The sequence below is a fragment of the Mytilus trossulus genome, chromosome 9, assembly GCF_036588685.1.
Source record: "Mytilus trossulus isolate FHL-02 chromosome 9, PNRI_Mtr1.1.1.hap1, whole genome shotgun sequence".
In the NCBI taxonomy this organism is placed as follows: domain Eukaryota; kingdom Metazoa; phylum Mollusca; class Bivalvia; order Mytilida; family Mytilidae; genus Mytilus; species Mytilus trossulus.
The window spans coordinates 49,744,425-49,816,513 of record NC_086381.1 but is presented as its reverse complement, the minus strand read 5'-3'; the positions used below and the strand labels follow the sequence as shown (position 1 = coordinate 49,816,513).

The 72,089-nt window shown below is 31.5% G+C and overlaps 3 protein-coding genes and 2 long non-coding RNA genes across 5 annotated transcripts; 4 read left to right on the top strand and 1 right to left on the bottom strand.

Annotated features, from left to right (window-relative positions):
- The first annotated feature begins 7,434 nt into the window (after positions 1 to 7,434).
- On the top strand, positions 7,435 to 11,361 carry LOC134683057 (collagen alpha-1(XII) chain-like). The gene is made up of 3 exons (XM_063542098.1): positions 7,435 to 7,900; positions 8,925 to 9,362; positions 10,769 to 11,361. Exons 1-3 carry the CDS (start codon positions 7,675 to 7,677, stop codon positions 11,065 to 11,067), a joined length of 963 nt encoding a protein of 320 aa, XP_063398168.1. The 5' UTR covers positions 7,435 to 7,674; the 3' UTR covers positions 11,068 to 11,361.
- A 23,227-nt stretch (positions 11,362 to 34,588) lies between these two features.
- Positions 34,589 to 36,881, top strand: LOC134683056 (uncharacterized). The gene is made up of 2 exons (XM_063542097.1): positions 34,589 to 34,920; positions 36,559 to 36,881. The coding sequence occupies exons 1-2, from the start codon at positions 34,902 to 34,904 to the stop codon at positions 36,864 to 36,866; spliced, it is 327 nt and encodes a 108-aa protein (XP_063398167.1). The 5' UTR covers positions 34,589 to 34,901; the 3' UTR covers positions 36,867 to 36,881.
- A 7,784-nt stretch (positions 36,882 to 44,665) lies between these two features.
- On the bottom strand, positions 44,666 to 47,686 carry LOC134683055 (uncharacterized). Its single transcript, XR_010100946.1, has 3 exons — positions 47,601 to 47,686; positions 45,971 to 46,098; positions 44,666 to 45,229 (listed from the first exon to the last, which is right to left on the bottom strand). It is a non-coding gene; the product is annotated as an uncharacterized LOC134683055 (long non-coding RNA).
- Positions 47,687 to 47,816: 130 nt separating this feature from the next.
- LOC134683054 (uncharacterized) lies at positions 47,817 to 53,857 on the top strand. The gene is made up of 3 exons (XR_010100945.1): positions 47,817 to 48,043; positions 51,429 to 51,564; positions 53,783 to 53,857. It is a non-coding gene; the product is annotated as an uncharacterized LOC134683054 (long non-coding RNA).
- Positions 53,858 to 68,737: 14,880 nt separating this feature from the next.
- Positions 68,738 to 70,611, top strand: LOC134683974 (uncharacterized). The gene is made up of 2 exons (XM_063543280.1): positions 68,738 to 68,986; positions 70,171 to 70,611. The coding sequence occupies exons 1-2, from the start codon at positions 68,812 to 68,814 to the stop codon at positions 70,590 to 70,592; spliced, it is 597 nt and encodes a 198-aa protein (XP_063399350.1). The 5' UTR covers positions 68,738 to 68,811; the 3' UTR covers positions 70,593 to 70,611.
- Positions 70,612 to 72,089: the final 1,478 nt, after the last annotated feature.

Here is a 72,089-nt window from a genome sequence, read left to right as displayed (position 1 = left end):
TTGCTTCTACGTGATATTTGCTAGAGGTTTGCCTGATTAAACCCCACATAAAATTATTACAGTCTATCTTAAATCTCTTAATTCATGTTGACCATTCCTTAATGCAGTATCGTGTAGCTTCAAACCTTCAAAAACACGTGGTTTTGTTGTACAGCTGTTTGTATATTGCAAAGAGACTTTAATTGCAATTTATGTTTAGGATATTAGCTATTAGGAAATGTATACTTTTGATATAGGAGGACATATCTTCTATTTATGTTTTCGTTTGTAAAGGAATTTTAGAACTAGGAATAAACAGTTGGCGAACTATTGACAGCAACTTTGCATAGAATTTATATCAGGTCCAATGACTTGTGTTTAACCATTCAAACGGGACAACCAATGGTTTAATCAATATAAAAAACGAGAAACATGAAACACTTATGCACCACAACAATTAACCACAACTACTGAACATTTGATTCCTGACTTAGGACATGTGCAAATAAATGCAGCGGGTTTTTAACGCTTTAATAGGTACCAACCTCCACCAATATTGGAAAAATGGTGTAACATCACCACATATATTATCGATTAACTAGTGAACATATGTCTGTGTTTCGTTTACACATTCTTGTCATTTTTGTTCGTCTGCATTGCATGTTTATTTCATACTTAAGGGTAATTGGTGGTTATCAGTTTCTTTTTGGAAGCCCCATTTCTTACTCTATTCATCTTGTGTAAAATTGAATATATTACATTAAAAAACTTACCAGAATAAAATAATATTCTAACGGTTACAAGAAGTAAACAAAATAATTCACAAAGAGCAATATCACATTACCCGCGCCCAAATATGCGATACGAGTTATGATTAAAATCTACTACTTTTAGACTAATATCATATGGACATTGGAAGAATCTTATACAGTAATATTATAATACTTTTTATTTTGGATCCAAGATATCAAATATTGCTTTCTACCTCTCAGAAGATCTGATAGCAAATCTGATCCTGGTGACAAGAAATTGATATGAAATAATTTTTTAAATCCCCTCCCACAAAAAATTCTAATGCAATTTGGATGTAACAATTTTTTTCATTGGCTAAAAGTTGCCGTCAAATCCACAGTTGACCATGCGTAACTAAGGAGAGACCCGCCATTTTGAATTGATGAATCAACAAATGTTCGATTACTACTATATAATCAAAAATAAAACAACACCTACCTCGAATTTGCCGTTGTAATGTAATTTTATTCGAATTTGAAGCGTAGAGGTAACGTAATAACCTCCAGTTTGTAAGTTTTCATTTGTATGACGTCACGTTTAGCCACGAAGTCTTTGTGCCAAAATCATTCATGAAGTTTCGCGGATTTTTTTTTTATTTGACAAATTTAGACATTTTTTTCAAGTTTTATCGTATTTTTTCTTTTTATAATGCATTAGAATCGGAATAACAGTACTGTAGTTGAAGAGTTGCCACCGTCAATTTTGATTTGACGGTCGCAAATCTCCGTTTTACTGTCTCCGCTACGCGTCGCCAGTAAAACTGCATTTGCGACCGTCAAATCTACAATTGACGGTGGCAACTCTTCAACTACAGTACTGTTATTCCTTAAGTGTTCCCCATGTAAAATTACTTTTCCATTACACTTAGGTCATGGTAAGAGGAAACCTTCTTTCAAATTAAAATATGATACAATTAAAATGAAACCGTTATAGTTGCAAGAATTAAGGTGGCACCTAACACTACAGGGAGATAACTCTGTAAAGTCAGCTGAACGTTTTAATTACGTTGTGTTGTAAGAGGAATATTAAGCTTCTCAATGATCAAAATTGATGATTGTCAAACTGCTATATAACCAGTGTAATTTTTCTGACAAAACGGTTGGTTCAAAATTTTTCATTTTTTTATATTTTTGTTAAAGGGTCAAAGTAAGTACTTTGATAAAATTTTATGAAAATTAAACGAGCCAAATTAATTTTAGTCCAAGTGTTGGGTACCACCTTAATATGGTGTTATGTTACCAGTCCTCTTTCAATCTATATGCTGATTATATTGTTATCGAATTTGTACTGTGGATTCATGATTTTTCGTTGGATACCAATTCTCGTGTGTTTCGTGGGTACAAGTGAACCACAATTTCAAATGTTCCACAAATATCATATTTTCAATATGTTTTGTATACAGAGATTGACAAAACCTCGAAAACAAATATCCACGAAAATGCAAGCTTTCTGCAATCAACGAACATTGATATCAGCTAAAATAAAAATAAGTCAATCAACAGTAATTGTTTTTGTGACTTGACACGTTCTTTCTAATGTGAAGATGATCCTCTTAGAACAAAGGTGATAGTATTGTAACAACAAATCGATTATAGACAGAAAACACATATCGTGTAACTGACTAAATCGGCAAATAGTATAACATCTGGTACTTCACTTGGAATGTTAACAAAATCATAATGATATTAAGGAAAAGGATCAAAAGACAAACAATAGTATGCGAAAACAACACGGAAAACTGAAGACTGACCAACTCGAGCACAGGTGATCGCTGGTGCTTCGGTAGGGTAAGCAGGTAATGCTCCACTAGTGGTACCCGTCATATTGCTCGTGAATGTACAAAATCGGTGAACAAATTCAGTAGGCGAGAAAAAAGGGACATCATTGTGGTTATGACGATTGGAACCTATCTATCGTCATGTGAAACAGTTATACCATAGCGTTCAACTAACTCGTGATTGCGTCCATAAAAGTGTCCGTAAGTATGAAATAAAGCAAGAATATCAAAGCAATAAAGCACTGTTCCTTACAATTTAATTTAACTATACATGTTTATGGGTTTTCTGTCATATATCGATACACCTTATGGCTATCAATTTTCTCCGTTTCTAAGGAGTAAATATTTATATCGCTTGAATACTTTTAAAAAGCAGTTTTGTTTTAAAAAGAGTACATATATATACACTCCTTAATGCTCTTTAACTTTGCACTTGTTTGACTTTTATAACTGTTTTGATCGTAACTGATGAGTCTTATGTAGGCGTATTAAATTATCATCCTGGTACATGTACCTTTGAAAACTACTTAGTACATTTATCATGCATTGGCAATTTAACCACAAACATTTTGTAGCAAACAGTCTTTTTCGAAACGAAACCATATGATGATTATGAAAAGATATCAAAATGAGTCTAATTCGGTTGTTTTCATCTAGTGTGCACTAAAATTTAAAGATTACATGCACCTATTTAGGACAAAATTCAAAATTATAAATACTAATATATATCTCAGACTACGATCATATGCACATATTACGGATCTTTTCTATAGAATTATAATACCTTTTTGATTTTCGAATACTAGTAAAAAGTAAAATCACAAAAATACTGAACTCAGAGGAAAATCAATTCGGAAAGTCCATAATCACATGGCAAAATCAAATAAGAAAACGCAAAGTAAAAGATACCAAACCTTTTTACTCCGAAAAACATATGATATCAAATACAATCCAAGCGACCAGAATTGACATTGATTTTTTTTTAATCCCTTCTGGCAAACGTGGACCTTCTATCATATTATTTTGATATTCAACTTCCCATTATATAGTTATGGTAAACAGAAGCATAATTTCGAATTAGAGAAAAACATACGATTAAAAACGGAGACGCTATCGCGGTATTGTATTTTAGTATTCAGGTATAGCTATGATATATTATTACCAAAATTGGTTTTATATTTCAGATTATGCGATTATTGATTTTATCCGTAGTGTAGGTGAGATGTAACATTAGATCAAATCTGAAGATAATCCGCTTAAAAGGAAAGCATTAAGCTGTGGACAGCAGGAATGGGGTAATCGTAATCTGTAATCGTAATCGATTGTTATTGATTACATTTTTTCAAGTAATCGACAGTAATCTGTAATCGAAGACATTTTCGATTACATGTAATCGTAATTTAATCGATTACAGCAAACATTTGGATGTAATCATCGGTTACTTTTCGATTACATTTCGATTACTTTAGTAAAATAGTTTGATGAAAAATAACCTATTTCATAGGAAATATATGTATGCTATCACTTTGTAGTACAGATAAAATATTATGCATCAACAATACTTGAGAGTTAAGCAACTGCCTTAGTTCTGCCTATTGTCTCAAGCTGCATTATGAGTAACCAGATCCCCTACCTAAATTTACTTTATATCTAGCTTTTGAAACAAATGAATGTAAGTGCTTGTCAATAATTCAAGAGCTTTAATATTAATATTAAAATAAGAAAATAGATTTGAAATAATAAAATAGATCTTAAATAATAAAATAGTTCTTAAATAAGAAATGTGTCTGTCTTTCATTAAGTTCTGTACTACATTTTTTTTTAAAGTAGTAAGCTTATTTGTATTACATTTCCTGTATACACCATCATTTTCAATCAGAGTTGAAATTAAAGCTTGGAATAGATAAACAGTTGATTTCTTAAATGTTATGATATACATTGTACATGTATATAAATTAAATTAAAAAAAGAACACAAAGTCCTTTTAACAATGAACCAATGGCAATTCATAGCACTTCTTTTTAGAAATAGATACATGTATCCCTTTGACACTATAAATATATTTTGTATATGATTTGATTGAAGAAGTAAACAAATCTTAACAACATTCTTGCCTTTACTAATGAGATGATCAAAGCCTTCTAATCAATAACAAACATACTTTGTTTTTATTTCAATTAACTTATGTCTAATTAAGAAGGAGATTGACATTATTTAGCCTCAGGTTATAAATTGTACTTCAGTGGCAGTTAAATAATCTGTAATTAGGGTGGTTATCCAAACAAAAGGTTTAAGTCATGCATGTCATTATAAAAAATAAATTTTGATCTTAAAAATTAGCTGAACTAATTAATGATACTACTTTTTTTTTATATTTCTGTAAACATTATAATAACTATGCTAAAAAAAAATTTTTTAAAGAGTAAAAACAAAATAACTAACGCAAGTCAGTAAGAGAGCTAAATTTTTGAAAAACAATTAGTTATAAATAATGCAATGCGATGACATCTTTCATTTGTGTTGAAAGTCAAAATTTCAAGATTTTTTGAATATTTCTAATCTTCATCAAGAGATTTGATCTAAAAAACAGATATTAACTTATAATTTAGAAACAATGCTTTAAACGATGCATTTGGTAAAATTCTTAATTTCCACTATACAAATGTTAAGCAATATAATTGTGTGTTACTCATTTAATTTTTGGTTGAAATGTTGAAGCATGGAATTGACAGTCATCGAAAAGTAGTGTAATTACTTTTGATAAAATAATCGATTGTAATCGATTACATACTAAAATTTGAGTAATCGATTATTAATCGATTGCACAAAAATCCTTCATGTAATCGATTATTAATCGATTATATTTGTGAGTAATCGTGCCCATCCCTGGTGGACAGACGGATTGTCAAATATTATACCATCTGCGACTTTCCTCAGTTGAATATACATGTTTTATTGAATTATAATAGTTATATTGAATGCATCATCAATAATACATACGATGGAATGATATGCTTTGTGCCGAACATTTTGTCACATTTCATTGTCTTGCCCTGTCATTATGACTTGGATATTATATTATGTTATTGATGAACATTCGCGAACATATCACCTCCCACCTCACCTGCATTATACAAAATTATGATAATACGTTCCACGAATAACCACAAACATTACGTCGTGTGAATAACAGATCACCAAACATTGTAAATAGCATGTTTAAATAAAACTGTAATATAATTTCTCATTACTGAACCTTGTGTTATATGATAGATCAATGTCATTCATATTGCACTTACTATACGATACGTAATGACTTTTGTACTTTTATAAACATGATCGTATAAAAATTTTCCACTGGTATTCTTAAACGTGCAGTGATATAATAATGTTTGTTCCATGTTCACGTATGGTGATAAAATCTGTTTAAGACAATTCTTTCGTGTTGCTGAGTCTTTTTTTATATATTGTGTTCCGTGTACTTATGTTGTCTTTTGGTCAGTTCCCCTTTTTAGCCATGTTTTAGCCAGTTTATTTTTCGACTGGTGAGTTTGAATGTCCCTCTTGTATCTTCAACCTCTATTTTAGTATACCTTATCAATATTGTAAAATAAAATGATTCTTTGATGACCTCGTTTTCTTTGTAAGATTTCAACTATACTGCAATGTTTCGAACACACAATTATTTAAATTCAGTTACTTTCAATCTTAATGGGATTTCTATACGGCGATAGTGTCGACCACTTACATATTGGAATTAGCGTGTAATAGCCTTATTGTATGAAATAAAGACGGTTTGATGCAATGAAACAGCATCTTAAAGAAGGACGAAAGATACCAAAGGGACAGTTAAACTCATAAATCGAAAATAAACCTACAGCGCCATGGCTAACAATGAAAAGGACAAACAGACAAACAATAGTACTCATTACACAACATAGAAAACTAAAGAATAAACAACACGAAACCCACACAAAACGAGGGGTGATCTCAGGTGCTCCGGAAGGGGTAAGCAGATCCTGCTCCACATGTGGCACCCGTCGTGTTGCGTATGTGATAACAAAATGACGAGAAACTATAAAAAAAAACTTCAGAGCAAACGTTGTGTTAAGGGAATATTGAGCTTCTCAATGATCAAAATTAGTGTCTGTCAAACTACAATATAACCAGTGTATTTTTTCTGATAAAATGGTTGGTTCAAACTTTTGAAACTTTTATATTTTCGTCAAAGGGTGAAAATAAATACTTTGTCAATATTTTATGTTCAGTGGCAAATACTTAATTTTAATCTGGACATTAAATTAAATTAACAAGACGGAAACAGTAATCACTCACGCAAAATATTAATCTATAAAAAATATATCAAGCATAAGACATCATTCAAAGTTTTGACTAGAACATTGAAGAATGCCCCGAACTCGATGTAATTAAGGCTCAAACATGACTTACTCTTCAAAGTATAAAATGTAAGTTGTAATTTTTATAAACTGTTGAAATCAAAGAAGTACGGGGGACTCTATTAAATATCCTATTATCTAGTATTCTTTGAGTACAATTATCTATTCAATATTTTGGCATCTTCTTATCTCTTCTAAATCGTTCCCTTATAAATTTTTTTTTTTACTCTCTTTGATTTCAGTCTCGCACTGTCCAAACAATTTAAATGCAAATGTTAATGCAAATGTTTATATAAATAAAATGCCTCATTTTGCAACGTGTCAATTGATAGGTGTCATGTGACATATGTATATTATGTCATGTGGTTTTTGTGTGTAGATTTCGTTACGTCATTTAATTTAGTTCCTGTTTGTGGATTTTCATTACATCAGTCTACCATTTGTCTACGTGTTGTTCCTATTTGTGGTATTTGTTTGCTTTGTAGCTTTCGATCCCTCTCAATTCTTACTACTCACGCAGTAGAAAAAAAATCCTATTTGTCAAATGGTTTCTTTTACCACAAAATAGTCTTTATTAGGCTATATAAGGTTCTTGGAAATCGGATTGGTGTAGAAAGATATTGTTTCTAATAAATATTGTACGCATTAATCGTTTCAGGAAATTTTAGTTAACATAAAATATAGCTTTGATTTTGGTGTAACATTCGTAAAGTATCATACAGAGACATCATGGTGGGTCGTATTGATCTGTTAGTTATAGTTTTGGTGTTTATGATTGGTTCAAATCACTGTTTTCTATTTACAAAAGAAAAAGTTGACTGTCAAATGTCGCAATGGAGCGAGTGGAGCGAGGTATATGGATTTGGAGCACGATCTAAAGAAAGGGTCATTCTTAGGCATCCAGACAATGGTGGCAAACCCTGTCCAACTGATACGGACATAACTGAGTACACATGTAAGTTACTTTTATTTGTAAGGACAATAACTGTCATATTCCTGACTTGGTACAGGCATTTTCAAATATAGAAAATGGTGGATTGAACCTGGTTTTTTAGCGCTAAACCTCTCACTTGTATGACAGTCGCATTAAATTCCATTATATTACAACGATGCGAGAACAAAACAGACATAATAGGTAAAAGTGTTAAAATAGGGGTACAGCAGTCATCACTGTGTCACAATCTCAATTAGAACAAAACAAACAAATATTTAACATAGAAGCACAAAAAGCATCTATCAAATTAAACAAACACATTCATTGCTTACTTATATATGTATTTTATATCAACCCATAAATATTTGAAGTATTTGAAGTCCAGTGACTGAATGGCAAGGTTCACATCAACTCTAATGAGTCGCGTGTTTGACGTCATAATGTAAACAACACACAGGAAGAAATATAAAATAATTTTGTTGGTCAAAGCATTTTCAAAATTATAATTTCACATGGTGAATGGTGGTATACAGGGTTGAAAAAACAAAAGTTTTGATAAATTTCAGAAAAAGACCGAGATTTAAATTAAAATTATCCAGAAATTAAGTTCATTTCATTATTATGAAATGACATGTATTGTTCATTAATATTTTCTATGCTTTTGATATTCTGAAACAACCGCTTGGTGCTCCAATATTGAATTGATTTCTACATTTATTCTTAATTCATAAAAAAAACACCAAACGTATGTCAATGTTTTACACGCTTTACACGCCTATAAACTTAAAGCAGTTTTTTTTATTGATTTTTGACTTGTTTCAATATTCAGGCTACATTATGTCCTTTTAAATTACAAATGTATGCCTTTCTTAGTATAACTTAATTTGTTTTAAAAAGACAGATTTCTTCTTTGAGGAAATACTATTTTATTAAGATTATATGATAAACACAAATACATGAAATGTATCGAGCTTATGAACAGTATCATATAAGTTCAAGCTATAAATTAATGTGACTTTTTCATTATACTAACTATTTATTGCAGCAAGGAAACCAACGATTCAATCAACAGCAAATACAGTAATCACCAGTTTTCTGCAGAAAAAAATTAAGACAAATTCAACGACTTCTCAGGGAACCGTTAAAGCAAAGGTACCGGGTGTTTTCAGAGATTTATTGATCATTCTTGATTCGTCTACCAGCATAGGATCTGGTAACTTTGAAATAGTTAAAGAGCAATTAGGTGAACTTTTAGGCCTGCTCTGTCCATCTACAGATCCCTTTATTTCAAATAAACGTACTGTTTATAACCGAGCGGCGCTGATTCAGTATTCTAATAATGTGGTTGAAGAATTTGATTTCAATGACAATCATAATTTGGCAGAGCTGAAGGCAGCAATACAGTCAGTACCATATAAAGGAGGAGTTACTTGTACCGGTGATGCCTTTTATAAGGCCATACAAATGTTTACATCATCAAAAGGTATGATTATTTTATGTTAATAATTACATTAGATATATGTTTAATAATTATACGTTATTTTGATTAACTATCATCAATCTCGCATCATTCTTCATTTCAGAATTAACTTTACATAATGGCATAATATTTAAAAAAAAAGGTGCACAGGCAAATATAGAAAATCTTGATGTTTATCGTGTTTTCTTGATCATGAAGAAAAACATGTAATTATAATTATTCAATATTGATATAATGTAAGTATTTTTTTTTCTCTTAGGAATAAGATTTTGAATATATACATGATATAAGCATAATTATCTGCGGAAATAGAATATTAACCGCTCAAAACGTCGCGTGCTTTTATTCCCCGAGGATATCACAAGCCCAGTAGTCAGCACTATTTGTGCTGACATGAAATGTCATGGATATGGTTATATTTATAAATTTACTGTTTACAAATTTTAGAATTTTTTGAAATACTAAGGCTTTTCTACCTCAGGCGTAGATCACCTTAGCTGTATTTGGCAAAACTTTTAGGAATTTTGGTTCTCAATGCTCTTCAACTTCGTTCTTTATTTGGCCATTTTAACTTTTTTGGATTCGCGCGTCTGGCGTATATACAAAATTTAGTCCTAGTATCTATGATGAGTTTATCTACATGCATACATTTTGGTAAAAAACGTTTGATGTACAATTGGTTTTGGTAAATAATTGCCAATACATACATTTTCTCGGAATATGGAATAAAACCAATACTGTCTTTTGTTTCGATAAATGTGTGGTTAAATTGGCTTTTAAAAACTGATATTCACTTCGGCCGTTGGCCGCAGTGCATAGAATGTTTTTTTCTAAAATCAATAAAACTACATATTTACCTCATCAAAAGACAGTAATTTTATAGTATTGACTGCTTCTGAAAGTAATTTCATAGGGTTGTAAAAGCGTTGACCGTGCGTACATTTGTAGAATCAAGCAAGAACAAAATGTAGTTCGGGCAACGCTTTTACACACACATGAATTTACAAAAAGAAGCATTAATTTCTTACATAATTATAGAGAAATATAGTATTGAGTCGATAATACCATAAGTCATGTAAGTAGGAGAAAACGGATAACTCCAAGACTAAATAAAAATGACAAAAAAATATCCGTTATCATTGTAAAATATCCATTATTATTATAATATAATATAATTGCTGTTAAAATTTCCTTATATATTTGGCAAATATGTTTTTTTTATGGTATAACTTGTTCTCTAGAGTTTAACATGTTAAGTATGCTTGGCTTTAAATGTAAATTAAACATGTTTTTGATGCATGTTTTACCTTAAGCACAGTCTCTTGAAAGGTTTTTCTGTTAATATTTTATTCATCATTTTTATGTTTAATGTAATGTAAGTAATATATTTTGGTGTTTTTTCATTTCAGGCATGCGTCAGGGTACCAAACATGAAGTTTTAATTCTTTCTGATGGAGTATCAAACTGCGGAAGAACTCTTTCTTCAGTATTACCTATGTTGCACGCAAAAGCAACTGTGTTTGGACTAATGATTGGTGGACATTCGGAGAAGGGCAAGGACGAACTCACATCGTATGTCAGTCAACCTAAACCTGATCACTTATTTGCCGTTAAAGACTTTCAAGTTCTGAAAGAACTGCTGAAAGCAATAAAAGACCAGATAGATAAAACAAATCCATGTGCACCATTTGAATTATCGAAAAAATAATACTATATAAAAGTTTGTTACGAAATTCGTTTTATGTTTGAATCTATTTAGGTCGATTGTATTAATAAACAAGATTTACGTTTGGGAAAACATGACCATACATTTCTACTATATCAAAATATATATAAAGGACCAAACTTTCGTAAATTGATCTATTTCAAAAACCTGAATTTGGCATAATAAATCTCTCAAGGTGTAATACCCCCATCGATATCCCCTATCAGCCATTGTTTTTACACTTTTCAATAAAATATGCAGAATTTATCTTTGTTTCAAATAAAAAATTACTTGGTTTGTGTAAAATTTATCATGTCCAGTACTATAGATAAAATTTCACATACGTTTAATGGCATTTTAGAAAATAACCATCAGTGTAAGTTAACCAGTCAACTGTTTGTGTCTTTGTTTTTTAGCTGTGTACAAGCTTTAGTAATCATGTCACTTCCAGTTTCCAAATATTCTAAAGAAACGCCAAATAAAAAAAATTAGTGGTGCTAATAAACACCTAGATGGTTTTACTGCATAGAAATGTAGGAGATATTTGCTACAACTGTCAAATTAAAGGGAAGATTTTTTTTTATCCTTTTTATACACAAATTGATGTGCATTGATTTGATGATATAACACCTTTATAATAGTGCATTATAGCACCCAAACTAAGAAGATTTTAATATTCGGACGTAAAAGCCCTTACAAGTCTTTTCTCACAATCTACAATTCAAAATAAAATGTAATCTGTTACAAGACAATAACAATCAAAATCAAGGAGTAAACAAAGACTCATCAAACCAAAAGACACTTACATCAACAGTTACACATAATAAATAAGAAACAACACGAACTCCACTAAAAACTGCAAGAGAAATCTGGTGCTCCGGAAGAGTTAGCATTTCCTGCACCGTATACGGCACCCGTCGAGTTATTTCTTTGTTCAGTTCGGTAAAGATTGAAGGTTATTATGACTGAGGAAGAATATCAGATATGATTTCTGACACACGTTTGTCATAATGGCCAATCAGCTCATGATGGCAACCGTAAAATTTCTTGAGTGATGACCTTAATTTGATTGATTCATAGCCCTGTATTAGCAACTTTTGTAAAAGCAGTATTCCTCGTTCAACAAAATCAACGTACTTTGAGCTAGCTCTATAGTTACGTATCAATTGAGACACATATATTCCATATGCTGGTGCCGCTGGGATATTTCTACACAGAAATGGAAAGTTGACTATAGGATAGGAAATCTAAAATCATCGCGTTTGTCATAAATTTTGGTATTTAACCTAACGTCAGTAGTCATTTCGAAAAAAAGGTCTAAATATGAAGCAGATTTATCCGTGTCGATAGTATCTTTAATTTTAGATTCACTTGGATATATTAAATGTAAGTGATCACTGAATCTATTACTATTCAGAGACCAAAGGGTGACACGGTGAAAACTTAATCTATTGACAATACTTGAATTAGGAATGGTAGTCATAGGCATGAATAAAAGGTCATCAATTTGTATGTTATAAAGTGAGGTGCCAAAAATAATATATTTTGTTTCAAAAGTCCCATCAAACTTGCTCCTATGTGATATTTGCAAGAGATTTGCCTGATGTAAAACGACTTGAAGCTATTACTTTTCTAATAGTTGTTTGATAGAGCAATACTCTTCATTTAAATGCATGGTCTCCATTCCTTTGTGCAGTTTCGTGTAGCTTCAAACCTTCAAAATAACTATTTTTGTTGTACAGCTATTTGTTTATTGCAAAGAAACTTCAAATGCAATGAATGTTTAGGATATTACCCACTAGGAAATGTATGCTTTTGATAAAGAAAAGACATATCTACTATTTCAGGTTTCGTTTGTAAAGGAGTTTTAGAACTGAGAATAAAAAGTTTGCGAACTATTGAGAGAAACTTTGCATATTATTTATCTAAGGTCCAATCACTTTTGTTTAACCATTCAAACGGGAAAACCACTGGTTTACTCAATATAAAAAACGAGAAACGTGAAACACTTATTCTCCACATCGACAAACGACAATTACTGAACATTTGATTCCTGACTTAAGACAGGTGCAAACAAAAGCAGCATGTTTTAAACGCTTTAATAGGTACCAACCTTCACCCTTATCTGAAAAATAGTGTAACATCAAAACATAAATTTTCGATTAAAATGGCTTGCCTCAATCAAAAGACAGATTAACACTAATGAACATATGTCTGTTTGTTTCGTTTACACATTGTTGTCAATTTTATTCGTCTGCATTGAATGATTTTCCCGAATTGCAGATATTTTTTATATTTAGGGTTAATTGGTGGTTATCAGTTTCTTTTTGAACGCCCCATTTTTTTACCTCATTCATCTAGTGTTAAATTGAATCTTTTACATTAAAAAACTTACCAGAATGAAAAACCAGCAATACTCTAACGATTACTAGAAGTGAACAAAATAATTCAAAAAGAGCAAACTCACATCATCCGCGCCCAAATATGCGATATAGGACATGCTTACAAGTCATACATGTATTTAAAATAAACCGTCTGTAATTTTATTGATATTTTTGGTTATCGAAATCAGCTGAGTGTATTAATGTGATAAACAAACAAAAAAAAGCTGCAGATAAGAGTAATGATAAATATCTACTACTTTTAGACTAATATCATATGGACATTTGAAGAATCTTATTTGGTAAAATTATAATGCTTTTCATTTTGGATTCAAGGGATCAAATATTGCCTACTACCTACCTCTCAGAGGATCAGCTATCAAATCTGATCCTTGTAAAAAGAATTGATATGAAATAATTTCTAAAAATCCCTTTCTGCAAAAAAGTGTTCCCCATGTAAAACTACATGTCGATTACACTTAGATCATGTTAAGAGGAAATTTTCTTTCAAATAAAAATATGGTACGATTCAATTGCACGAATTAGTATGGCATTATGTTACCAGTCCTCTGGCAATCTATATACTGATTATGTTGTTATTGAATTTGTACTATCGATTCATGATTTTTCGTTGGATACCAATTTTCGTGGGTTTCGAAAAAAGGACAAAAGGACGGTATTGTGGTTACGACAATTGGAACCTATGTATCGTCATGTGAAACAGTTATACCATAGCGTTCAACCAGCTCGTAATTGCGTCCATAAAAGTGTCCGTAAGTACGAAATAAAGCAAGAATTTCAAAGCAATAAAAGCACTGTTCCTTACCATTTAATTTAACTGAACATGTTTATGGGTTTTATGTCATAAATCGATACACCCTATGGCTATCAATTTTTTCCCTTTCTAAGGAATAAATATTTATATCGCTTGAATACTTTTAAAAAGCATCTTTTTTTTATAAAAAGAGTACATATATATACACTCCTTAATGCTCTTTAACTTTGTACTTGTTTGACCTTTTTAACTGTTTTGATTTGATCGTAACTGATGAGTCTTATGTAGACGAAACACGCTTCCAGCGTATTAAATTATAATCCTGGTACATGTACCTTTGAGAGCTACTTAGGGCGTGTTCACACCAAACGACGTGTAGAGTAAACATGTTTACAATTAGTTTAGTGTAGTGTACACTGGTTTCACATTACATTTGTTCACATCTATACACCTTGTTTAGCTACCTGTACATTTGTTCCCACTTGTAAACTATATGTCATTTAAATGTTCATTACGTAGAACTGAATTCAAATTTTTTGGACAATTTTTCTAGCGGTAAAAAAAATTATTCTGAATCAAGAATTTTCCCATACTTTATAGTGTTAAATATTGGAAAAAAAAGTATTTGATCACCAGCATCGAAAAAAAAGGAATAAAAACGTACGCACGAAAAAAAATCTGACTCAGATAAAAAAATAACCCTCCTCCTTTTTTTTAAAAGTTAAGTGGTTGCTACTTTATGAAAGCCATTTTTATTATTTGTAGTTGTTTGAATATACTAGAGATGTCCCGATTACGCATTAGAAAAACGTAAGCTGCAGCAGCGTGCTTACAGCCGAAAAAAAAAAGGATTGAGATATTAGGAATCACTACATTTTTGTCTTTTCTGTTTGTTTCAAATGGTATTTCTTCTCCAAGGAGTATTTGGAAAAGAAATAGGGTAACGTTTTTTTAATTTATTTTAAGTGTTATTAAACGGATCTGAGCTACGAGACAAACATATCATTTACCTCATACTTTTTTTAGTCATGCATTTATGCGTGAATCGTTGTTTGTGTAAAGACCAGTGGCGAATATTTCTGTGTACGTCAAATCGATTCGGGAAAACCTTTTCAAATGAATTAGGCAGCAACTATTTACTTCATTTTTTGAAGAGGGGAGGGGGAGCAGGGGGGGTGGGGGGTAGGGGGGCTCGGGTTATTGATTTTTTTCAGGACAAATTTTGGTGACAAGTCGAAATCAATTTTAGCATTATATATAGTTGCAGCTGAGGGTGAAATAAACAAAAAAATTTCAGGGCCAAAAACTGGAAACATGTTTGGTTTCCAAAACAAAATCAGTAGCTCACCACCCCACCCCCTTGCCTTTATTATTTATACTCAACTATAATAGCCCCCCCCCCCCCCAAACAAAAATCATTTTGTTGCTGCCTTATGGGTTCGGCAATGTTGCTGCTTTGAGTCTTGATCAGGGGTTAATAAAGTACGTTAATTTTTTTTAACAATAATTTCTGTAAAGAACTATACTAATAATTATCAAAAATATCAATTTTACTCAAAAATAGTTTCCTCCTTAAATATATACACGGTAAAACTAAAGTCCTAAATTCCTAGTTTTGTGTACACTCAACCTACACAAGGCCTACATTGACTATCGACTGTGTGTAGATAAAACATGATTTAAACTACATGTAAACATTGAGTTTTATCAATGGGAACGCAATTGTGTTTAGTTTATCTGTAAGTTACACTAACACAACACCGAATTTAGGTCAATGTGAACACGGCCTAAGTCCATTTATCATGCATTGGCAATTTCACCACAAACATTTTGTAGCAAACAGTCTTTTTCGGTTAAAATCGTGACGAAAAAATATTATGATTATGAAAAGATATAAAAATGAGTCTAATTCTGTTGTTTTCATCTAGTTTGCACTTAAATTTAAAGATTGCATGCACATATCTAGGACAAAATTCAAAATTATAAATACTAATATATATCTGAGACTAATATCATATGCACATTTTGCGGATCTGTAAGATAGAATTATAATACCTTTTTGATTTTCGAATACTAGTAAAAGATACCAAACCTTTTTACTCCGAAAAACATATGATATCAAATACAATCCAAGCGACCAGAATTGATATTGATTTTTTTTTTAATCCCTTCTGGCAAAAGTGGACCTTCTATCATATTATTTTGATATTCAACTTCCCATTATATAGTTACGGTAATCAGAAGCATAATTTCAAATTAGAGAAAAACATACGATTACGGAGACGCTATCGTGGTATTGTATTTTAGTATTCAGTAATAAGTATGATATATTATTACCAGTCCCCTTGCAAAATTGGTTTAATGTTTCAGATTATGCGATTATTGAACTTATCCGTAGTGTAGGTGAGATGTAACATTAAATCAAATCTGAGGATAATCCGCTTAAAATGAAAGCATAAAGCTATGGACGGACGGATTGTCAAATATTATACCATCTGCGACTTTGTTCTGTTGAATATACATGGTTTGTTGAATTATAAGAGTTAAATTGAAAGTCTCATCAATGATACATACGATGGAATAATATGCTTTGTGCCGAACATTTTGTCACATTTCATTGTCTTGCCCTGTCATTATGACTTGGATATTATATATGTTATTGATGAACATTCGCGAACATATCACCTCCCACCTCACCTGCATTATACAAAATTATGATAATACGTTCCACGAATAACCACAAACATTACGTCGTGTGAATAACAGATCACCAAACATTGTAAATAGCATGTTTAAATAAAACTGTAATATAATTTCTCATTACTGAACCTTGTGTTATATGATAGATCAATGTCATTCTTATTGCACTTAATATAAGAAACGCAATGACTTTTGTACTTTTATAAACATGATCGTATAACACTTTTCCAGTGGTATTCTTAAACGTGCAGTGATATAATAATGTTTGTTCCATGTTGAAGGCCTGACTTTACCTTCGAGATTAATGTATGTTGATAAAATCTGTTAAAGAAAATTCTTTCGTGTTGCTGAGTTTTTAGTTTTTTTTTATATTGTGTTCCGTGTACAAAATATAGATTCTTACACTGCAACAATTGTATTACGATATTTCTCCACTCGAGACAGTTAAATTTTCTTTAAATGATAAAATTTAACTGTCGAGAGTGAAGAAATATCATAATACACGAGTTATAGTGGCGGAATCGGTTTCTTTAATGCTTTTTATCGTTCTTTTTCAAAGATTTTCAGAAACTTGTGTTCTTTATATGCGACGTCATCAGGCATTGTCGCCTTTTTTCATGACGTCATAATAGGAAAATTCAGAAAAAAACAAAACATTTAGACGTCATAATCAAATTTCGACTAATCATTTGCCGAGAACAGATTTTTCACTAGTGAGGAAAAATATTTTTCTCACACCAGTCAGGAAATTAAATGAGAAAATAGCACAAAAATTAGAGAATGTTGTCTTTTGGTCAGTTCCGTTTTTTAGCCATGTTTTAGCCAGTTAATTTTTTCGACTGGTGAGTTTGAATGTCCCTCTTGTATCTTCAACCTCTATTTTAGTATACCTTATCAATATAGTAAAATAAAATGATTCTTTGATGACCTCGTTTTCTTTGTAAGAGTTCAACTATTCTGCAATGTTCCAGACACATAATTATTTAAATTCAGTTATATTTAATCTTAAGGGGATTTCTATACGGCGATAGTGTCGACCATTTACACATTGGAATTAGCGTGTGATAGCCTTATTGTGTGAAATAAAGGCGGTTTGATGCAATGAAACAGCATCTAAAAGAAGGACGAACTATACCAAAGGGACAGTCAAACTCATAAATCGAAAATGAACTGACAACGCCATGGCTAAAAATGAAAAGGACAAACAGACAAACAATAGTACACATTACACAACATAGAAAACTAAAGAATAAACAACACGAACCCCACACAAAACTAGGGGTGATCTCAGGTGCTCCGGAAGGGGTAAGCAGATCCTGCTCCACATGTGGCACCCGTCGTGCTGCTTTTGTGATAACAAAATGACGAGAAACTATAAAAAAAAAACTACAGAGCAAACGTTGTGTTGTTAAGGGAATATTAAGCTTCTCAATGATCAAAATTAGTGTTTGTCAAACTACAATATAACCAGTGTAATTATTCGGATAAAATGGTTGGTTCAAATTTTTTGAAATTTTTATATTTTTGTCAAAGGGTGAAAGAAAATACTTTGTCAATATTTTATGAAAATTAAACGAGCCAAAATAATTTAAGTGGGTACCACCTTAAATATTAGAATTGTTGGCTATTTATTTTATGTTCAGTGGCAAATACTTAATTTTATTCTGGACATTAAATTAAATTAACAAGACGGAAAAAGTAATCACTTACGCAAAACATTAACCTATAAAGTATATATCAAGCATAAGATATCCTTCAAAGGTTTGACTAGAACATTGTAGAATGCTCCGAACTCGATGTAATTAAGGCTCAAACATGATTTACTCTTCAAAGTAAAAATGTAAGTTGACTTTTTATAAACTGTTGAAATCAAAGGAGTACGGGGACGTAGATAAAATAAAACAATATCTGAAAGGTATCTGTTCATCAGATAGTGAATGAGTCTGAATTGGAGTGTTTTCAATTCTTAAATTTAAGGTCATCCCGACTTTTATAAGGATCATGAAACGCATTAAAATGTGAATTTTAATGTATTTTCATACTCTATCAAATATCCTATTATCTAGTATTCTTTGAGTACAATTATCTATTCAATATTTTGGCATCTTCTTATCTCTGCTAAATCGTTCCGTTATAAAAAAAAGTTTTACTCTCTTTGATTTCAGTCTCGCACTGCACAAACAATTTAAATACAAATGTTAATGCAAACGTTATATTAAATAAAATGCCTAATTTTTCAACGTTTCAATTGATGGGTGTCATGTGACATATGTATATTATGACATGTGGTTTTTGTTTGTAGATTTCGTTACGTCATTTAATTTAGTTCCTGTTTGTGGGTTTTCATTACACCACGTGTTGTGTCTATTTGTGGTATTTGTTTGTTTTGTAGCTTTCAATCCCTCTAAACTTTCACTACCCACGTAGTAGGGAAAAAATCCTATTTGTCAAATTGTTTATTTATAAGATAAAAGTCTTTATGAGGCTATACAAGGTTCTTGGAAACGGGGATTGGTATAAAAAGATATGTATAAATATCGTATGCATTAAAAGTTTCAGGAAATTTTAGTTAACATAAAAGTCTAAGCCTTGTTTTTAGGGTAACATTCGTAAAGTATCTTACAGACACATCATGATGGGTCGTATTGATCTGTTAGTTATAGTTTTGGTGTGTATGATTGGTTCTACTCACTGTTGGTTTGAACTATTTACAAACGAAAAAGTTGATTGTCAAATGTCGCAATGGAGCGAGTGGAGCGAGGTCTATGGATTTGGAGCACGGTCTAAAAGAAGGGTAATTCTTAGGTCTCCCGACAATGGGGGCAAGCCCTGTCCAACTGATACGGACATAACTGAGTACACATGTAAGTAACTTGTATTTGTAAGGACAACGGGATAATTAACGAACCAATCAAGTACATTCATATAATATAATTCTTTTTTTCATAAGCAACTATACAGCTCATAGGATTAATTACATACACAAATTATACAGTTTACATAAACATATAAAGCATTACTATATAGCGGAGTTTGGCATACAATTACATTGGTAATAAAGCATAACAAAAATCAAGTTTTACGAATTTTCTCTGCCTCATACAGGTATTTACCCAGATTATTTAATTCTTTTTATATTTCTTCCATAGTAATTGAACTTATTTGAAGGTAGATGGGTTTCTATATTAATATATCTTAATATATTTACTTCTGAAATTTACATATTTATTACACTCTAGTATAAAATGATATTCGTCTTCGATTACTTTCATATTACACATATTACAAACACGCTCATTTCTGGAAATATTTAAGTATCTTCCAGTTTCTACATTAAGTGAATGTGAATTGATTCTATATTTAGTTACGTATGTCTGGTATAAACTGTTCAATGGTCGATTCAAATAAAATTGCAAAGTATGTTCATCATGTATACATTGATATAAATTACATTTTGAAGTATTTTCAAAAAATGACAAGGCTTCAGCAATATAATTATCAACAATTCTTTTTTTTAAATTCATGCAAAAATAGTTGACTATTTCCAACACTTGGTGCTAACCATATATCATTAAATCCATTCCTGGTAGGTATGTCTCTTATTTTACAACTCCAAGTGAGTTTATCATTCGATTTGACAAAACTAGATTCGTACATATCTTCATACTATTCAATATACAATTATTAAATTCTAATAACTTCAACCAGTAACGTACCATTCTTACATATCTATTTACATACCATGGTAAACGAACAAGATCAAAATACACCATATGTTTTACAGTCGTTTTTCTCACTTTCAAAATTCTTTTTAACTAAAACAAATGAAGCGTTTCTATATCAGATTTCTTATGGAAACCCCATATTTCACAACCCTAATTCACAATACTTGTTACATATGTATCAACTAAGGATATCAAAGTCTCAGTGTTACAACAATCATCATAAATCTAACTCAATAAACAAAATGTAGCCTTTCTACCCTGTTGAGATAGCGTTTTCTGTGTTACAGAAAAGGTACCGTTTAAAGTTTAATAACAAACCAAGATATACAAACTGATCACACATTTCTATCCTTTTACCATTCAAATACCATTTTCCGTTCTCTTTTAGTACACCTTTGTTACAAAAATTCATTCATAAATGACTTCATTGTTGACTTCTTCTTCCGGTCCGTCGTCTATTTCTTCTTTAGAAACTAAGTTTTTAAAATGCGTCACAAAATCGTTTAATTTTATGTTGCTTTGTATGGCCCTTTTTCGTTTCTTGAACTTTCGATAAATTTAAAGTACTTTGGATTCGACAAATTTTCCCTCTGTTTTTTATATCGTCTTTTTAAACTATTCTTACTTCGTTTAAATATATGTTTAGCAAGATTTAAAATAAGTCTGTCTTCTTCACACTTATTTTGGTTAAATGGTTTCAATTAGCGTCTATATTCTATATACAATTGTTTGCAGTCATCGTTTATCCATGGTTTATCTTGCCTTATATGTATACGTTATAAGATCGCTTTGAGCTGTTACAATAATCACATTTTAAAACTTTAGTCACTTCTGTGTTTGTATATTTGTTGACAATATCGAGGAGACACGAATTAATATTGTTCACAATTTCGTCGATATTCCTTGGCTCGTCGGATAAACCATTCATCAGTTCATTAACTTTTTCGGTAAATTCCGCAAGGTCTCTTTTAACGTCATCTTTAAGGTGGCTCGGCCCTTTAACAATGCGCATATTTTAACGCATGTTTCTTACGACGAGTGCCTTGGAAACGGTCGCTTTCAGGGGTCTTCTCAAAAATAGCGTTGACGACCTTGGAACGCGGGCGTGTATGAAAGCACCCTTGACGATGTAAACAAGTGATGCAAAACGTTCTTCAAAACAGGAAATACGAACGGTCAGACATTCAGAGTGCTTTCTTCATTTTTCGCATAATAGACTAAAAGGAGAGAAATATACGTGATTTAAGCATATTAACATTAAAAAAAATATATATAAATACTGACAAAGTCAAATGTATGACTGCGTCGAAGGTGCCGCTTCGCTCCAAAAACGCATTCTCACCTTACACGGTCCATTTCGTACCATATTTTGAATTAAATATCGGTTGAATATTAAATGATGTCTTGGAGATTTATTTTTGAAAATGTTTTGCCCATGACGCAATGATTAACTTTGAACAAATTATAGCGATGTAAACAATTGCATGTCATCGTACAGCTTTCAAAAACAGGTAAAACCCGTATAGTATGCTTTAAAAGTATCGGGGCGGGTACTTATCAAGCTATCCGTTTGGCGTTTTATAACAGTTTGTTTCTGTCATAAATCTATTTAATATCTTTATTTCCAGTTATTTGTATGGGTTTAATTATTCCCCATTATGCGATATATTTTTACACTGCAAAATTTTGTTAATTATAGTTTTATATTTTTTATTTTCCCCAAAACAAATTTTCATTTAAAGATTTGTTTACCTTATCAATAAATGAGCACGAACATCATCTGATTAACTTTCTCGTATCACAATTCAATAATTTCCTGAACACTAGACTAAGTCCTATAATGTAAGACCTCGGGGCCAATGTTTTCTATTTTATGATTTTTGTCTATAATATTACTTAATTTGCTTATTGTTATTTTGATGATTTGTTGTATCTATCAATATGTCAATCGAGTTCAAATTAAATAAAAAGAAACATCATTTAGTGAATCAGAGCAAGTGTTATTATTATAATAGACTAAGGCCAGACTTTTTTTATTATCTGTTTAACGAGAAAATTTGTAAAAAAATAGGGTCGAGGGGACGAAATAAAAAAAAAAAAAAAAGTGCAAAATTGGTCCAGTCTACACTAAAAATAAAAATAAAACCAATCTAAGTGACCTTTTTTTTTTTTTTTTTTTTTAAGAATTTATCAAAATACAAGAACAATGGAAGAAACAGACCTCTAGATTGTGAGCTGGGCTACTAAAATTTTGATAAAATTTAGTTAAAAATACAAACATCATTTAGGAATAATTTGGTCTGGGCTACTAGCTTGAGTTTCCTAAGTTTTATTCCGGTGTAGGGTGCAAATGTGTACTGTAGGGTGCGAAAGTGAAAGGGGGTGAACGTGAATAAAAAAAGTGGTTTTTCAAATGATTTGGTCCCATCCATACACAAAATTCAAAAAGCATTATTGATTTTAATTGATATCTTTGATACTATTTTAATATGCATACTACGATACTACTTCAAAGGAAAAATATAAACCCAAACTCTTCCAAAACGTTGACCGGCATGTCAGGTTCAACATCTGCCTCGTTGGTTATAATGCAGCTGATGCCAACATCTTCCGGTAACTCATTGGACAACATGACCCCGATTGCCTCATCTCTATTACACTTAACAAATTTGAGTGAACACGAACTTCTCTCTAGTGATCGGACTTAAAGTTTAATGTAAAAAAACGGTCCTTCCCGGAAGTCGCCGTTTTGTTTGACCATGCGACAAGAGATAAATTAATAATCGCAGACCCGAACTCGTACTTTTTTTTTTTTTTTTAAGAATTTCGTAACAGTCAGCGGAAAAAATAAAAATAAAAGTAGGAAGCACTACTTTTATTTTTATTCTGAAATCGGACAATGTGGAGTCGGCGGATCTCGTTAAACAGATAATAAAAAAAGTCTGGCCTAATGGATCCAGCAACTTATTTCACAAAAATGATTATTGGTTTTCCTGCAGAAATAAAAGGACACTTCAATAATTGGCTGTTTTCCGCCTTTTCATGAAGATGAAAATTGATTAATCGGGGCGGATCCAGCCATTTTAAAAGGGGGTTCCCAATCCAGGACAAAAAGGGGGTGTTCCAACTATATTTTCCCATTCAAAAGCATTGATCGTCCAAAAATGAGGGGTCCACCCCCGAAACCCTCCCCTGAATCCACCACGGTAAAAAGAAACCGGGACTGGCCTAGTATTCCGACCTATGATATAATTCCTCAATACTGCATGATTTGCGGCCCAGGACCGCAAAATTTTTGGTTACTATGTCGGGATTTTTCTAGGAACATCCACAGCGTGTCGGGCAGTCACAAACACTACTAAAGACTTTATATATATAAATCTATACTACTACTAGGTTCAGGAAAAGTTTGGATGGTAATTTTTAAACTCCGCCCAGTACACAGGAACGCTATATTAGCCGGGCAAATTTTAACTTCTATCTTAATTTTTGACATGCTTTTTTAAAAGGTAAGATAATAAGGAAAGTTCTTGATGATGAAAATAATTATAGTGGGGTAATGGCATTGCGGCAAAAAAATGTGAATGACAATTTTGTTTGTGAACACGGATTTAATGGTCTTTGATCTTACCGTGGCAAAGAAATGTATAACTAATCTATGCGTGATGATAAAAGGAGATGATGTGTTTTTATTTATTATATTGAATTTCAAATTTGAACTTTGGTGGATAGTTGTTTCATTGGCAATAATATTACATCTGCTTATTTTCAAATGTTATGCTTAACATAGAAATATGACTAATCTGACAGATGATCCCTTGATTATACAGGGTGCTCAAACAGCTGGATGTATACATACGAAGCCTCGTAAGGTCAAAAGGGGGAATTTTGCCTATACATGCACCAAGCATAATTGTTCACTCATTCTTTCCAGCACAACAACAACAATATGGCAGTCCATATATCTAGCTCATCTTACTTTGCATAACTTACATAATTGATACTTTTTTATATGTTCTCATCCGTTTTATGTTTGAAATATTTGCCTGTGACTATTCAGTATGAACAAATTAAATATTCATTATGTGCAATAAATACAAAAAAGTAATTTCTTGGACTTTTATTTGTTTGACTATGTGGTATATGGTTTTATTGGTAATCGTAAGAGGACATAATTGTTATCTTCTATGTAAATTGGTCTTCGGTTTAGAGTTGCCTCATAAACAATGATACCCCATCTTCCTATTTTTATACACAACAAAACGGAGTTGCAAAGGGTATGTTTTTGACCCGTCTGTCCGTCCGTCAGTCAGTCTTGTTTCTTGTCATCACAACTCTCAAACAGAATTTCATAAAACATTTTTAGATAATAAGGACGTACTATACTATACAAATCCTTGGTACTATGTAGATGTGCATGTCAACAGGAAATTACGATTCATTTATTTTTTCTAGGAGTTATGCCCCTTTGAACTTATTTACTACAATATAGCACTGTAACAGTTTCTCATCGTCTCTCAAAACACACATTAGAATTTTTGAAAACTTTTTAGATAATAAGGGCATACTATGTAGATGTGCATATCGACAGGAAATTATGATTCATTTTTTTTCTTATACCATTTGTTTTCTTATTTTATTCCTCCAGTGACAATGTGGGAACTGACTGCCAAAGCGGGACCGGCTACAGTTATTCGCAATGTTATCAACCAATGAGCCCGCACCCTATGTCAGACTCTCTAACAATCATCCCATCAACCAAATATTTTGAAACATATTTAGAATTAAGAAATAGACAAATCCATGAAATTAGGTTAAGTTCAGATAAACCCTGCAAGACAGACATTTTTGTTATTTATTCATTATTTTGTACATAAATCACCCATTAGTTTTCTCATTTAAATCGTTTTAAATTGTTCATTTGTCATTTTGAGGCCTTTAAAACCAACTATGCAGAATAGGTTTTACTCATTGTTGAAGTCTGTATGGTGACCTACATGTATAGTTAATTCTGTGTAGTTTGGTCTCTTGTGTCTCATTTACAATCATATCACATCCTCTTATTTGATATTTTAATTTGTTATAATACATTTAATACACCAAATATACATGATTGATTGATTGTTGGTTGCTTAACGTCCACCAAATATACATGAAGATGACCTATTGATTACACAATATAGCATATGAAAAAAGAGGACTTACTGTTGATCAATGAACCATACAAATGATTATGTGGTCCATGATACATTGTAATTGACAGAATTGTAAACTACATGTATTGCACACAAATAGTTTATCTACTACATGTACCTTTTAGTATTTATTAAATGAGTATATGCCGACCATTTTGATGACTGACAGTCAATGGTATACCATATTACCTCCTGTAAACAGGCGTAAAAAAAGGCTCAACTAAATCAAATTTTTGAAACGTTATTGATTTTATTCCTCAGATGTCTCTGAGATTAAATTTATAAAACATGTATTACAAATGTAAAATTGTTAATTTAAATGTTCAAGTATAAATGTAAGCATGGTTGCCATTTATACGTCATGTACGTCATGTACATGTACAATCATAAGCTGATCAGCTCTATATCTTCATAATTTTTATTCTCCTTCACTGTTTTTTTTATAAGACTCAATATATATATATATGATCTTTATTCATCATTGGGACAGGTAGGTGAAGCAGGTCCTTTTGATTGCATTTTTTAAGGATTTTGACAGCACTAAGGCATATACATGTAGTTCCAATTTATAGTTGACCTCTGCTCCTCAATTGGATTGTGGCAACACATATTGCATATACATGTAGAATGTTGTTCTCAAGTTTCAGCACTTTACACATAGTTTCCGGTTGCAAGACTAGATGATACTGGCTTCTCATAAAATTCTGTCAGTACTGTGCCAATAATTCCAAGTAAAGTTGAACATTCCAAGATCACTCCTTCCATTTGCATGTACATGTACAAATGTACTTGCCGCCTGAAATTAAATATCAGAGTAATTCTGTCAGAAAATCAACAATTATTGACATTCAAAAGCATACAGATGAGACTAGTTCATAATGGAGAATGTGTCCATAGGACACAGATGAGCAGCCACTTGCATGTAAAGAATGAAAAGAGTGACACCACCCAAATTTTTACTTTATCTGAGTTGTGTTGTAGTAAGCATTGCATATAAGTATCACAATATTTGGATAAAGCAAACTTGTGTTAAAGAAAGGAACAAAACATTAGCTATTTTAAAATTTTTAAAGGGGCATAACTCTAGAAAAGTAAAAGCAACCCCACCAAAAATTCAAACTTCATGTGTGTTTGTTGGTAACAAGAATAATATATATGCATTAATTGTGAATTTTATTTAGTTTAATAATATTGGTAGAGGCAAACTGAAGTTAGAGAACAGAAAACAAATTTTGGACGAACATGCAAGTTTGATAAGACTGACAATGCAAAGATAATTTAACTTAATGCCCCTGCCACTATGGTGTAAAAATAATGAAGAATTTGTTGTGATCAATAACGAGCAAACAAAATATAAGTACATGCACAACAAGTGTAAATAGTGATTTTGTTTCTATAGGTTGAATAAAGGCTTCTTGCTGTTCGGCTGCCTTTAATTTTGAAAATGCAGCTCATGCAGTCCTCATGAATAAATTATGCTGAGGCTTTTTGTACCCTATTTGGAATATAGGATACAAAAATTTTGTATTTATTAAAAATTACTATTCACAAAGCAACAATTATTTTCAACTCAAAATACAGTACCTGGCCAAAAGTAGTTGTCACCTGCATTTTTTTGCTACATGTATATCATGTAAATATTTTATATAAAAACACATTACTTCAAAAAAATATTTTGAGGGCATTTAAAAATGTATGGTTGGATTTAATTAGTATCTACGAGAGCTTAAAAGAAGTAGAATGGTCTATATAAGTATATTAATATGTGTTTATTTGATAATAGGTTTGTTTTAAGTGTTTTTGTTTTTCCTTGAGAACGCATAAAATATTTTTCAATAATTTAATTTGATTGATTATATTTATAAATAGCAAATTTCTTAACAGAAAATAATAAAAATGAGACTAAAAAAGAATAAAACCACAATATACAAACCTGTGACAATACTGCTTCTATCAGTACCAGGTTGCTTAAAATCAATCAGAAATGACCCCAAAATATTTTTTTTAATGTTGTTTTAAATACAATATATATATATGTTTAAAAGATGTACAGATGTATTGCCTCCTACTGTAAAGGTTATCATTTACAAATTAGGCCAATTATGTCATATTCTCAACCAAAAAAAACCAAGTCAATCAAACCCCTTGAGAACCTTAATTGATTATTATTAGAGGGGGTAAAGAGGGGTAAGGAGACAGGGGAATGAGGGATCAGAGAAAAGGGTTATCTTGGAAATACATGTTGTCCTTTTTATTTTGTCTTGGAAGAAGGAGATGGAAGTAATGAAGTAAGAGGAGAAAATTTTAGGGTAAAAGGGAAGGGAAACATAGTTGGGACAAGGGAGTAGAAACAGCGCATGCCCTAGGGAAGTTATGGGGTACCCCACATACATATGACCCTAACTCTATGTAACTTGGCTACGAAATTAGATTAACCAAATGATGATTAAAAAAGGCTAATTCATTGACACTAACAGTAGCGTAAAAATGACAGTTGTGGTGGTTCATAGTAGCTAGATGTCATCCCCTCCTCTTCGTCCGTTTGCACACGGATATCTCTCAAAACGGGCCAGACATGTTTACAAATTGCCAGTAAGGTGAAAATACTAAGATAAACACATAAATAAGATACCAGCTATAACAATTAAACATGGAACAGAAATTGAGCTCGTACAAGGTCTCAGTCGCAGTGCTTTTCAACAGTAGCGAGTATTTTGAGACAGCCCCCAAGTTTGTATTTTTCGTGATACTGGTAACATTTGGCTGCCTAAAATATCGAAATATATGTTTTCTTATGCAATAACTCTACCTTCATCGTTGTATATTCACCACAATGTCTGTTATGTATGTAAATGGTCGTATTCATCAATGTAGTATGCTGCTCGACGTGGCGACCTTGAAATTCCTCTGGTCCGATAATGGCGCCAAATTAGAGGGAAGCAACTCGCGCCAGACAAAATTACCGTATTTCACCTAAATAATCAAAGTTTCGCTTCTTGATAACAAACAGTTATACGATAACCACATTTATATTCAGCAATCGTTTATTAATATAATTTCAAACATTATTTTATTTAAGCCACCAATAAAGAATTCACAACTAAGTAATTAATGGACTGCATTGAAATCAGACCTTATGGGGTAGAGGGGTTAAAGAAAAGCTCGTAACTTTTTTAAAAGCCTGGTGACCCCCATTTTATTTTACCTTAAAATGCTCGAAAAGTTCATAGCTTTGACATATCTGTTTTTAAAAAAAATCTACCGGGAAAATTTTACGAAAAATCGATTCAATCAATATTTTTTGCCTTAAACTGAAATTAGAAAATGCAAAATTTAGACATAAATCTGAAAATAAAAGGATTTTTTAGTCAAAAACAACAACGGGAAAGGTTTACATTTCAAATTCTAATGTTTTTTCACATAAAAATCATACTGACTTGGTTTTAAAACTCTTTGAATTTGATGTAACCGTTATTGTTGTAAGGGTGGACATGTTTGGAAAAAGGGTCAAAATCGCACATTTCGCTTCAATTTGAGGGGAAAACGAGCCTGGTGACCCCCTTTTTTCTTTGCATTTTTGGATTCAGCATAAAAAAATCTACAGAATAAGTGAAAATAAAAAAAATCTACCGGGGGTCACTATTGGGGTGAGCCACCTTAAACCCATCATTCCATTTATAACAATCATATTTTACAGTTTTACAAGTACATATTTCATTTAAAGTTCATCCGTTAAATACAACTTTTAACGGTGCATGACATGAACAAGTAGTAAAATCACCAATGACAAAATCATTAACAATAGAAAATGAATCACAAGATCACAATCACAAGCAAATAATCAATCATGCTACATACATTCTTATTTTGAATGTAAAAGTTTCACTTTTTTTCTCAAAACGATCATTACATACTCTTATACCAGAAGATTTACATAAGTTCAAAATTTGACGACCAAACGAATTAGCCGGCTTTATGTCGTATGTTGTTCTTTTACTTGGTAGATCAGGTTCATAATTAAGTAAATCAGTTTCATTGCAATTAAATACATTTAAATTGTTTTGCATTATGAAGTCATTCTCTAAACCTATTATTCCGTTGAGATCAAAAATCACTGCAATATTACCTAATACACTATAATGTTCTATTTGTTCTTGCAAAACTTTAAAGACATCTAAGTCATACTCTCGGTAAAACACATTATTATCAGGGGCATATATATAGCACACGGATACAAATCTTTACTATCAAACATAATAACATTATGCTTATTTTTAACCATATCATACTATTAGTATTAGCACAACAATTTAAAAATTCAATATACGGATTTACCACTTTCTATAGAAAAAAATTACTCCTCCTTCGTTGCAATTTTCCCTATCAACAAATTTACGCGTCTGGCGTACTACATTATAATCCTGGTACCTTAGATAACTATTTACACCACTGGGTCGATGCCACTGCTGGTGGACGTTTCGTCCCCGAGGGTATCTCCAGCCCAGTAGTCAACACTTCGGTGTTGGCATGAATATCATTAATGTGGTCATTTTATAAATTTCCTGTATACAAAACTTTGAATTTACCGAAAAACTAAGGATTTTCTAATCCCAGGCATAGATTACCTTCGCCGTATTTGGCACAACTTTTTGAACCTTTGGATCCTCAAGCTCTTCAACTTTTTACTTGTTTGGCTTTATAAATATTTTGATATGAGCGTCACTGATGAGTCTTATGTAGACGAAACGCGCGTCTGGCGTACTAAATTATAATCCTGGTACCTTTGATAACTATTATCATAACCATTTAATTCGAGTTCCCTCGGGCATTTGACCCAGCACTCATTTAAGCATACGATATCACAATTTGTTATTTCCATTATCAATTCTTTGTCTTTTAGTTTCCGCAACAGACCTTTAGAGATTTTCCATGAGCACACATTTAATGAACATTTATTACACTTATCGCTTTCAACACTATTACAGCCATTATTCGCAAACTCCTATTCCTGCCACAACTTTCCTTCAATGAACAAGTTATCTCCTACTAGATATGCCTCTTTATTTTCTAAACGTTTTTTCTTCATCACCAGTATTTTTTTTTCGTTTTAGTAACACCTCTGTCGGGTACTGAGGACTAAATACAAAACTTGTTTGTCTTAAGCGACTCGAAGCTTTTTGTACCGTTTCTCGATAACCGAATTTTACTGATGCTGAATTCAGCAAATTTTACCACTATTGGTCTCGGTTATCGCCATTCGTCTTTTTCCTACCAAGTCTATAGTTTTTTTAAAGTTTTATGTGCGTTTTAGCGTCTTTAATGTTCAACCTTTGCTCGAGAAAATCTGTAATAATGTTGATGCAACTTTTTTCCCGCCGCATTCGCCTCTTTGGGATCACCTTGTGTCCCGTTTATTCTGGTATCCATTTCAGTATCTTCAATTTGTTCATCGGAAACAAAGAAAAGAAGATTATTGCTAAAGTTTTGTTTTTCAACGTCGACAAGTCTATTTTTCACATTTAAGTTTACTGAGGTTTCTATGCTTTCTGACACCTTTTCAAGTTTCTTTTAAATAACATTAACTTGGTGTTCATTCTTTGTATCGGACATAAATTGGGCACTATGTTCAAGCGTGCTTATTCTGTCTTTGCAGGATTTCATATCAACATCAACAGCACTAAATTTCGATTCGTATTTGTTTAATATCTCTTCAATAAGTCTAGCTTATTGAGTTTTGTTTCCATCGAATCAACTTTTTTACATGATTCATTTAGTATCATCTCGATTCTGTTTGTTGCTAGATGAGGCGGCAAGGGTGGGGTGGCGGTGGTGGACTGGGGTAATGTTGAAACTTATAGGGCTGGCCAATGGTATTGGAAATGTGTTGTACTTGATTGAATGGGTGTGTATTGACTAAATCCATGATTAATTGAATTGTTCATGTTTGTATTTTGATCGTAATTAATAGTAGGTGAGTTGTTGTAACGATACGAGAAGGTCTCGCTTAGTGTATCTGTTAAAAATACCTTGTTTTCGTCACCCTTTATGTCACCTAAACACTTTTTCTTCTTTCCTTTTATAAACAAAGAACTATCACTTGTCGAGCTTTTCAGATGAATTATTTCCTTTAGCCTTTTCCCTCTTTCGTTTTTTGCCCTTTTGTTTTTTTGATTTTTTTGTCAGTCTTTTTTGCCATTACTTATCACACATGTAAATTCAATAAAAATTCTAACATGACGTCCTTCAAACGCTTTGAGTACACACCCGTGGTAAAATATGAATATATTGGTTGGGCTGTTCCGATTGTACTCCCACGTCACATGATTGTTTATGAATGAAGTACACGACGTCATAGAATAATGACGTAGTAATTTAAGCATTTTACGGGAAAATATACGCTTCTGATACCGAAAATCATCACAACACAGAAACGTTAACAAACGATGCTAAAATGTGGTATAAGCCCTTTTTTATATACATAGAAGATATATAGGTAAATTATCATTAAAATTCATCCAAATTTATCTAAATATGTTATTGTAAATAGTTTGAGCATGTCACTAATTCTGTTTCCTCCGATCTTTACCGCCAATCTAAAAGTGCGTTAATTTATGGGAACGGCAAATATTTGCCTCCACCTAAAGCGCTTCAATCCAAAAGAATCGCCGTATTTGTCTTATTAGAATGGAAATAATTCATGGGGGCTTGAATATATCTAAATTTTACCACGGGTTGTCCCTTTATGCCGATATTTTACCCCTCGCTATCACTCAGGGTAAAATATTTGTCATAAAGGGCCAACCCGTGGTAAAATCACGATATATTCAAGCCCCCATGAATTATTTCTTAAATAACTAATGCCGTATATTTAATGTTACTAGAACAAACCCGTGATATCACGGGTCCATGACTGAATTAAAGTGCAACCCTTATTTTAGTATCAGTATTGTCATCTGATAAAGTCATGCCGATTATAAGATGCACAGTTTTTCTCTGCTTTCAAATCTTTCTGTTTGAACCCGTCGAACTGGAACTTACAATGTATCAAATATCGGTAATATTAATTATTTGGAAAACAAAAGGTCCCGGAATGGAGTATGTTTTTTATCAACAGCATCGTCCTATATTAGTTATAAATAAAGTTGAATTCTTTGATTCACTGTTTTATGTCATGATAAAGTCATGCCGAATTTAAGATACACAGTTGTCTCTGCTTTCAAATCTTTCTGTTTGAACCCGTCGAACTGGAACTTATCACTTATTAGTAATATTAATTATTATGAAACGTGACAAAAGGTCCTGGAATGGGGTATTTTTTAATCAACAGATTTGTCCTATATTAGTTATAATTAGTTGAATTCTTTGATTCGCTGTTTCACGTCATACCCGCTGACAAATTGAAAACTGTACCTATACGCCTTATTTTTAGTCCAGATTTTTAGTATTGTAAACCTCTTAGAAAGTCGTACTGATTAAAATACTACAATAGGTAACAATTTGACAATTTAGTAGTGTCAACCCTGTGATTATGACCCGTGTATATAGCATATTAATCCTGAATACACCGTTTGGTGGTGCGCCTGTCAGATGCGGAACGTACAGATAAGGTAATATGTAACAGGTGACTATACTATTGGTATCGGTATCGGACTCGACCCGGAACTTCTTAATTATTGGCAATATTAATTACGTGGAAAACAAAAGGACCTGGAGTGATGTAATTTTTAATCTACACCTTTGTACTATATTAGTTGTATATAAAGTTGAATTCTTTGTTTCGTCGATTTAACGTGATGACGGCTGCATGACAAATTGGACCTCGTCTTTTTAGTATTATAGATGCGCATTTTTATATTATAATTCAAGAACGACAGAATATATATCATATTCATTAATGTGTTGTAACTAAAATTAATTGTCACATGCACAGTTTTATTCACCTTTATTTTTGAAAATAAACCATTGAAAGGAAACAAAATGATAAAATGATTGACTCAACTTTACCTTGCTTAGAGTTTTAGAAAATATAACAAACATGAATGTCTTTTCAGAAATAAAAAAACCCGTATGTTTCTGTTAAAGTGATACATTTAGACAATAATAAATAAAAACAGCGTGTTTTGTCATTACACTTTAATGATACTACATGTATTGTTCATTAAACTTTCTATGCTTTTAATTTTCTGAAACAACTGCTCAATGTTTCAATATTAAATTGATTTCGTCATAAATTCTTTATTTGTGAAAGCACGTGTTCATTATAACAATGCATTGAAAAACAAGCACACATTTGCATATAACGTGTAATTTCCTGGTTGTGAAGCATAACGGTGTAATTAGACGAATTGAATACTTCATTTTATAATTTTAAAGAGTTAAAAAATAGTTGATCGTATGCATGATGCGATTCCCCGCTTCGTACAAACTATGCTACTGTCGACGCTCTTCACGCTTATATCTCCTCAAATTTTTTTTTTATTCTTTTGGATATTCAAGCTATATTATGCCCTTTTAAACTACAATGTAATTCCTTTCTAAATATTAATGAGTTTGTTTTTAAAAGACAAATTTCTTCTTCGTTGAAATACAATTTCAGTATGTATATCACCACAAATACATATTAATTGTGATAAATATTGATTTCAGAGAGAAAACCAACGATTAAAAGCATAGCAAATACAGTAATCACCAGTTTTCTGCAGAATAATTTGAAGACAAATTCAACGTCTCCTCGGGGAACCGTTAAAAGAAGCCGGGTCTATTCAGAGATTTATTGATAATTCTTGACTCGTCTGGCAGCATAGGATCTGGTAACTTCGAAATAGTTAAAGAGCAATTAGGTGAACTTTTAGGCCTGCTGTGTCCATCCACAGATCCCTTTATTTCGAATAAACGTACTGTTTATAACCGAGCGGCGCTGATTCAGTATTCTAATAATGTGGTTGAAGAATTTGATTTCAATGGCAATCATAATTTAGCAGAGCTCAAGGCAGCAATACAGTCAGTACCATATCAAGGAGGAGGTACCTGTACCGGTGATGCCTTTTATAAGGCAATACAAATGTTAACATCATCAAAAGGTATGATTATTTGATATGTTAATAATAACATTAGATATATGTTTAATTATTATACGTTATTTTGATTGATTATCATAAATCTCGCATCATTCTTCATTTTAAAATTAACTTAACATAATGTTTTTAAAAAAAGGTGCACAGGCAAATATAGAAAATCTTGATGGTTATCGTGTTTTCTTGATCACAAAGAAAAAAATGTAATTATAATTATTCCATGTTGATAGTTTTCTTTTTTTTTTTATTATGAATAGGATTTGGAATATATAAGCATACTCTTCTTTGGAAAAAGAATATTCACCGCGCAAAACATCGCGTTCTTTTACATGCATACATTCTGGTAAGAACGTTTGATTTACAATTGGTTTTGGTGAACAATATTAGTTTCATAGTGTGCTAGTGACCTAATACGGTATATATGGGGTCAGTCAATTCCATATTGGGTGAGAGCCATATGGAATTCACTGACCCCGAATATACCGTAATACGTCACAAGCACACTATGTAACGAATTTATCTTACCGACTATCTTAACGTGTGAACATTAGACTAGTGACCTATCAAAATGATCAAGTCTTCAATACTGTAAGCATTAAGAAACTACTGCCATTGATCCTACAAAAACAGATGCCAACAAAAACAATCTGTTAGGTTTAAATGTGTTTCATGAATTTATTTCAATCTGAATCATCAATTTCTTCGTCTGTTCAAACCTTTAAGATTTTTTTCTCAGTACCGTTTTGCTCTTATAAAGGGACGTAACACCACTACTAATCGTATATGAATTAAGCTCCGCCTCCCTTCTAACCTAATGTTGAATATAAAGGGACATAACACCACTACTAATCGTGTATGAAATAAGCTCTGCCTCCCTACTAACCTAATATAAATATACACGATCTCCACGCGAACACTTTTAACCAATCATATTCCTAGAAATGTATAGGAGGTAAGATAATTGCCATTACATAGACAATTTTTTCTCTGAATATGGAATAAAACCAATAATATCTTTTGTTTTGGTAAATATGTGGTTCAATTGACTTTTGAAAAACTGATATTCACTTCGTCCGTTGGCCTCAGTGACAGAATCTTTTTTTCAAAAATAATTAAAACTACATATTTACCTTACCAAAAAGACAGTAATTGTATAGTATTGAATGCTTCTTCAAGTAATTTCATAGGGCTGTAAAAGCGTTGACTGTGCGTACATTTTTAAAATGAAGAGCCTTCGCGCTTTATACATAATGTACTTCGGTCAACGCTTTTACACACTAATGAATTTACAAAAAGAAGCATTCATTTCTTAAATAATAGAGAAATATAGTATTGAGTCGAAAACAACATAAGTAGGGGAAAACAGATAACCCAAAGACTAAATAAAAAAGAAAGAAAAAAAATGTCCATTATTATTATAATATAATATTATTACTGTTAGAATTTTCTTATATGTTTGGCAAATATGTTTTTATTAAGGTATGGCGTGTTTACTAGAGTTCAACTTGTTTAATATGCTTGGCATGTTTTTCATGTGTGTTTAACCTTAAGCAAATTCCTTTTCTGTGTTTTTTTCAATAGTTTATTCATCATCTGATGTTGAGTGTTATGTAAATAATATATTTTGGTGTTTTGTCATTTCAGGCATCCGTCATGGTACCCAACATGAAGTTTTAATTTTTACTGATGGACAATCAAACTGCGGAAGAAATCTTTCAATTGTATTACCAATGTTGCACGCAAAAGCAACTGTATTTGGATTAATGATTGGTGGACATACGAAGAATGGCAAGGTCGAACTCACATCGTATGTCAGTCAACCTATACCGGATCACTTATTTGCCGTCGACAACTTTCAAGTTCTGAAAGACCTGCTGAAAGTAATAAAAGACCAGATAGATGAGACAAATCCATGCGCACTATTTGACTTATCGAAAAATAATACTATATAAAAGTTTGTTACGAAATCCGTTTTCTGTTTGAATATATTTATGTCGATTGTATTAGTGAACAAGGTTCACGTTTGGGAAAACATAACCACACATTTCTACTTTATCAAAATATATATAAAGGACCAAACTTTCGTAAACTGGTCTTTTTCAAAAACCTGAAATTGGTAGAATAAATCTCTTAAGGTGTAATACCCATATCGGTTTCCCACTATCAGTCTTTGTTAAATTTACACTTTTTAAGAAAATATGGAAAATTTATCTTTATTTCAAATAAAAAAAAATACTTGGCTTGAGTATTTTTATCATCTCCAGTACTTTAGATAAAATTTCGCATACGTTTCATGGCATTTTAAAAAAATAACCATCACTGTAAGTTAACCCGTTTGCTGTTTGCGTCTTTTTTTTAGCTGTGTACAAGCTTAAGTAATCATGTAACTTCCAGTTTCCAAAATATTCTAAAGAAACGCCAAATAAAAAAAAAATAGTGGTGCTAATAAACACCGAGTTGGATTCACTGCATACAAATGTGGGATAGATTTGCAACAACTGTCAAATTAAAGGGAACATTTTTTTTATTATAATATCCTTTTCATACGCAAATGGATGTGGTGTACATTAATTTGGTGGTATAACACCTTTATAATAGTGCATTATAGCACCCAATCTTAGAAGATTTAAATATTCGGACGTAAAGCCCTTACAAGTTTTTTGTCACAACCAACGATTCAAAATAATATGTTACAAGACAAAAACAGTCAAAACCAAGGAGTAAACAACGACCCATAAAACCAAAATACATTTACATCAACAGTTCCACATAATAAATAAGAAACAACACGAACTCCACTAAAAACCGGGAGTGAAATCGGGTGCTTCGGAAGGGTGAGCATTTCCTGCACCGTATACGGCACCCGTCGTGTTATTTTGTTGTTCAGTTTGGTAAAGATGGAAGTTTATTATGACGGAGTAAGAATATCAGATATGATTTCTGATACACTTTTGTCATAATGGCCAATCAGCTCATGATGGCGACAGTAAAATTTCTTGAGTGATGACCTTAATTTGATTGATTCATAGCCCTGTCTAAGCAACTTTCGAGAAAGCAGTACTCCTCGTTCAACAAAATCAACGTACTTTGAGCTAGCTCGAGAGTTACGTATCAATTGAGACACATATACTCCATATGCTGGTGCCGCTGGGATATTGCTACACAGAAATGGAAAGTTAACTATAGGATAGGAAAACTAAAATCGTCGCATTTGTCATAAATTTTGGTATTTTACCTAACATCAGTAGTCTTTACGATAAAAAGGTCTATATATTAAGCAGATTTATCTGTATCGGTAATATCTTTAATTTCAATTTCACTTGGATATATAAAATGCAAGTGATTACTGAATATATTATTATTAGACAAAAGGGTGACACGGTGAATATTCAATGCATTGACAATACTTGAATTAGGAATGGTAGTCATAGGCATGAATAAAAAGTCATCCATTTGTATTTTATAAAGTGAGGTGCCAACAATAATTATCTTGTATCAAAAGTCCTATCAAACCTACTCCTATGTTATATTTGCAAGAGGTTTGCCTGATTAAATAAACAAAACTATAACAGTCAACCTGATACGACGTGAAGCTATTGCTTTTCTAATAGTTGTTTGGTAGACCAATGATCCCCATTGTGATCATTCTTAAATGCAGTATCGTGTAGCTTCAAACCTTCAAGTGTTTTTGTTGTACAACTATTATTATATTGCAAAGAGACGTCAATTGCAATTTGTAATTAGGATATTACCTACTAGGAAATACATGCTTTTGATAAAAGAAAGACATATCTACTATTTCAGGTTTAGTTTGTATTGGAGTTTTATAACTGAGAATAATTAGTTTGCGAACTATTGACAGCATACAATTCATCTTAGGTCCAATGACTTGTGTTTAACCATTCAACAAGGAAAACCAATGGTTTAATCTATATAAAATAGTTATCAAAGGTACAAGGATTATAATTTAGTATGAGAGACGTGAAACATTAATGCTCCACATCAACAAACAACAAACTACTTAACATTTGATTTCTGACTTAGGACAGGTGCAAACAAATGCAGCGGTTTTAAATATTTAATAGGTACCAAAAAATTATCAAAGGTACCAGGATTATAATTTTATACGCCAGACGTCCTGCACTCTAATTATCTGAAACAATAGTGTTACATCACAACATAGCATATCGACTAAAATGGTTTGACTCAATCAAAAGACAGATTAACACTAGTGACTTATAGTGTTTGTTTTGTTCAATTTCATTCATATGTCATACAAATGAAAGGTTTAGATATAAAATTAGGCTTAATTCACCATTTTCTACATAAAAAAAAATGCCTAACCAAATAAAAAATTTGAAGTTGTTATTCATGATATGTTTGTGCTTTTTCTATTTGATTATTGACTTTTCGTTTTGAACTTTCGATATTTGTGTCATTCTACCTCCAAATCATGTATGTTAGAGTTTAGCAATATGAGTGATCTAAGTTTTGTGCACAAATTTGTGGATCAAACAAAATTCATTTAGTAAGAGGGTACTCTTGTTATAACTGTTTTTAACCTAAATACGATTTAGCAACTAAAGGTATTTATTTTAGTTATTCAAAATTAGCAGAAACGTGTTGAGTTTAGTGGAACAACAACACTAAAAACGAACTTTATCGTGAAAAGTAGTACATGGTTATTTAACAAAGGGATGAGCATCAACACAGGAGACGATATATGTGTTGTCCTAACTTCAGGGGTAAGAATCTGTTTTATTGATATACGAACGCACAGCTTGAAAGTTGAACGAAACACCGAGCTTGAGATCATGACAACATTGTTTAAGGGAAGCAGCCAATGAGTTTAGAATATGAAGCTTGTCGTTTTTAGACAACAAAGGTACTTTAGTTTGTACGTTCAACAAAAGTGATCATGGTCCTTTCGCACGCGTATGGTCGGGGTAATTAACAGGTACATATATAATGCTTAACTATTCATATAACCCTTCTAGTTCTCATGTCATTAATAAGACACTATCAAAGGTCATTTTATCATTAAAAATTGATAATAACAAGATTAACAAACTAAAATAAGCAGTTTTACACAGTAAATTTCATCACTAGTCAAAACTATAGTAAACACACTTTTTTTTCATTACCGATATGTTGCTACGATCTATTACGAGTTTGGAAGAAAATATCTAAATGAACTGTTACACAAGAAGTCAACTGTTTTACGAAATCCTGACGTAAAAGTCGACAGGATAAAGAGTCTAACAATTTGCTTACTTATGAATCTTAATATGACTAAATTAGCATTAGCAATATTGCAAATTCATAATTTTTATAGTTGTTTGTTTTTAAAAAAAAATTAATGTCACCGGCAAGGACACTAGTTTATTTTTTAAAGTTGTATGGTGATATGATGTACTTCAGTCACGATATTGGAGATTTAGAGCTTTTTAAAATAACCGTAGACACATTGTAATGACACAGGACCTAAGAAAAGCTATGGTACCGTGTGGAAGTAAATATCAGCTTACGCATCTATACAAGAATACAATGAGCGATGAAAACTGACTTTGCAATTAATATTTAATGTTATTTGAATTCTAAATAATACAAATGCATGTAGCAATTATTGTTTTTTTTATAAAGTTTTCTAAAGCATTTCTATTGAAAAAAATACCTATATGGTCTAAATACTCACATGATCTGGCCCGTTTATTACCAAACGAGTATATACTCATATGGTCATGTCGGAACATAAACACACATTTGATATGTTGTATTCACTTAATTATAATCTGTCTGTCCGTGTACTTTCACACAGTTGCGTCTTTATTTAGCGAATCTTTAGTAGTTGTAACCAAGGTTCTAATTAGGGTTTCTAGTGAGATGATAATTTTTATGTTGTTTGATATTCTATAAATGTTTCCATCATTTATAAACTGTGATGAATTGACACATTTCTATTGGTTTCTGGAGAGCATCACCTAGCACTATAATATTGCAGGTTGCCAAGTTTAAAAAAAAATCACGTCTTGTTTTGGTGATCTCCTTCCGTCATTGATATTACAAATAATAGATACTTTTACAGCTTACTATTTAAGGAATCGGCCTTGCTCATTGCAGAATGCCGTACGGTGACCTATAGTAGTTAATTTGATCTCTTGTGAATAGTTTTCTAATTGGCAATGATACCAAATCTTCTTTTTATAGTGACGGCATTTATCTCGTCGTCTGTCATGATAATGGAGAACTGAATCGATATAAACCTCTTGTTTGATACTTAGCCGTATGCCTGAAATTACAATCGATCAATAAACACGCCAGTCAACACATTATACTCAAACTCAAACACACCAGCCAAGTAAAGAAAAAAGGTTAGCTGTATATTGAATATGAATATTGTATATAGTGTCTTGTTTCTAACATCTTTGTTTTCTTTTATCAATGACTTTAATCTATTGTTGTCGTTGTTAAATGCATTTTTCTAGTCAAGATTGTGGCAGCTGTTCTGTCTGTTGATTTATAGCGTTTTATTTCGTCAGTTTTTCTGGACTACACCTTCTTGAATTTGCTTTGAAGTTCAGTAATTTTGTTTTTCATCTACTTATCATTGTACTGACTATCGTACGACAATATTACCTTTAGATATTGTGAAAATTTGAACTGCCTTATAAAAGGCATCTATTGTACATGTAGTTTTGTATGGTACAGACAATATTGTTGACAACAGTTTGGCTAGATTGTGATTGTCAACGAAATCAAATTCTTCAATCACTTTATCAGAAAAAAGTGCCGCACTGTTATACGCTTTATGAACAGTTGAATAGAAGAGATCTGGAACCGGACATAGCAGACTCAACAGTTCAACTTTTTTGGTGTGATACTGTTTCAAAGTCTCTGGGTCCTATGCTACCACACAAATCGAGTATTCTCAGTAAATCTCTGAATAAAAGACATTTTGACACCTCGGTTTGAACAGATTTCCGTCGAGACAGAGAACGACTTGTTTGCAAGTTTCTGCGCATGCAACCGGTGCTAACTTTATTTGCTGTTGATTCAACGGTAGGTGTCCTGTTCTGAAATTAACATTTGATATGAACATAAATCATTTATTGACATTTTAAGCATATGTATGACTCTAAACTATATCGTATCAAAGCATTTTGAGTAGTTATGCACATTATATAACTATATATCATATTTCAATGAAAAACACACCTGTCTTTAAAAGATGTAGGAATGACATAATAACAACTTTCGGCCATCTTTGTTTGAAAATTAAGAGCAGCTAAATTACTATCGTGTGAAAGGCATACTCTGAACATCCCCTAAAAGTGACAATATGTGTGTTATGGTTGTCAAAATTTATAGTTTAATCAAATACAGAAAGACCTCGATCGTTTATTTTATTCAGAAAAAACATACATTTTATTAGGTACATGTTTTAAAAATTTACGTCAAGATCAAATTTCTGTCTTTGAAAAAAGGTAGTTGGTTATGTACATGGGACTATTCCTATCAATTCTAATACATCCATGCACATGAATCACATGAACATGTTCTTATTATACAAACGTACATGTATTACCTCAATCATAACCAAAGGTGAAAATTAAATTGTCGAAAATGAGATGAACGAATACGATTCAGTTCTCCATAATCATGACAGACAATGTCTACTTTTCCTCTGTCTACCATCGAAAAATTAAAATAAACTACTTTACATTTATTCAGCATCACAAAAACGTATTTTATGATATTCGTAAATATTTTTTTCAATAACATGCAATGTCACATATATGCAAAGTATTTTTGATGAATATTGTCACACCTGCAGAAGCAAAGGTAATCTTTACTGCCTTCGAGTAGACAAATTTTACACGTTTTGCATGAAAAAATATACATGTTTGCATCCACCTGCATTTAAGCTGTGGTTATAAATGAAAAGTATCAACGTGACTAGTCAACCAGTTATAATAAAATGTTTGAGATATTGGGTTTTGGGATAGTTGCAATGGAAACAAAAATTTGATCCTGTTATTAAGATAATTTACAAAAAGTTATAACTATAGTGTGCAAACCATTGGTAATAAAAATTAGCATAAATTTTTCCAAAATTTAATTGCATTGAATTACAGGAAATATAAAAGCAAGTAATTACCATACATTGGAAAAATGTTCAGGACAATTTTATTTTATCATATTAACAATAAGAAGTCAAGATCAGGTCAAAAGTAATAGTACATTGTAACCATACTTGATTTGAGTGAGGACTATAAAAACTAACACGTAAGTACAAACATTTATTTACAATGAAAAAATACCAAGCAACCATTTATTTTTATACATGATAAAGGAAAATTGTATAACAACAATATATTTTGCTTTTTTTTGGACAAAATCAGAAAAATATGATTATTAGGATGCAGTTGAGTTTATAAATATATAAAAAAAAATTGTAAGGGTTCCGCGGAACCCAGTGTCTCGCCTACTTATGCTGTAAATCACAGGCTCAACAAAAATGAGGATAAAAATCAATAAAAATATTCCTCTTGATACTATCTTTTGATTGGAAGAGGCTTCTGTTCAAGTTAGGTAAAAATCTAGGATAGTTAATGAATCTAATAAGTGTTTTGAAAACTTTAACTGCAGACTGTATGTAATGTTAACTGGAAGAAAATCTAAGTCCATTTAAAAGTAAAATACAGAAAAAATGGAGTTATCTTTTTACAAAATTTACTACTGGATACTATCTTATGATCATAAATAAGCTTCTGTCTAAGTTTGGTTCCAACCCGGGATAGTTAAAGTTATTAAAATTTTAAAAACTTTAACCACAGAGTGAATGTAATGTTTCCCCGCAGAAAATTTAAATCCATTTAAAAGTAAAATGCGGAAAAAAGGATTTTGTTTTCTTTTCAAAATTTACTTCTGGATACTATTTTATGAACATAAACCAGCTTCTGTCCAAGCTTGGTACAAACCAAGGATAGTTTAAGAAAGTTATTAAAATTCTAAAAACTTTAACCACATAGTGAATGTAATGTTTCCCTGCAAAAAAACTAAGTCCATTTATAAGTAAAATACGGAAAAAATGGAATTTTATTTTTACAAAATTTAATTCTGGATACTATCTTATAATCATAAACAAGCTTCTTTCCAAGTTTGGTGGAAATCCAGTATAGTTTAAGAAAGTTAGTAAAATTTCAAAAAACTTTAACCACAGAGTGAATATTTGTGGACGCCGCCGCCGACGACGACACCGACGGAATGTAGCATCGCTTAGTCTCGCTTTTTCGACTAAAGTCGATGGCTCGACAAAAAATGAAAATTCAGGTAACATCAGTTGTTTTTGCAAAATTTTGGGTAATTTAATTGCTGCTGCCAAATGTGGCTTATTTTCTTGTAGCTCAGTCATTATAATAAGGGAAACCGTTTCAATGCATGTCTCGTCTTGATTATCTAATGTGTATCAATAAGAATGTATCGCTACACAGCAAAAAGTGCCACGCATGTTTCACGCATGTTAAAGAAAACGTGTGTAAAACGTATGTTTTTTGTGCGTTTAATGCATGTTTTTTACAACATGCGTATAACAGGCGTGCAAAAACATATATTAAATATGCGTTACAAAACGCATGAAATACTTCACATGTGTAAAACACGTGTTAATACAAACTCATGTAAAATACATGTTTTACATGCGTTTTACATGAATTTCAAAATTATACTTTTTTATGACTGATTTTTTTATCTTTGGCTTATATGTTTTATTTTTATTGTGGAAATTAACAATTTAAAAATGAAAGACACGATTAGAATCCCTCCTTTATCCTTGGTTGGAAAACCCTTTTGAAAAATGGGCTTTTGGCTGGATCGGCCACTGAAGAATGTAATAACTTGAAAGTTTGAAAAATAAATGAAAAAATACAAAAACATGTCTGCCTAAAATATTTAATATCTTAATTTTAAAGCATTTGGTTAAGCTTGAATAGGCAAAATTCACACATGGTTAAAATGAAATGCTGTAAAGTATGTAGTTGAAACAATGTATTATTTGACTTAATATACATTGTGATATTTGATATGCTGTCATTTATTGTCTTTTCCTTTACTTCTTTCTCATCATTGATGTCCTTCAATAGCATCATAAGAGTATATCATCTGACACAAGTTTGTTAAATTCTATATTTTGATTCAATTCATATTAAAGTTCTATTCATCACAGTCCTGTTGCTGCAAATGACTGGAACTGCTTCCTGGCACAGTTACTTCTTCTGTTTAATCTGCCCAAGACGTTTCCATGTGACAATTTCTTCTGTAAACATAAAGAAGATGATTAAGTAAAAAGACATTTGTGATGTTTATATAAGAGATGTCAAATTTCACAAGAACTGAATGTAACTGAAAGTTAAAGGTTCATGAAAGGCAAAAATATAATGAACATTCTTATGAAAAAAATGTGCAAAATCAACAGGTATATATTCTTGAAATAAGTAACAAATGCAGTTTTCTAAAGCTAGGCTTGAGAGAGCTCACAATAGTATTTTTCATATCATTTATATTTCCAAGTGGCAACATGTGTACTAACTACTATTATTTAACTTCACCAAAACATTGTATGGGAAAAAGAATGTGTAAACATGCAAAAAAATTGATAAAATGAAAACTTGATGCATTTACTTTATCCCTGCAATGTGTTGTTTTGCAAGACAAAATTTTAAAAAGATGAAAAAGTACTAACCTAACTAGTTATGCAAATGCAGTGAAAAATTTGCAGCTAGCATATATAGACATAATAAAGGACAGATTTTTTTTCTGTAAAATTCCGGTTGCATATATGTATATTCATACCTTCTTCAGATGAAGGATAATTTATAGCATGGCACATTTGGTATTAACTTTGTCTGATTCAGTAAGCAAAATATTTACCACTTGATATCTTTTCTGATTTATTGTTTGTTGGGATGCTGTCCCACTAAAATATACTTTACACATTCTTTTATTCAAAAACAGATAAACTATTAAACAAAAGTCATTGCAGAATAAAACTTCTTACCTGAAGAGTCCATTTTTCTCCAGTGTCGATTACAAGTACATTTTCTTTTCTTTTCTTTGGTCACGTTTTTTAAACATTGTCTTGTCCCAAATTTTTTTTGTTATTGCATGTATTGACTTGCTTGGAAACTTAAATAAAAAATATATCAGTTTATTAGATAATTAAGAATGTTAAACAAAAATTGTAAAACAAATTGCTCTGATAATTACATCTATACATATATATACCGGTACATGTATATGTGTATGGGAAAAAATGGTTTATATATTAATGTTTGAGTTTTTATTAGCTTTTAATGAGCTTTCAATATTAGTAACTGAAAGTACTATTAAGTTTGGTTGTCTGTCTTCATATTAGATGTTTTTTTTAGCTTTGTTCCAATTCAATGAATCAAAACAATTTCTAAACGATTTCACCACTTTGTTCCTCTTTTGTGCTGTTACACAACAGTCCCAGTACACGTACATTCTATTTATGCCTGTTCCAAGTCCAGATGAAATTTAGTTGTTGTTGGATGCAGTCTGCCATTTTTGATTTACCTTGGCAAATCATTTAACATTGTGTCATGTCATTAAGACTTGATGGCCTGTTATACATTTTTTTGTAGCTGACAGTATGAGCTTTGTGTATTGTTAAAGGTATTAAGGTGTCCTATATAGATGCTTAAATCCAGTTCATATGGACATTAGTAGATAGTAATCTCATAGGAAATCATACTACATTGATCTCCTTATTTTCAATATCATCATTCAAAACTGTATAATTTTTAACACATGTATAATTAGTTACAAGAAATATAACTCAAGTTACAATCTAATGTAGCTTAAAAGCTGCCAGTGTAGTGTGCATTTCAACAAAAAATTGTATATATCTTAATTTTTTTAACACTGTGTCTGAATTCTGGTCATTTTGCCATGTTTGGCACCTGGTCAAATGGGCACCTTTGATAGTCAATATGGCATAAAAAGTCAAATCCACCCCTTTTTAATTCGGGTAACCCACAGTGGTTACGTCCACACCCAAAATTACTATTATGTTTTGCAAGTGAACTATTGAAGACTCCCATAATTGTTTTATAAACTATCTAATATAATTGAACTGATCCTTAAACCTCCTTTGAAAAAGAAACCATATTTTTACATGTAGAATCTTGGTGCTCTATTTATATACAGTGCTGGATCTCCATCTACCATTATACATTTACCCCCCCCCCTTTTGTGGGGAAAATTTTGTTGATTATATAGGGAATCATTGGAGCATGACTGGAGCGGGCCCCCGTTAGGTCAGTCAGAAAAAGTTATGGATCTGCCACTGAAAAGATCAGGAAAATCAGGAAAGGCAGATTATTCAAAAAAAAATCTGTGATAAAATTTAAGTGTTTTCTCTTCTTTTTTTGTCCTCGTCTGTATTACTATATACAGCAGTAGAGAAGAGTACCAAAAACTTCTTTCATATATAAGATGAAAACCGTTTTTAATATAAGGTGGCAGTTAAAAAATCAATTGCAGAAATTTCCTGACGAATTGACCAGGTGCCCGTGTGTTTAATATCATTATATGTCCAGTAAAATTAATTAGAAATTACAGAGTTTTTTTTCATGTTAATTGATTCACAGTATCGATATACTTACACTGATTGAGTCTTTGTAAAATTGTAGTTATACCGTATTTTTATAATAATATTGTACAAAAATAACCGCGGGAAATACAATTACACTGGCATGGAGACTCCGAGGAAATTACGGAATCCACATTCATATAGTTTTTTAAGGTCCAATCGGTTACATACAATTATTAATCATGTTTACTTGTTTTAATGACTTATAAATCTTCGGATAGATTTCAATCATTTAATGCCGTTTAAATGGAATCTTAAATGTTTCGTCTTTGGTTTAATATTAGCCCGTACGGTTCACCCGGAAACGAGCGTTCAGACAGACGACACTGATATTGACATCATGATTCGTGAACGCAAATTTTATGGAAGAAATGAGATGCAGCAACTACACAAATCCTTGGATGCAGCTAGGACAATGTAGGATATCTTCAATCTAGGACACTAAAGACAAGATGGGTAAGAATTTAACTTTAATATTTTATTTGATTAACATTTCATAAAGGATATTTTGCCATTTCCAAAACTGATTAATTTATCCACAGGACTATCCTATAGGAGTTTGAAATCCTATCAACAATAACGGCAAATATACCTAACTTGAATATGATTATCACAGTAGAGCTTCACCCGAATCAATCTTCTGTGATTCATCCAGTTGTTGAATTATAAATTCATATATATGTTGTTTTTTTCTGTGCAAACTTTTTTTTTTCGCCTTCGGCAGAGACATATAATACGTCTCTGCCTTTCGGCGAAGAACAATCTATTTTTTTAGCGACAAACCGAAAACAATTTTTTTCTTTCAATTTTAGCATTACATATAGTGGCAGCTGAGGGTGAAACAAACATTTTTTTTTCTCAGGGTCCAAAACAAATATTTTCAAAACCTGGAAACAAACTTTTTTCCAAAAAAAACATCATAACATACATGTATATGATAGAGAAAAAAAATTCTCGGATAAGTATTTGTGGATAATCAATAAATGCCAGAGATTTTAACCTCACTGCAATAATATATAATATTGTAGCACTTGATACAATCAGTTTTTTATCATTATACTAAGGTTTGTTTTAATATATAAAATATTTGTACACCTGTTCAAAATATGTATGAAAAAGAAGATGTGGTATGATTACAACTATCCACAAAAGACCAAAATGACACAAACATTAACAATTATAGGTCACCGTACTGCCATCAACATATTCCCTCAACCAATATAGTGAGTTCAGTATAAAATACACTTCTTAGTTTAATTATTTGATTGACATGAATTGTTTATACTGATATCTGAAATATTTGCCACTGAGACTTTATGCAGACTGCCTTATGTAGGCATTAAGAATTTAAGGCACTGTTGGTCCATCTTTCAGGATTACAATGTACATTGGATGATGATCAATTTTTGTTTCCTTGTGTTAACTTTAGTTTACAATTGCCACTATTGTTTCAGATAAGGGTACAAGTTTGGTACCATTTAAATGTTTAAAACCCCTGCAGTTGTGTGTCACCTGTCCTTAGTCAGGAATCTGATGTTTAGTAGTTTTTGTTTGTTTTTGTTTGTTGATGTAGTTACTAAGTTCATAAGTTTTTCTTGTTTCTTCTTTTTATACGCCCATTTATGGGAGTACATACATGTATGTATTATGGTATACCGTTGTCTGTCTGTCCATGGTCAACATGTTGGACATGAATTCATAAATGCTTTAATAAACCATTTTGCATAAAACTTTGGTGAATTTGACATGAGCTCCCTTTCATTTTTTATAAATTTTATATTTTAAGTTTCTGAGTAGCAGGGTTGTTCATCAAAAAAGGATGATTCTTCAGTTTTTAGTCAATAACTCAAAAATGTTTTCTCCTACTTGCAAGAAATTTTGGTGATTTTTTTTTAATATCTGTTGACATGAACTCCTTTTCAATTTTTATAAATTTTACATTTTACGTTTCTGAGTTACTAGGTTTTATATCCATAAAAAAGGTTGATTTTCCAGTTTTCGGTCAATAACTCAAGAATGTTTTCTTTTTCTTGCAAAAAATTTGGTGAATTGTTTATTTCTTCTGACATGAGATCCCTTACAATTTTTGGGGAAGACGGCTCCGTCAATCCCCTATGGGGTTGACCAGAGTGACAATCCCTCACATCATTCATTTTGTTTTTATACATGTTATAGTGTGGAAAACCCCCCAACAAATCTTACTTAGATTGAAGAGAAGGAGACCCAGAAATGAATAGTTTGACATTAAACACTTTTTTACACATTTCCCTTCTGTTTCTCACGAAATTATCGTATCTTGAACTCTCCTTTACACTATTTACGTTTATTTTAAAATCCGGAAAAATTAGTATGACAAGATATTCTAAATATATCCAACCTACATTGTATTTTATAGTGACGTCATTCTTAGAAGAAGCAGGGATATCCTTCACCAGTTCACTGGTTATTTAAATCATTCTTAGAGATCGTGCACTAATTACAAATTTGTATTGGTTAAATCTAAACATAATATTGTTTACTGTAGATGATTTAAACATCAACATGCAATACTTTAATTTGTAGGTCAACAACTTTCAAAATAAACAAAGATCGTGGGGTTACATGAGACAGGGGAAAGAAACGATTTTATTACTTTTTTCGGGTCTCACTAATTAGAGACAAAAAGCGTCAAAAAGCGACAAGAAGCGTCGAGAAGACTATTTAGCGACAAGAAGAATTGTCGCTTCTTGTCGCTAAAATTCTTCTTGTCGCTAATTAGTGAGACCACTTTTTTCTGTAAAAATTCTGAGAATCTTCCTCCAATTCAGGGGGACCTCAATTGATGAGTAATTATCCACTAAAATAAAAGTTAATGTATTTAAACACTTCAAATGTGACATTTCATTGGATTAGTAGTCTTCTATTAAAACTAAATTTTTGTGTACCTACATAATCATTGTAATGGTAAAAAAAAAAAAAAATTGTATTTGTAGTTTAAACATATTTTTTTTTACAAATATTTTCAAAATTAAGATTTGAAAACAAGCTTCACACAGTTACCATCACTCATATTGTTTTTTTTTTTTTTTTTTATTAGTACCTGTTTCCCTGTGATGAGAGTTGTAACTTGGAACTTTAACAATGGAAATTTAAAACTGAATAGATTTTTCAGTCCAAACTTTCTAAAGAAAAAACTTAAAAATCCAAGAGTACTGTCACTTAAAATGGAAAATGGCCCTAGCCTGCAGTTCAGTGGTACACAATCAAGATTTCAAAAATATTGCAGTTGTTGTGAAATGACAGAATTCAGTTGAGTTTTAGATAACTAGCTATCAACTTTAATCCAATGTTTAGATTTAGAAGATACAGATCTCTTCCATTGGTCCAAATTGAATCCTAAACTAAGGAAATGAAATTACATAAACAACAATTGACTTCAATATTGTCAACCTTTTTACATGTTCTAGCTGTTCTCTTTTTCATTCTTCATATGAAAACTATCAAAAGATACCCCCTTTCCAAAAACATAATAAAATAGAAACAAGGGCCGTCTTTCCCCTCAGAGCTATTCAGCTCTTTGATTATAATTGTAGATATTGGGTTTTTGAGTTACCAGATTTTATAAATTTATAAAAAGCTCTATGTTGAAGACTGTACTTTGACCTTTAATGGTTTACTTTTACTTGTTTTATAAATTGTGACTTGGATGAAGAGTAATCTCATTGGCACTCATACCGCATCTTCTTATATACATGTATCTATGAACTTCATTTTGGCTTTCACATGAACACTGTAATTGTAAATTAATATGAAAATAGTTTCTGTAAGATTTTTATGAAATGGATTTCTTTTTATCCTTTAGGCTAGTTATCAAATTTGACCTCCCCTATATCATGCAGGAAGGTACATGTACATGGATGTTTAAAAAATTCCACAAATGGTGAAGAAAATGGCAAGGGAAGACGCCTGATAAATGTTTCAAGTAAAATTCAGCAATTGTAAGTATATTTTTTGTATGGTGCAAGATTTTTAGCTCACCTGGCACGAAGGGCCAAGTGAGCTTTTCCCATCACTTTGCGTCCGTCATCGTTAACTTTTACAAAAATCTTCTCCTCTGAAACTACAGAGCCAAATTAAACCTAACTTGGCCACAATCATCATTGGGGTATCTAGTTTAAAAATGTGTCCGGTGACCTGGCCAATTAACCAAGATGGCTGCCATGGCTAAAAATAGAACATAGGGGTAAAATGCAGTTCTTGGCTTATAACTCAAAAACCAAAGCATTTAGAGCAAATCTGACATGGGGTTAAATTGTAACCAGGTTAAGATCTGTTTGTCCTGAAATTTCCAGATGAATCAAACAACCTGTTGTTATGTTGCTGCCCCTGAATTGGTAATTTTAAGGAAATTTTGCTGTTTTTGGTTATTATCTTGAATATTATTACAGATAGAGATAAACTGTAAGAAGCAATAATGTTCAGCAAAGTAAGGTTCACAATTAAGTCAACATGACCTAAATGGTCAGTTGGCCCCTTTAGGAGTTATTGCCCTTCTTAGTCAATTTTTAACCATTTTTCGTAAATCTGAGTTTATATCTTTTACAAAAATCTTCTCTTCTGAAACTACTTGGCAAAATTAATCCAAATTTGGCCACAATCATCATTGGGGTATCTAGTTTAAAAATGTGTCCCTTAACCTGGCCAACTAACCAAGATGGCCGCCATGGCTAAGAATAGAACATAGGGGTAAAATGCAGTTTTTGGCTTATAACTCAAAAACCAAAGCATTTAGAGCAAATCTGACATGGGGTGAAATCGTTTCAAAAACAATATGTGGCCTTTCGTTTTTTTTGCTCTTTGCGAGACTTACTGTATTGAATATGAACTTTGTAAGACAACTTGCTTTCAATACATTATTTATGCTGAAACTTATTACTATATATATATTAAGGTTACTTTGCTGTTACAATCAGCTGACAGTCTGTGCCAAACTGTTTAAGTGTTTGTCTGACCAAACAGAAATTTGAACTTTTCTACTAAACATTCAACTAAAACCTCTTGAAAGTTCTTTCTTTCTGAACTGCTTTTTATCTGAGATTTGTTAGTGAGACAGAGTTTGGAATTCACTGCTGTTACAAATAGTAAGGAGAATTTATAAAAAGGATAAAATGCAGTATAGAAACTACTGATAAATTATAAGGGGTATATATCAATGAATCAACATTAGTAAATACACAGCAAAAAAAAAAAACTCGTACAATTGCAAGATGGCCCATATATGGTATTTTGAACCTTATGGAAAATTGACCATTAGGTCAAAATACAGCTATTGTAATTCAACCCGCCTTGTATGGAAAATTGAACATTGGGGTAAAATATAGATTTTGTATATCTCTGAAAACAAAGCAATTAGAGCACATGCAAGAGGGGGCTTCATCTGTGTCCCATGGAGACATTCCCCACTAATTTTCTTTAAACTCTTGTGAAATTAATTAAGCATATTTAATTTAGAAAAACAAAATAATGAAAATGGACTAACTGACATTTTGATAAACCAACTATTTATAGTGAATCAGTGTTTTATTTAGAGATGTCTAACAGGAAGGAACATGATGAACGGCATATAAAAAAGAAGATGTGGTATGATTGCCAATGAAACAACTATCCACAAAAGACCAAAATAACTCAGACATTAACAACTATAGGTAACTGTACGGCCTTCAACAATGATCAAAGCCCATACTGCATAGTCAGCTAGAAAAGGCCAAACACTGATAAGACAATGTAAAACAATTCAAACGAGAAAATGGCATGTATTACAGCTGATTTCCTTCTGCTTGCAAAGTAAAACTTTGGTTGGCTTGCTTGCTTATTTTGTTTGTATAATTGTTTATACAAGCTTTGTGAATAAGATTGACATCTTTAAACAAATTATGTATAGGCATATTTTAACCTGTATACATGGTATATATTATATTTGAATTCAATTGGGTGTTATCCTAGTATGTTTGCACAATATACAAACAAAGCAAGCAAGCTAACCAACATTTTGCACTTCATGCATTAGGAAATTAGCTGTAACCCTTTATTGAAAAACACTGTCATTGAGAGTGAATTGAAACTATTTGTACCTTTACCATGTTCATAATTAATACAAAATGACATCTTATAAAGAATGTATCCAAAACTTCATTTTATTTCATATTTATGTTACAGGAGTTTCTGGAAAGCCAAGCATACATAACCAAAGGATATTTTCATAGAATGGACTTCTGTAGGCCAAAAAAGTAGGTTTGTGTTTAAATATATATTTATAATTATGTAATATTTGGAGAGAGATTTAAAAAAAAATGTTTTAATCCTTGCAATCCTTGCTTTTCCTAACACATTGCAGTTGTTAAAAGTTTCATGGGTATTTAATACCTATAAATAAATGAATGAAAAGTTTCAACTAACATCTTATGGTAATAACACTTTAAAAACTGTTCGATTTTGTAAGTAAAAAGATCAGTTGTGGTTACGTTTTATATTGCAATAGATTGTTTTTATTACAAATATTCATTGTGCCCAATTTTTAGCTACAATTTTTTAATATAAAAATAAGAAGATGTGGTATGATTGCCAACTGCCAATGAGTCATTACTCTCCACCAGCATTACCAGAGACCATTGAAGAAGAATTTAAAATAAGCAAAACTCATGCCAAATGTAAAACCAAAAATCATGTGTCTGAGACTTAAATATCAATCAGTACACATGTAATGGATTTAGTGAATATACCGCCATTAGTCATAGGATAAGAACATGATCTTGTACAATGCCAAAATATAGGTATCAACAGTTTGTAAAACTGGTAAACATACATATGTGTATAACAATAATATTTAGTTTGGTTTTAATTTACTGATAGCAAAACAAATATTTATATTTTCTAGTTTTATTCAAATATGTTATATCAAAAGGAGAAAAATATAAAAAAAGTAGATGTGGTATTACTGCCAATGAGACAACTCTCCACAAAAGACAAACATGAGAGAGAAAAGCATGTTTTAAGTCACTGAGGTTATTTCATTACATGTATGTTTAAAACTAACAACTTACAGTATATGGGAATAAATCAAATTAGGTTTAAATGTATGATTATGAATATTATTGTTTTCTTTTCAAATAAAGACAACATCAAGAAGAGTGACATTTAGAAGAAAGAACATTCAATTGATGTTATTATGTCAACAACAAAAACATAAAAAGTTGATTGTAACGTTTTGAGAATGCTGTAAATAAAAGTAGAGTGAAATCAAAATCCAAGTTTTTTTCAAATTTATATTCTGCAACAAATAGACAACAGAGAGAACAAATATAAATATATTCTTAAGCAGATTTATTGACTTTTTCATTTAATATGTTTAAAAACAATTATACAATCTCAGATCATTTAACATGCAAGGGACACAACTTCAAAATTGTATTTAAATTGATGCTAAAGGAACCATTAATACACTTTTTGGGTTTTCCTTTTCATATTACATGTATTATATGCATAAGCCAACAAATGTGTACGTTTTAGTTTAACCATGAGTAACATTTTAACAAAAATTGTCAAATACACGTACAACATTCCACAAAATTTATTTAAGATAATTTTGACCTCTGTATAAAAGAGTTGTGGTATTACTGCCAATGAAACTACAGAGACCAAAGATTGTAGGTTTTTATTCCATCAAATATTTCATATCATTGTCTTTTCAAACATCGTAGTGTCAAGTGTACTTGATAAAGGTTTAGAAACATGGAAATCGTGTTGCAGACATTTCTTTTGTTTATTGGTGTATTCAAACAGAGCTAATGAAAAGTGAAGTCTTGTCTGTAATATGACACTGATGTTGCTTGTTGAAAGAGATTTGTGGTCAAAATAACATAAAAAGATGTTGTATGTCTGCCAATTGGACAACTACCCAACAGAGTCCAAATTAAACTGATTAAAGCAATTATGTCTAGGGAACAGCCTTCAAAAGTAAACAGAAGTCGTCTTGGTTTTGTGGAACATATGGAATGTGAACTAGCTAACTTGACAAAGGTTTTATGGATGATTTGAAATATATGCATTATACGCATGTTTGTTTCACACATGTTATACGCATCATTTAAAACGCATATTATACACATGTTTCTTACAACACATGCTTAACGCATGGTTTTGAAACATGCGTTTAACATTACATATATTTTTCATGTGTAAAACGCACGAATAACGCATGTTTTTAACATGTGTTTTACATAACATGTATTATTCATGCGTAAAACGCATGTTTTTAACATGTGTTTTACATAACATGTATTATTCATGCGTAAAACGCATGAATAACGCATGTTTAAAACATGCGTTTTACATGTGTGGTAGGAAAAAGATGTTTCCCATGCGTTACCAAACACATGTTTTACATATGTAAAATATAAGTAAAACATGCGTGGCACTTTTCCCTGTGTATCATGTTTTGTTGAAAATCACAATTCGTACTAAAAGACTATAAGAAAAGATTTATTTTCAAAATGAGTTTACTTTAACAATGTATATTTCCGAAATTTCAATGGAGAAGAAACGTCCGCTGTTTTATGTTGAGCTTAATGGTAACAGACATCTTCAAACGAACTCAATTGTGAATTTCGACACACAATTTATAGACGAGGGAAACAACTTGAACACGGGCGATGGTATATTTGTTGCTCCTATCTCAGGAGTGCATTTCTTTTCCAGGATCATTCGGACACACAATTCGAAAAATGTACAAATCAAACTGAGAGTTGACAACATTGTTAAAGGAAAGCTATTAATGTCTTTAGGATCTCGAGCTGGTCATTTTGGAACTACTAGAAATGTGTTTCGCACTATAAACAAGAATGATCATGTTTGGATTCAAACTGACAACCGTTATGCAGACAATTATTTCTATTACGCGCAAGGCGGTGTTAAAAGCTCTTTCATGGAACTTTTTATTCAAGAAAATTGAAATGTTCTACAGATGTAACTGTAAGATGGTAGTGCTATGATACATCTACTTACCTTAGCAAGAAAATTTTATTTCATCAAAATACTGTCCTGCAATAAGAATCCTAATTTGGAGAAAGCATATAACAAATTGTAAGAATGGATACATTGATAAATTAAACCTAATATTTCTAGAACAGAAAACAAATAAATTGTCCCTCATGTATAAAGTTGTTAATATTTTGTACATAAATGTGATATGTTGTTTCACTTACTATCTGCAAGGCTTAGACTTTTCGCAGTTACATCTGTGTTGTGTCAACCATCAAACCTTTTTAGTGAGGGTTTGTAGTGAGATCATGACGTCAGATTGTTTTTTTATTTTAGATATTTTCCAATCATTGACGAGATGTAAAAAATTGCCTAATTTATATATATCGGTTTATGGAGGGTAACACGTTAGTTTCTGAATTATTTCTTAACTCACTTACATTCCATTCGGTTGTACTTTTCGTCTGCATACATTTTCTCCAGGACTGTTGTTTTTTGGATTGTCTTCCGTATGCTAACTTTCGCACACTTGGTAAACTGTTCGTTATCAATAAATTCCTTTATGAACGCCTTGTTTATTTGTTCAAATATATCTCAACAACTCTTAAAATAATTAAGGTTCCGAATTCTCAGCTTCACTTTTTAAAATATTTAAAACCAACCATTTTCATTCTTCAATAGACTAACAGGGAACGATATTACATTTATTTCTAAACTTTACTTGAAATTTTACATGTCAATACATGCTCCGATTGCATATTATAATATGAGAGACAAACAAAATTTATATATGTTTTCCTAAAGAGTTCATTCAGGATCTGTTTTCTATGCAGAATACAATATATAAAATGAAACAATTCGTTAAAACCGAACACTATGGATGTTTGAATCTCGAAAATTGCGATAGTTTTTAAAACATATAAGAATCGTCTAAGAATATCCTGCGTCATTATTCATTTTTCGAGGTACTAGAATTATATTTACGGCTCTCATTTCGATTCCTTTATTTAATTTTCAAACACATTCTTATAATATCTTGTGTGCATCTAATATGGGTTTTTTAAATTTTTTTTTAAATAACTTGATATTTAATAGTCTCATATTAATTCGTTAGAAGTCAGTAAAAACTAATAAAGTAATATTTATATATAAAACTACGAAATGTATAAAAGTTTTTCCAATGTAACGCTACGATCGATATACAAATGTTGCCGCTTTATTCACGTCGGCTACATTTAAGGTGGCTCGTGGGTACAAAATTTTAGCAAAAAATTAAACCTTTATTTTTTCATTACAAATTTTATTTATTACACTATTAGTTGTTACTTTATGATATGGTACAAAAAACAACCCCAAAAAAAAAGATTTGGTTTGGCCCCAGATGACTTTAAAAATTGAAAAAGCTCCAAATTATCTCCCTTTGGAGCAAAAACGCCATTTTTTGGCCTTAAATTTAAATATCTTTTTCAACTCATCGGTGACCTACATTTTTTATTATTGTTTTCAAATAAGCTGTACATAAACTAAATAATTGTAAAATTTAAGCGATTTCTTATATTAGGTTATTTTTTTATTTCGATATTTCCTCTTTTTCTCCTATTAGTTCAACAGAAAAAAAGGACATTAACAAAAATGTATGCTTCTTCCAGAGGCAGATTTTAGCTTAAATGAACGGTGACCCCATTTTCTTATTTCATTTTTCTTTTAAGTATAGGATAAAGTTCATTTATGAAAAAATATAGCGAAATCCTATATTAGAAAAAAAAATCATTTATACCCAGGAGCCCCCTTAATAAATATAGATTTAAATTTATTCAAATGCAGGATGCATTGTGCAAATGACAAAAATGCAAGATGTCAATTCATATATTACAAATTTCGAATTACAAATACTCACATCACAAATTTACAAATTCCAAAAACACATTTTTTACAAATGACAAATGTACCAAGTTAAAATTTTGAATTATAAACTTTAAAAGTAGTTGCATAGTTCTAGTTGCGTTCAATTGTTGAGTTGATCTGTTGCAAATTAAAGAATTGCATGCTATTATTTGATAATTACAGAGTTGCACACGCACAATTTAAAAATATGGATATATGTCACTAGTGACTTTCGATACACAATAGGACTGAACATTAAATTAAATTTAAGGGCAGACGCAAACGTGTTGAAGAGATTTGATCCACGGAAACATCTATAAAACTTATAAATCCGACTTAACTAGATTTGCAGTAAATAGTTGTTAAATTTTAACTAACTGCTGCAGATAAGGTCTTACTTAAATCACTTAACATATAGTATACAAACACTACACGTATACATACTTGTAACAAGATAACATTATTCATTTATGACTTCCTTGACTGTGGATGAATTCAAATTAGCCAGGAGGTTGCACGTACAAAAATAGTCAAATAATACTTTCGTTTTATTTGTACGTTGATGGCGTCAGTATTTAACATACTGTTCATGGTTTATTTTACCAAATCGTTTGATTACAAGATGTTTTAAACTAGGGTTCTCCGTTTGCGAAAATTTTAATTTTTCTGTCCGTTTTTACCTATTTGCTCTTTTCTTTAATATTTTCACTTACATGTATAAAAATCTAAATGCTTAATTCTGTTTCTTTTTAAATATTGTTAAGATCATTACGTATTACTGCTCGGTGCTTTGAATTTAACTGTCTCATTGCAGACCCGATCAGCGTGTGTACGAACTATCATAAGGTATCTTGTAACGCATTTAGAAGAGATGATGGATATATCCATACATGTACCCCATTACGAAGACTTGGGTACATAAAGCTTTTAAATAGTTCACCCCTTTCTTTAAAAATCGTGTCTGCTATTGGAAGGATTGCTGTACTCAAGTGGACACAATAAAAAAAGTTGAAATTTTTTTAATGAGTCAAAAAGGAAGTTCGTCTGCAAATTTTTCAAACAGAATATTACTTTTGCATTTCTCTGACAAAAATTGACAAATGAAGTACAAAGCAATTCTTTTATTCTGATGATCATTTAGTAATAAGTTATATTACCCTGAATTAAACGTAAGCCTGAAATTATCACTAACAGTCATTTGTCATAAATAAATCTCACTAAAACTTTATTTCATCTGAATATAACGTTATCTGATCTCCATTGTTAGAGAAATATATGAATAGATCATGTGCTTTGTTTGTTGAAGTTTCTGATTCATCATTCCACTTCTTCCTCTTTGTGGATTTCTACTACATCACTCAGTAATGTTCTTCCTAGTTTAGATAATGGCTATTGATCTCTCTGTTTAAACTACCTACGCCTAAGATAACTAATATTTGTTAATGCGTGTGTTTGCCAAAAAAAAAAAATTAAAAAAATACGTTTTAGGTATTTAAGGTTCGCGAAAATCAGATAAAAAGTATAACCAGAACTTTTTTCTCATAAACATTGTAGGGGTTAAATTTCAAGAAAGTTAGACAAAGATAAAAAGTTTGCTTCTAGTGCAACATTCGTGAATCTCATACCGAGAAATCATGGTTGATCGTTTCATTGTAATATTAATAGTTTTAGCGTTTATATTTGGTTGCAGTCAGAGCTTTCTCTTTACGAAAGATAAAGTTGATTGTCTTATTTCACCATGGAGCGAGTGGAGTAAAATTAACGAATTTGGAGAACACTCAAAACAAAGAGTTATTCTAAGGTATCCTGATAATGGTGGCATGGCCTGTCCTACTGATAACGAGTTTAACGAGGTAGCACGTAAGTAACATGTATTTGCAAGGTTATTCGGGTAATAAATTAATCAATAGATGTTCATTGGTATACAATATTATATAGACTGTGCAATTATGTTCGTAACATTTATTAATCGTCACATGGAAATATCTTTTCCCACATATTGCTTCATTCATTATATTGAAATCATGTAAAAAAATGTTGAAAACAATCATTAGATTTATGGTCTTTCTGTATTCTAAAGGGTGAAAAAAGATGCAAGAGGTACAGTCAAACTCATAAATCGAAAATATCTGACAACTCCATGGCTAAAAATGAAAAAGACAAACATACAAACAACAGTATACATGGCACAACATAGAAAACTCAAGAATAAGTTATTCTTGTGAAATGTGTACGGTTAATGTTTTTAAGTTGTTTCACACAATATCACATCATAATAACAGTACTATTTTACACCATTGTAGAATTCAAAGTAATTGAAATATTCATTATGTACTTATGAAGACTTACATGACGTTTTGTTCATGTTTCTTAATTAAAATATTGTACTAATGAAAAATACTTCCCAGTTGAGGCAACAAATAAATGAACGAGAAATAAAAAAAAATGTTTTAATCAATCTATGCATGATAATTTAAAGATACTTTCCAACTGAAGCCACATAATATTGGAAAAATTATCGTTCGCCGTTTCTATTTTCTTGGAGGGGAGACGTTTTATCAAATTAAACCGAATTTGCGATTCAGATTTTAATAAATAGATCATTCATACAACCGACTTATGACTCCGGAATTTATAATTTTTCGGCAGGTTACTTTTTCTGTGGTAGGACATCCTGGTACTCATTCAAAAAACGGAACGTAAATATGTAAATTCAAGAATTGAATCGGTTTAGTTTTGAGGGAATCTTAACTGTTAAATGCTTTCTACACAAGACTGAATCTTCGGAAAAACAGTTAACTCCTCTCTCCCAAACTACACCGATTATACATTTGATTTTGCTTCTTTTGGTTGCTCGGAGTTGACGAGAATAAAGATGTCCAACCAAAGTGTAGATAACCAGTCGAAATTATAAAACTTACAATGGCGTTGATGATGGAAAATAAGTCAACGTAAAACGTAACCTAAATTCTTTTTTTCTTGACGTAAACATGAGAATGTGACATAACATTTGAAAACTGCTTACATTAAACCATGTTTTATTTTAGTGTAGTTTTGGAATATTTTGTCAACGAAAAACGCGCATCCAACGTCCAAAAATGCCTGTTTTAAAAAGAGTTTACCTTTGCTAAGTGGGATTTGTTAACATGCTTGTTCAAAAACATAGCAGTCCACACGAAAACATGACAGCCTAGCCGGACTTATTTATTTTTTTCCCTACCCGATTATAAGTGTTTATTTGTTTCAACCGTCCAGGACTTTAACTCTCGATTCAATGTAAACAGGCTACAATAAGAACACCAAGGTGTTTATTTTATTTGTACAGTCGGCTTTTTGGCTCAAAGTAAACCTGCTACAACTAGAACACCAAGGTGTTTATTTTATTTGTACAGTCGACTTTTTAAAAGAAACCCTATCGGATTCAAACCTAATATGAATTATTTAAGTATTATCTCTTTACAAAAGCTAAAGTTGACTGTCTGATGTCGCAATGGAGCGGATGGAGCGAGGTTTATGGATTTGGCGAACGTTCTAAGGAAAGAGTCATTCTTAGGTATCCAGACAATGGTGGCCAACCTTGTCCTACTGATACGGAAATAACAGAGTATACATGTAAGTGACATGCTTTGTAGGTAAATCTGAATTATAAATGAATAAATACATTCATGTACATGTGTATTGATCAGTATGCATCTTAAACTTTATTTGCAATACTGTTATATTTCATGCATTAATTGCTACTTATACATCATTTGTACATCTGTATTTATCTTTTGTTCAATACATTACAAATTGAAAACAGATTGAACATATATTGTGGATGAGTGAATTTCATATTGACAGAAATGCGTCAAAATACTAAACTTCTTGTAAAAACTGTACATATATAACATATTGATCAAACAGCTAATTTTTCGATTTACATTATTCGCATTTTTAGTGAGGATATTCAAGACAAACAAATCTGTTTAAAGCTACTGATTATTTTACAGTGTTTCGTCTTTCTCTTTATATATAGTATATATACTCGTCTAAACATCTGTTGTAGAGTTGTCACTAACTCAGACGTACTTATAAATATATATATATATATATATATATACATAGGTGTTCTTAGTTATGAAACAAAGAAGGATTTTTTGTTACTTTCATTCATTTATGTCTGCAAGTACATGCAATAACTAGTCATTCAAATGCTTTCTGATTATATAATGATACAATTTTAAAAATACACACTTTTATATGGTTTTATTTGTTGGAATAAACAGACTAAAATGTATGTGTTCATATCATTTATAAATATAATTAATAGTATATTAAATATTATTTACAGTACAGAAACCTATGATTCACGAAACAGCAAATCACATTATCACCAATTTTCTGCAGAGGAATTTAAAAACAGATCCAGCACCTCCACCAGGAACTGTTCAGCCAAAGATTGGCCGTTTTAGAGATTTATTGATAATCATCGATTCGTCTGGTAGCATAGGGTCTAATAACTTTGATATAGCAAAAAGGCAATTAGGTGATCTTTTGAGTCTGCTTTGTCCTCTTCCAGATCCATTTGATGCGAGTAGTCATAATGGTAATAACCGAGCAGCACTTATTCAGTTTTCTAGTGACGTGATTGAAGAATTTGATTTCAATGACAATCATGATATAGCAGAACTGAAATCAGCAATAAATTCTACCAAATATCAAAATGGAGGTACTTGTACCGGAGATGCCTTCTATAAGGCAATACAAATGTTTACATCATATAAAGGTAACATTAATTGGCTTATTGATATAGGGGCTATTTACAATTGAGTAAATAAAAACCATTAGTTGAGGAAATAAAATTTAACGCGTGTTCTTAAACAAAATAGGAGAGAAAGAAACAAACACTGTATACATTTCTCATCAATATGTTGCAGTAAAAAAGTGCAGTATATTTGGCAAGTGCATTTTGGTTAAGGGTGTAATGTGTTCGCTGGCGTTGGATAAACATTTATTTATTAATATAATCTGTATCAATTTTCATGCACCATATGTGAATTTATATCACTTCAGTGATACAAGAGTCGAAATATGTGTAGTGAACATATGTTTGGAGTCATTATTATTTGCATACAATAAACGGATTAAATAGATATTGATCTCTTGTCATTTCAGGCATGCGTCAAGATACCAAAAAAGAAGTTCTGATTTTAAGTGATGGACAATCAAACTGCGGGAAAAATATTTCAACGGTATTGCCAACGTTGCGATCAAAAGCTGCTGTATTTGGATTAATGATTGGTGGTTATTCGTTAGACGGCAAGACAGAACTCACATCGTATGTCACTAAACCTAAACCTAAGCACTTATTTGCCGTGGACAACTTTCAAGAACTGGAAAAACTACTGACAGCAATTAGACAAAACATTGATGATTCTGATCCATGTGCGCCATTTGACACTTAAAAAAATAATACTTTTTAAAAAGTATTTAAAAGAACTGCCGTTCTCTATATCAACCTTTTATATCAAATCAACTTATAATTTTTAATGAATACTTAATTTCTATTAATTGTTTTGTTTGTCACTTTTGCTTGATCTATACCTTTTTTTAATATTCAAACCTCGATTGTCTTAAACCAGAATTTGATTAATAGTACAATAATGCATATATCGCAAAGAAAACTCTTTATTACAATTTACTGTTTATAAAACCTTTGTTTGGTTTTACTCTCTCCAAACAAGAAGAGTGTTTGTCATAAATATATCCTCAACGGATAACATATAGCCATATATTTTCTAATGCGCTTAACAGCTTTGCCTGTTTAATAGTCATATCTCTCTCCCCTTTTCACTGCTTTGATTACTCTGTTTGGGTTCAGCTACTTATTTGGTCCTTTTCGGTCATATCAGCTTAACTAATTTGTACGAGTTTTGATTTCATAATCAAACATGGACATTGATTGCCGAAATAGTCATCGTGTTAAGTAAAATAGTACAGTTAATATTAATTAAACAAATGTTATAAGTAAATTTGTCTTATGCAATAAACTACTATAATTATAAAATCACTTTTCACATGTATCTGTTGTATTCTTAGGCATACACATGAATAAAGAGATGATGTTTGATGTATTGTAGTGCTTATGTTTATTTGGTCAGTTTTTATTCTAAAATATTCTCGTCAGTAAAATTGTTTGAATTTGCCATTAAATTTTAATTGAACATACTTATTTCTTGTTGTTAGTAGCTATGCATGACCAAACGTGAGAGTTTTCATTGCATTGCATTCAAAATGATAAAACATTAATTATATTGGAATAAACGCTGTGACCTACATTTAAAAAAAGTTAGTAATTAGTTTTCACATTGATCTGGATATATCCTGCAATAAAAATCTTTCGTTTTTAAAATACTTTTCGCCAATTGCAAGATGTTTTATTTAAAAAATCATAACGTTGGTCCTTATAACCTTGATGAGAGTGCAACACAATCTTCAATTCTCTAAAACTGACATTATCAAGATGCTTGATTTTTTGATTGACAACATATATGTTACGTTCGGAGGACGTGTTTTTCAACAGACTGTCGGCATTCCAATGGGAACCAATTGTGCCTCTCTTCTTTTCGACTTGTTTTTTTTTTAATTATTATTAGGAAGCTGACTTCATACATGAACTACTTAATAAGAAAGATAAGAAGTTAGTAATATCCTTTAACTCTACTTTCCGCTATATAGATGACGTCCTTTCACTAAATAATTAGTGACTTTGTTGAACGCATCTATCCCATCGAACTAGAGATGAAGGTTACAACAGATACAGTTAAGTCGGCCTCATATCTTGACTTACATTTAGAAATTGACAATGAGGGTCGTCGGTCGAAATCAAAACTTTACGACAAAAGAGATGCTTTCGGCTTTTCAATTGTGAACTTTCCATAACTAAGTAGTAACTTTCAAGCAGCCCCTACATACGGGGTTTATATCTCCCAATTGATACGATATTCCTGTGTTTGCATTTCGGATATTTTTCATGCTTCAACTAAGAAAGAAACTGATACATTTAGATAACCAAGCTTTGAACTAACGCATGTAAATGAAGTTAGGAGACTAGTCAAAAACTGACTTCATTGAATATATGTGAATAATAAACTCATCATTATTTATAAGGATTGAAATTTTGGATTTGCACCAAACGTGAATTTCGACTTCAAAAGACTAATCATTAACACTCGAACCAAACAATTTAAAAAAGCCAAATTAAGTACAAAGTTGAAAGAATAGGACCAACAAGTCCCAATCGTTTTGCCAAATACCGCTAAGGTAAATATTCTTGTTCATTTTGGGGGTTGAGTTTAGTTAACCAGAAGTCATTGCTGAGACATGCATCGCGGTTAGCATGAACTATTCGACATTTAGATTTAGACATATAGATGAATATTATCATATCGAAATGGACTATTGTATTGTTTATTTGTGCATTTCTGTCCTAGATGTTCTCGCATTTATTTTTACTATATTCGTGTCAGGTTATGTTGTCATATTAGTGCTATGATTAAAATTGCAATACAAGTGCGAGGTTCAGCTAACCCCATAACCAGATTCAACCCAGCATTCTGTTTTTAAATTCCCTGTATATCGTCAGGAAAATGGTAGTTGTTATCCTATAGCTTGTGTCTGTGTGTGTTGCATTGTCTTTTTATTTGTTGCACTTTCGTGTTTCTGTTGTTTCGTTATTTTCACTTATAGTTGATGTGTTTTCCCACGATTTCAATTTGTAACCTTGATTTGTTTTTTTCTAAATCGATTTATGACCTTCGAACAGCAGTATACTACTACTGCCTTTACTGTTCATGGCTGCAAAACAGAAACTCTCAAACTTTCAGAAACTTACTATGTATCTTTATTCCCAAAGTCTATATAAACTATAGGTATGCATTTGAATTACAGCAATAATACATTTAATACATATTACATAAACACAAACTATGTAACAGAATACTAATAAAAGTCTTGGTTTGCAATTTCCATGTTTTCGTTATGGACTGCGCTCTGAAACCACACGAACATAACAAATTAATGATTTAAACACAAAAAGCAACATTCACCTTCGAATTACCATTGAAACAGGATTTCCAAATGTCACCTTATTCGTGTTCATTATCGCCTATCAAAACAATTCCATTCCTATTGTTTAATTTCAGCCTGTAAGTTTCCGTTGTCTACTGTGGTTGTTTTTTTCGTTTACAAACCTATTTCTAAAATAACATTTTAAAGCAGTTTTTGTTACATATGGATAGTACAAAAAGACAAAAGCTGTAACGTCAACATCAATATGTGTTTAAAATTGTTGAAGTTTCAACACGGAAGAAACAGATGTGGGGTTGGAGTTGTAATACATCAATGATAAAGCAAATCAACGACACAATCAATGAAACAACAAATATTCTTAATTTTTCAATTAAAAGAAGAAAACAAAAACACATTCGCGTCATTGCCTTAATTCTATGGTTTTGATTCGAAAATAAGACTCTGTGAATAATAAAGCCATTGGAAAATTTACCTCGGCACCATGATTCCAAAGTCTTTATCTATCGAAAATTGTTTGCCTTGTGTCGTTTTTGTTGTTGACTAGTATATATGATAGTGGAATTATATGAAAAGAAAATAATTGATATTTGAGAAAGGTCAGTCATCTAGAATTTTTCAAGTCTTAAATGCCAATTAAAAGACAATTCATATTATTAAACAAAAACAGAAGAAAATACGAATTTGTACTCCAATCATCGTAACCAATTATCAAATGCATAGACGAAGAGAAAAAATATTCGACAATGTTTAAAGCCAGTTGTATGCAAATAACTTGCGTCAGAAGCAGACGATATATAACACATGGATTGACATCGAAATTACAAGAAGGTCTTTTATTGCTCACCTTCTGCTCCGCGAGTTTTCAAATAATTTGATCTTATATCTAATTTTAATACTGCTCCACCATGTCATATTTAAGAGTCAGGATGCAATTTGTCAAAATTGAAAGAATTTCTGATTTATTGTCTTAGTAGTGAATATATGTTTAATAAATTAATCATATAATGGACATATAAAGCAACATAGATGAATAAATAAGAAATTTTAACCATTATTACATTAGAAGCGTCTATGTTTTTATCATCAGCAGAAGTGAACTATTCATACATGTAATAATCAAAAGTTTTGATACGGTATATAGAGCTGTAACATGTGTAAGTAATGAACATTTTGTTCCCACAAATTTTCTTCATCTAAACTGTTTTTCAAGACAAAAGACACATTTTGTATTTTATCTCAATATTATACTTTTAGCGGATCGGCCCTGGTTGTTTGCATTTGAGATAATCGAACGCATTTCCTAAACTATATATACCCCTATGATGATTGTGACAAACTTTTGGTTATTTGACTCGGAGGAGGAGAATTTAGAAAAAAGACTAACGGACAACGATGACAAATCAGCTCACATTGAAAATCGAATAGTTAAATGGTTAAAGGCCTTTCTATTTGAAATATCTTTCCGTTAAATATCACGACCGTTTAATTGATTTGTTTTATTTTATATATTTTCTGTCGAATGGTTAAACGAAAGACATGTCATGGGACATTTGTAGGATAAAAAGAGAGGAAAAAAAGCTTCCCTGTCTCAAGTTTTAATCCAGACATTCAAGGAATAACTGTACTATTTTTTCTGTCCATGTCGAAATAACATTCAAAATATGGTGAACATCGAGTGATTGAGTAACGGGTTATTTTAAAGTATGCACAGCACTTTTGGTGTTATTTCAAATAGATAGAAACAATATTAAAGTCATACCTAATAATTTAATTTAAATATCCATTTTAAGTCGGAGTTAATAATGAAAAGTCGAATACATTTCGTTCACATGGCACTAATTATCTGTATGATCTGAAAGCCACAAAATTATCAACCAATCAGAATACGCGTTACATCATGAATAAAATTTTCAGTTTTTAGATTCGGGTAAAAAGTTTTATAAGGTATTAGCCTGCTGCGATCAATCTAGGGAACAGGTGAGCTAAAACTTCCAAGTTTTTTTTGAGAATCTGTGAATCCCAAACATATTTGTTTATATATAGTATACAAATAACTGCTAGGTTGTAAACTATATGAGTATATTTATACATAACATTGCTCAACTGTTTATACGAATTATATAAACAGAATGTGTTTTCGACCGCCATCGGTGATTAGATGAACAAAATCTGTCAAACGTTCTTATCATATAATATATGAATACACAGTAATTTGTAACAGATAAGTAAAAACATTCAGAGAAATCGGAACTATGTGTTTGTGGGTTAGGCTTTATGTTGGAATACTTTTATTGCAAAGAGTGCTGTCTAAGTCGATAAGCAATGGAACCACAATTGAAAATAGAACGGATACATTGGAAAAGTCATTCGAATCATTATTGTTACGGATAAACAGTATAAGTGATATATTGACTGGTCTCCAAACTAGTAAGTAAACTTTATTAAATAATAATACAAACTCTAATAATTTTCATACTCTTTTAAAATAATTTGGTCATGTGATAACAACATGAACAAGTATGAACACATTACGTCTGCCAATTGATATTTTATCGTATGTTTTTATATGTTGTGATGTTATGCTATTGTTTCAGAAAAAGGGAGAAGGTTTGGGCCCATTAAAACGTTTAATCCCGCTGCAAATGTTTGCACCTGTCCTAAGTCAGGAATCTGATGTACAGTAGTTATCGTTTGTTTATGTAATATATATGTGTTTCTCGTTTCTCGTTTTGTTTATATAGATTAGACCGTTGGTTTTCCCGTTTGAATGGTTTTACACCAGTAATTTTGGGGCCCATTATAGCTTGTTGTTCGGTGTGAGCCAAGGCTCCGTGTTGAAAGCCGTACTTTAACCTATAATGGTCTAATTTTTAAATTCTTATTTGGATGGAGAGTTGTCTCATTGGCACTCACACCACATCTTCCTATATCTACATGTTGGAAGAAATTCAAATAGCATATTTTAATCAACGAAGTTATTTTGATCATGCATTTTTATTATACTTTTTTCTTATTTTGGAGTATCAAGATTCTTGAATAACGGAAACTGATGTTTAAAGAATAGCATTCATTTCGGTAGTTGATCACGGGATTAAAGCTCGAGTGTCCAAACTTACAAACCTAACGGCTGACAATAATAATTTAGTCGACGCTTTTATTCAATGTATTTTCAAGAAACAAAATCAGTTTTTTGTTTACTATTAGGGATATTCAATATTAATGCAAAATGTTTATTCTCACAGAAAATAACCCAAACATTTATAGACAGTACATGAAATATAGTTGTCGTAATACATAGCATGATATTTGTTTACAACTATACATAGTAGTAACAGTCTTCAGTAGTTTAAGAACCTAAGTTTTTTCGTAAGAATTATACATTTTATCGCTTAAAGTGTATAAAATGTATAATTCTTAAGAAAATACTAAGGTTAACATGCTGTTGGACATTAGTTCAGATTTTGTTGTAGGATTAACAACCTTTCAACATAAAGAGCGCAACCAATGCAATATAATAATATTTTTGAAGATTTTCTTGATATTTAAATCATTTTATTAATAGAATAACATTGAAAAAAGGTTACTTGTAACGATGAGATTTTATGTTTTAGATGTCCAAACGGAGGATAAACGTCCGCTTTTTTATGTTGAGCTTAGTGAAGATATACATCTTAATGCCAACTCTATTTTAAAATTCGACACACAAGTAATAGATGAAAGAAATAACTTCAATACAGGAGATGGTATATTTGTGGTGCCAATATCAGGAGTTTATTTATTTTCATGGACCATTCAGACACAATTTAAGCAACATGTACAAACAGAACTGCGAGTCGACAACATCGTTAAAGGAAAACAGTTAATGTCTTTAGGAGCTGGGGTTGGTTATTTTGGAACAACAAGAAATGTTCTTTGCACAGTCAATAAGGGGGATCATGTTTGGATACAAACAGACAACCATTATACAGATCACTATTTCGATGATATCAACGGCGGTGTCAGAAGTTCTTTCATGGGAATGTTTATCCAATAAATCTGAACATTTTGAAATTATGTGTTTGCAACTGTTAGTGTGGTGCTTTTTCCATGAATACTTCATACAATTGTACTACATATATTTTAGTTTATTTAAACAAGCTTGTAATACTAATTTGATCACAAGAATAACCATGTAGATTCTTGAAGCTCAATATTTTATTTTTATTTTTTTTCGATATAAAGGTAAAGAAGTAAATTTAAAACAAACCGTCTCTGCATAAAAATGTCAAGCAGATTGTAGAGGTATAAATACAATAAACAGTAAATTTTGTCCTTAATAATTATGCGTTTAGGGGCCAGCTGAATGACGCCTCCTGGTGCGGGAATTTTCTCGCTGCATTGAAGACCTGTTGGTGACCTTCTGCTGTTGTCTGTTATATGGTCGAGCTGTAGTCTCTTTGACACATTACCCATTTCATTCTTACTTTAATTTTCCTTTTTTTAAGTGGTCTTCAATGCAGCGAGAAATTTTCACACCCGGAAGCGTCCTTCAGCTGGCCCCTAAACAAATATATTATGTAAGAATCAGATCGACGTCCAGTCTCTTATCGACGTCCGTTCATCAAATCGACGTCCAAATGTGACGTCACAATGAAATTACATTCCAAATCGACGGCAAATTTTATGCCTGTCTAATCGACGTCCATTGTTTTAGGGCATTTTCTAATCGACGTCCAAATGTGACGTCACAATGAAATAACATTCCAAATCGACGGCAAATTTTATGCCTGTCTAATCGACGTCCATTGTTTTAGGGCATTTTCTAATCGACGTCCGATTTTAAGCTTCTCTAATCAACGTCCGTTTTGGACACAGAATACATAACTAAACTGAACCGACTGCAGCTGAATCATTTATACCTTTAAACATAAATCAAATTATGTAAGAGTGAGACAAATAAGATCTAGCAGAAAAACAAAGTCCAGTTATAAGTAAAATACGGAATAAATAAGAAATGTGTGTTTATTTTTTAATTATTATACTAGACGAAGTATGTAAACAGGTTGAGATTTCAATTTTTCAAAGATTGGTAAGCTTTTCAAAGGGACAACTATACACCAGAGCTCAAATAAAATGGATGTGAGCAATTATAAACCATACGGCTTTCAACAATGATAAAAAACCATACCACAAAGGCTACGACATAAATAATGCAAACAATTCAAATAAGAAAATTAACGGTCTTATCTATTAAAAACAATTCCGGAAAACAAATATGACTGATATTAACCATGGAAAACCAATGGAATACAGGCCCATACAGAATATGTCGGGGTTTACACATGTGTGTGAGCACTTAACCTAGAACAGTGGTGTAACAGCAAAACATGAAAACATACTGCCAATTATCTTGCGTTTTCGTGTCACTCCTGGTTTAAAACACAGAAATTTGTTAAAATACAAACCCGAATTATAATACTCTCAAAACACTTGGCTGTGCTTCTTTATTTTGTCTATTGATGAAGACTTAATACAGCTCCTATATGTTGTT

Bases quoted from the DNA above. Each gene is read 5' to 3' on its own strand.
- LOC134683057 (XM_063542098.1), top strand. From the start codon at position 7,675: ATGGTGGGTCGTATTGATCTGTTAGTTATAGTTTTGGTGTTTATGATT. The intron at 7,901-8,924 runs GTAAGTTACTTT...TATTTATTGCAG, and splicing joins GGACATAACTGAGTACACAT to CAAGGAAACCAACGATTCAA. The intron at 9,363-10,768 runs GTATGATTATTT...TTTTCATTTCAG, and splicing joins AATGTTTACATCATCAAAAG to GCATGCGTCAGGGTACCAAA.
- LOC134683974 (XM_063543280.1), top strand. From the start codon at position 68,812: ATGTGTTTGTGGGTTAGGCTTTATGTTGGAATACTTTTATTGCAAAGA. The intron at 68,987-70,170 runs GTAAGTAAACTT...TTTATGTTTTAG, and splicing joins ATTGACTGGTCTCCAAACTA to ATGTCCAAACGGAGGATAAA.